This window comes from Anthonomus grandis, chromosome 15 (genome assembly GCF_022605725.1).
Source record: "Anthonomus grandis grandis chromosome 15, icAntGran1.3, whole genome shotgun sequence".
NCBI classification, from domain to species: Eukaryota; Metazoa; Arthropoda; class Insecta; order Coleoptera; family Curculionidae; genus Anthonomus; species Anthonomus grandis.
In genome coordinates, this window is record NC_065560.1 from 21,141,692 (window position 1) to 21,212,625 (window position 70,934).

At 35.1% G+C, this 70,934-nt stretch overlaps 2 protein-coding genes across 6 annotated transcripts; one reads left to right on the forward strand and one right to left on the reverse strand.

Moving 5' to 3' along the window:
• Positions 1 to 14,028: 14,028 nt before the first annotated feature.
• Positions 14,029 to 60,748, forward strand: LOC126744876 (protein AAR2 homolog). Of its 5 annotated transcripts, none has more exons than XM_050452444.1 (5): positions 14,033 to 14,308; positions 19,634 to 19,721; positions 41,250 to 41,673; positions 44,129 to 44,450; positions 60,177 to 60,748. In XM_050452444.1, the coding sequence occupies exons 3-5, from the start codon at positions 41,271 to 41,273 to the stop codon at positions 60,583 to 60,585; spliced, it is 1,134 nt and encodes a 377-aa protein (XP_050308401.1). In that variant the 5' UTR covers positions 14,033 to 14,308; positions 19,634 to 19,721; positions 41,250 to 41,270; the 3' UTR covers positions 60,586 to 60,748. The 5 variants fall into 5 exon arrangements, with proteins under 5 accessions (XP_050308404.1, XP_050308405.1, XP_050308401.1 ...); XM_050452445.1 differs by having other exon boundaries at positions 14,033 to 14,216; XM_050452446.1 differs by lacking the exon at positions 14,033 to 14,308 and adding an exon at positions 14,362 to 14,380.
• Positions 14,397 to 18,808, reverse strand: LOC126744878 (uncharacterized). The gene has a single exon (XM_050452450.1). It carries the CDS (start codon positions 18,515 to 18,517, stop codon positions 17,417 to 17,419), a length of 1,101 nt encoding a protein of 366 aa, XP_050308407.1. The 5' UTR covers positions 18,518 to 18,808; the 3' UTR covers positions 14,397 to 17,416.
• Positions 60,749 to 70,934: the final 10,186 nt, after the last annotated feature.

The following is a 70,934-nucleotide window of genomic DNA, read 5'->3' on the forward strand; positions in this document are numbered from 1 at the left end:
AACTAAAAACTTACATAAAACAATAAAAACCTTTGGAAGCCATCCACACACTTCACAGTACATAAATAAACAATAATTTTAAGGTTATAAATTGTACAAAGCAGAAAATAAAAAATAAAAAGTGGGCCGCAACAACATAGACTTAACGAGAATCGAACCCGGTACAACAAGGTTATAAGTATAAGTGTAAAACCTATCGGCTATACGGACCTAATGCTAAAACAACTTAACACGTTAGCCAATGTAAATTGAAGAAAGTGACTACAAGGAAAATGTTAAACGATACTTAGCTAAATTAAATTGTTAAAAATTAAATTAGGTTCGAAAGTAAACACGTCATTCACACACACAAGAACAGGACTCTTTTTAGCTTTTGTAATTTCCATTTTCTCCAGAAGGTCAAGCTTCTTACCTTTAGGGCATTCATGAAGCATTTCAGCTCCCACCCCCGGAGAAAAATTATGAGTAGAGGCCAGCAAATGATTCGCAAATGCTGATTTGGTATCACTGACAACATTTATTACAAATTTTTAAATACTCAATAAGTTCCTTTAGATCCTTGACCTTTTTTGATTCTATCTCCGTAAATTTAGTAAGATTCTTTAAATCCCTAAATGTAAAAATGGCGTATAAGACAGTCAATAATTTAAAGAACCAATTAGTCAGTAGAGTGGACAAGGCAGGCATCCTTTCTAAATCAGGAGTTAACTCTTTAAAATGTGACGATTGCAACGCAGTATACATTGGCCAGTCTGGAAGAAAAATCTCTACACGCATTAAAGAACACGTCGCGCTTTTTGAAAAATTTAAAAATACCAATGTCAGTGATACCAAATCAGCGTTTGCGAATCATTTGCTGGCCTCTACTCATAATTTTCCTCCGGGGGTGGGAGCTGAAATGCTTCAAGAATGCCCTAAAGGTAAGAAGCTTGACCTTCTGGAGAAAATGGAAATTACAAAAGCTAAAAAGAGTCCTGTTCTCGTGTGTGTGAATGACGTGTTTACTTTTGAACCTAATTTAATTTTTAACAATTTAATTTAGCTAAGTATCGTTTAACATTTTCCTTGTAGTCACTTTCTTCAATTTACATTGGCTAACGTGTTAAGTTGTTTTAGCATTAGGTCCGTATAGCCGATAGGTTTTACACTTATACTTATAACCTTGTTGTACCGGGTTCGATTCTCGTTAAGTCTATGTTGTTGCGGCCCACTTTTTATTTTTTATTTTCTGCTTTGTACAATTTATAACCTTAAAATTATTATTTATTTATGTACTGTGAAGTGTGTGGATGGCTTCCAAAGGTTTTTATTGTTTTATGTAAGTTTTTAGTTTTGTTTAAGTTGTATTTTTATTTTAGGCCTGATGATGCTCTAACTAGAGCGAAACACGTGTAGCCCGTTAAATTACATGTTGTGAGACCGTGACTTTGTGTTTTTGTTTTTCGTCAATTTCGATAACTATATTGCCGACTGCAGTTTTTGATAAATAAAATGATAATCCCAGTTTTCTGAACGCTGTCCCAGTAGCCAAGAATCTGCAATAGAAAACTCGCATTGTAGCAAATAGGTAGAAATAAAGCTGTACTGCATATAACTTCGTTCACATTTCGAGAATCCATAAAAAAATACTTTTGAGCGCGCTAATTCGATTTTTTTTTTGTTTTAGAGGGCCGACTTAAAACGAAATAAAAAAATATGCGTAATGTTTTTTAAAAAGAATTTAAAAAATAAAAATAGCATGGGAGATGGTGTTATTTTCAGAAACCTTTTTTTTTGAAAGATTACCCTTAATCCATTGAGGGAAATTATCCTGCAGGTTTTCAAAACAACTTTGAATCACAAAAATGTGATGAGACTGAAGTATACAGTGCTTTCATTTCAAAACGATCCATCTTTAATAACTTTCTTAAAAAAAAAAAAAAAAAACACGTCAAATTAGATATACAGGGGGACGTTTAATTATGCATTTACTGAAGTTCTGTCAATCACCTCCTCACCTCCAGCTAACCTCACTTTAATATGTCAAATGGGAACCCCCATCGTGTGATACATCATAATAAGGAGCGTAAAATTCTCTATTTAACGGTACCAAAAAAAATTAAATCGGTAAATGTGTAAGTAAATAGTTAGCGAAAATGTCTAATGAAATAATGAATATTTTATTGACGCCAAACTTTGGTATGTCAAATGGCTACCCCATGGTGTGATACATTATTTTAAAGGGCATTCATTATGCTATCAATGGTTGTAAAAAAAAATAAAATTTATTGACCAAGAAGCAATTAAAGTGTAAATCGGTAGGGTAGAAAAACAAATTTAATTATTTTAACAAATTTATTTTATTAAATGTTCAAAATGCGTGCCGTTATTAGCAAGACAATAAAAAAGTCTATTTTCAAACTCCTTACGAACATTGGCAAGGGTCTGCCCGCTAATTTCTCTGCATTCTTGAAATATTCTATTTTTGAAATTCTCAATACTCTGAGGTGGGGTTTTATAAACTTTGCTTTTTAAGTAGCCCCAAAGAAAAAAGTCTAGTGGGGTTAGGTCCGGAGACCGCGCAGGCCATTCGATTGCACCACGTCTGCCAATCCACTTTTCTCGAAAATTTTCATCAAGCCACTCTCGAACTACCAAAGTGTAGTGCGCGGGAGCTCCATCCTGCTGAAAATGTATATTATTTTCATTCAATAATATAGCACCATGTTGATCTACTTGATTTTCCATAGATTGGATGATGGAAGGGTATATTGCATTTTCTAAAAGGTTTAAATAAATTTCGCCAGTCAAATTTTCTTCCAAAAAAAATGGCCCGATTATTTCATTCCCATAAATTCCTGCCCAAACATTAATTTTTTGGGGATATTGGGTATGGCCTTCCCAAAAAACATGCGAATTTTCATTATCCCAGTATCTACAGTTATGTCTGTTCACCAGGCCATTTAAAAAAAAGGTCGATTCGTCTGCACATCACTTCACAAAATTGAATTCTCCTATCAAAATCATCTTCTCCGAGTTCATGAAGAATATGAATTTTATAAGGAAAGAACTTATTTTTTTTTAAACTTTATGTACGAAATCAGTGAAAATATTTGTTAGTTTTTCCGCCTTTGGTATAGACAAAGTTGGATCCATAGCAAATCGTCCTAGTACTTCAACTTGGCATGCTTCATCGACAACTCTATTTTCATATTTTTTCTTATTGCAAATCGATCCCGTCTCTTTAAATTTTCGTATCAATTCTAATACGTATTTATGGCTCACGTTTTTATCTTGATACCTTTCATTAAATGCTCTCGCGGTTCTGCGAGCACACCGATCTTGAGCTCCATAAAGGAAAATTATTTCTATTCTTTCGGCTAGCGTATACACCATTTTATTAACTCACTGTTTTAACTAAAATTGAAAAATTGCACGCGTCAAACTGACAGTTTTAACATTAATAAATCGCCTGCTTTTTAAACGCCTTAAAAATGTAAGGTATTGCAGTGTTTTTTGTACCTATTAGGTAGGTTTCGCAAAAAATAAAGGTGAAATAAATACACATACAAAGTTATAAGACTGCAAAGATTTTTGCGAAAAATTTGAAGACACTCTTTTTTCTCGCAAATAACGGTACACATTCTTTACTTAAAAAAATAAATAATTTGCTTGAACTAAATGTACTGTTTGTTACCATATATTTTAACTTCTAAATTGCTTGTATTTTTTTGATGATCTATTATAAAAAATGTAAGAATTTTAAAATGATGTAGGTACCACACTAAAAGTATTCATTTAAAATACCAAAGTTTGGCGTAAATAAAATATTCATTATTTCTAGACATTTTCGCTAACTATTTGCTTACACATTTACCGATTTAATTTCTTTGGTACCGTTGAATAGCGAATTTTACGCTGCTTACAATGATGTATCACACGATGGGGGTTCCCATTTGCTATTTGACATATTAAAGTGAGGTTAGCTGGAGGTGAGGAGGTGATTGACAGAACTTCAGTAAATACATAATTAAACGTCCCCCTGTATATCTAATTTGACGTGTTTTTTTTTTTTTTTTTTTAAAGAAAGTTTTTAAGGGTGGATCGTTTTGAAATGAAAGCACTGTATATAGTTTACAATTAACAGATCGCCGTGACCAGTCAGTTCAAGAAATCTAAAATATGTGTAGCTGATTCTGAGTAACAAAGCCAGCCATCTGAGGAATACCTAAATGTACACATGAACGCACAAATACTTCAACAATCCATGCGTCCTTCCTCAAGAACATCTTCGACATCTTCGCAAAGCAAGAAAAGGAAAAGGGAATCTAAAATAACACCATTTAAAAAAGCTATGCTTTCTATCGAAGAAAAAAAAGTGTCCACTCTCACTGGTGATGTGGCCGAGAATGATCCAAACATGCTATATTTAAAGTCCCTACATCCCTTTTTTAAAAGGCTAGAGCTACTTCAAAAACTACAGATGCATATAGGAAGATTGAAAATATTTTAGACAATGCCATATCAGCAAACAATCCTATTCTTTCCGTTGCACCACCTCCGCATCCATCACTACCATATTCGCGTGAATCACACTCAGGTAGAAGCTACATATGTATATCTTTAATAAACACAAAAATTTATTTAACAAGTCTTTAAATAAAGTTTACTGTGAAAATATTCTTGTTTTATTTTTTTACTCACTTTAACGTTAAAAGCAGCCTTTCCTCAACATTGATAGGTTTCTTAACATTTGTTGGCACATGCTTACATTCTTCTCGAATATTTTCAAGAATGTAAACAAATATTTTAATATTCATTCTTATGTAACGAATAATGAAAACTGGATATTTTCTTGTATGGACGTCCAATTTTCTTGCGCTTCGTGATACTTAAATATTTGAGACGATCTCGTTCATTAGTCGCAGATCGAAGAAAAGTTTTTTTACGGCGTAAATGCGTTTTGTCATGACTGCGTTATCACGTAGGTGGACACCCGGCCGCATTTTTCTAAACGCCCCACGTAATCGCAAATCGGCTGATACTCGAGCGGTCTGTCCACAGAAAACAAAGAGAGAAAAGAAGAAAAACAGCCTAATAAAATTCTGCGGAACAAAACGCCATTTCAAATCAAAGCGGTGGATGAGATCCGAACTAATAGCAACGGAACTTCACCATTATATCAGGAAATAATTTTAACGTTTTTTAGCTTTTCAGCATCTGAACTCGTGAAAAGTAAATTTCTTTCTATTTTTCTAGTAAAAATCTCCTGACTGATTCTTTTTTAATTTCTGAATTCACGCGGATTATCGGTTCACTGGAATACCGCAAAATACAAAAGAGACCGAGAAAGAATAAGTATCAGGAAATTTTCACTATACAAAAATAGAAATAAAGAAATTTCCTTTCCAGGAGTTACAGGTTTCTAGGGTTCAGGTGCTGATGTCCTGCTGATTTTGAGACTTATATACAGGGTGGTCCAACAAAAATAAGCCCACCGGTTCTTTTAGATATTTTGGAAAGAAATCTTTTTTGCTTATTATTAATTTTAGCCTCTAAACCTTTAAAATTTTTAAATACCCACCTATGTACATAACTATTAAAAAATTTGAAAGAAACAAAAAGAACGTAAACATCAAAAATATTTTATTTAATATTTGTATAGTATACTTACTAATAATTATTATTATAATATCTGCTATGTACCTACAAAGACTTACAAATTAAATTCCTCACAGAATTAACTTAAATGGAGGAGAGGCAAGGTCATTTTTAATGAAAAAGTTTATAATACATACATACATACATATATCTTTATTGTTTCTAAGTATTGTATAACATACTTTTAACAAGAAATTTGATGCTTATGCTGTATAAAATGTCCTACTTTATCATCACCTCTTTTGGTTTATTACTTATTAGACACCCTGAAAAAATGGGGTAAAATGCCGCAAATTGGGGTAGAAGCATGAAACTTACCATAGTTAATTAGGCCATCCGCCATTTAAAATGATTTGATCCGCAGTACCTAAAATTTCACCCATAGAGGGCTGTTTTTACCCCTATTTTGAAAAAAAGGGTAAAATTTTCAACAAATGCAAGCTACAATAGTGTAAATAGATATGTTTAAAACTATTATAAAGCGAAACATTATTTAATTATTATGGCTTTAAATTATTGAAAATTTTGCCATTTTTCAAAATAGGGGTGAAATCTGCTGACCATATGAGGTGAAATTTTTAGGGCAACATATTTTTTGGACAAATTGTTGTATAGATTTTTAAAACCACAAATCAAAATGCTATTTAATTATTCTAACTTTCATTTGTTGCAAATTTTACCCTTTTTTTCAAAATAGGGGTAAAAAAAGCTCCCTATGGGGTGAAATTTTTAGGTGCTGCGGGTCAAATCATTTTAAATGGCCTAAATAACAACTATAGTAAGTTACATGCTTCTACTCCAATTTGCGGCATTTTTTTGTGAACCGCACGGACTAAAATAGTGTGGACAGGATACTCATGACTTTTCCCCCTGGGAAAAAAAAGTCGGGGTGGGCAGTCATTGGTGGAAACTGGGCTTTAGTTTAAACATGATAATTTTTTATATACCTGTGACATTCACTGTAGGTACTGCTGTTCTTTTAAGTCCTCTCTTGGTGTTTCGTACTTTGCAAGACATCTCAAAATGATCATCACAAACAAAATATCTGTTATAAACTTTTTCTGGGGTTAACTTATCATAATTGGGTGGTTTGATAATAGATATCCATATATCATATAATTCAGGTTCATTTTTCGGAAATCGATGTCTTTTGCTATCTTGATTCTTACAGCCAACAACACAATATTTCTTTCGGTGAGATTGAGGAGTAGGAGTAAACATAATTTTAAGGAGCACTAAAAAAAAATTAAAAATACAATTTTAAGTAGGTAGTTAAGAAACAAAATGATGAAGGTATAGGGTATATACAGGGTGTTGCAGTTTTAGAAGTTATTGGCGAAAAGTTTTGGTAAAAATTTCGTCTTTTTTGTCACCCCGTACTTACATATATCCCTCAAGGTGAGAAAGTTAGGTAAAGGTAAACTTCCAAGTTAAGTTGTCATAATAACATTGTGGTTTTAATTAAATTATTATTCAAAATTTCTCGGTAACTATTGCCTTGGTAAAACCATTTAACTATTAGTAAGTACACTTTCTTCAGTAGTGTTGTAACTGATAGCTGAGTTTTTTTAATTTAGAATTTTAATGCAGTGAAGTTATTAGGACAAATTATTTGTTGTTTACCACCTGTCAAGGTACCTAATAAATTTTGGCTGGCATACCTGTGAATACGAGGCAATAAAAAAAGACAAATTTTCGTTAAGATTTTTGGCTGTTTCTCCTAAACGGACAAATGAAAAATAATTAAAGTTATTTTGTAGGTTGCATATTTTGGTGCTCTTTAAATTTTTTCAATACATTTTTCTCTAAAATAATTAGGGAAGCCAATATTGACCCTATTAAAAATTACATGGGATTTCCTATGTCCCGCCTGGCGGTGCAAGACCCTGTATAAGTACTAAAATACATATACCTAGTTACAAAATGTAATGATAATAAAGAAAAGTAAATTTAAAACAATAAAACTGCACCACTCTCTTGGAAAAAAAGTAATCTTACCTGAAAAATCGCAGATCTCTATAGGGCTCTAATTTCACCACTAAACTTTACTACTTATTTGTACTACTGTAATCCACAGAACACACAAAATAGCTGTAATCTGGAGCAAATTTGCACACAATTTTAAGTAAGGGCCGTTTTAATTTAGGTTTAGGTCAAAAAGCAGAAGCAGAACTCGACTGAACTACTGAAGGATAAACAATTCTGTGAATCACTGATGACGCGAGAGACGCGACCGCCATCTACTCAAAAAAAACTAAAGCATTAATTTATTGATTAATTTTCATAGAACGTGACGCCGATGGTAGCGCGCAGTGGATGTGATCCGAACTACCATCTCCAGCAGAGGTTGCCATTTAGGTTTTTTTTCTATTCTCTCTTTGTTTTCTGTGGGTCTGTCTAAACGCCACTTGCGATGGCAAAACAGCATGCTAAGCAGCACACGTTATCGCAAATTGGCGCGCTACAATAAAAGCATATCTATGACACCACGCGGTTAACAAAAACGTTAAACGATTAGTTGAAGCTTCATAATTGCATGTGGTAGAGGTTAAGAGGTTATATTTAAAGTAAACAAATAAAAGATAATTTAAAAATTGTCATATTAATACGCAATGGAGAATTTTGCTGGATTACCTGATAGTTACAATTACAATAAAATTTCAGAAGAAACCATCAGAATAAATTTAAAAACAAAGGAAGAAGTTGAGGTAAGTATTCAATGATACCTATTTAATTAAAGTTATAGTTATATCTCTTTTTATTATAATTATGTTATATAGTATTATATTGTTATATTGTGTTTTATGTTATATTTTAACTACTGTAGGGGCCTTAATTGAGCGATTTAGCAGAGCAACACTTTTATTGCCATTAGTAACTTCTTATAAAACGCAAGCACATGTGGTGTATATACTATAGAAAGCAATTTTTAACTAGGGGTTCAAATACCAATAATATGATTGAAGTCATATTCCGGCTATTTAAAGATATTCCCTTGGAAAGAACCAAAGCCTATAATCTGGTAGAGCTCGTCGATATTATTGTTGTGAGTTTCTCCATGTATTACAAACAAAGACTTTTGGATTTAGTCCTAAACACAATAAATATTAAACGATATGCTCCCGATAAAAAGGACGTTGATCTAAATAACATCATGTCACTTGCAATACACTATTTTAAGTTCAGACAAAAAAGAAGTGTATTTTATTGATACGGAAATATGCATGTGTTCTTGTCCCCAAGGCCAAACGGGAAAAATGTGCAAGCATCAGGCTGGAGCCATAAAAAAATTTAACATTAATAGTGCTTGCAATGTTTTGTCAGAACAGCAAAAAAACATTTTATATGAAATTGCTACAGATAGTGAGCCACATTTACTTCAACCATTACTCCTTGAAAATACACCGACTGGATTGCAATCAAACTAATAGTCAGTCAAATCAGTCAAATAAAAACGAAATTAATAACCAGTTAAATCATGAAAACATCTTGTCGGACTTGCATTGTCTTATTTATTTAATGTAACACAACGTTTCGGTTGGTAAGTATCTCCAACCGTTATCAAGTGTAAACTGACAGCAAACTACTATTCTATAGGCTTATATACTAGATGTGTGCAGCGATGTGGAAGGGGAGGGGGGGGAGAGAAAGTCATCCGTGAACAGAGTTGGGGGGGGGGAGGGGAGGACACGCGTCTCTCTAGATCCTACACTGTCCTGAGACTATATAAGCCTATAGAATAGTAGTTTGCTGTCAGTTTACACTTGATAACGGTTGGAGATAATTACCAACCGAAACGTCGTGTTACATTAAATAAATAAGACAATGCAAGTCCGACAAGATGTTTTCACTGTACCATTGTCTACCACCTTCAAAAACAGTTAAATCATGTTGTGGATAATGTAGATGATCAGACAAGTGGTACGGATTTTGAAAATAGCGGTACAGTAAAATTAAATGATAATAATATTGACAACGCAAATACAGAATTGCTGATTGAGTGGAAAAAATTTATTACGGATCTAGACAACAAAGTAATAAATAACCTTAAAGATGATCCGGAAAATTTTCAAGGTGGAGTCAAAACTACGCAAAAAATATGAATAGTTCATCTTCTCTTTTGAGTGGACTGTACACAGCTTTCAAACCATGTTATTCTTTAAAAAGACAAATGGTCGATACAAAAAGAAAAGGTATGACAATTTCTGTACAGCCAACTACTGTTGCCAGAAGAAAAACTAAGTTCACTGGCAGAAGGCGGTTTCAGTCTGGGAGAAAACCTGCTAATTTAAAAAAAAACGAAAATCTAGCTCCTCATAGTCTAGGTACTTGTGTCAAATAAAATCGAGCTTTGGGAGCTCGAAAGATTGCAAAGTAATATTTACATGTTTTAAATAAATGAGTACCTAAATATATATGTATTTAATACAGGGGCGGCTAGTACATAAGAGCTGCAGAACCCCCAACATTTTCATACAGATTAACTATTTTTGAAATTATTTAATATTTTTCTAAGTAAAATAAAATTAAAACCTAACAAAATAATAAAACAGTATATTTTCGGCCGAGAACGCCATATAGTAGGTCTCAATGCCTTCAATCCGCGCTCCAACGCGCCCCGAACGAACACCTGATTATTACAGTCGGCCAAGTAAAAATTGTTGGCGTGCCAATCACTACAGTTACAATGCCATTAACGCAACCTAGCTGGACCACATTTGAGTTCTGTGCTCCGCGTTGAGCCCTTTTCCTCGCCCCGCACCGCACTTCGCCATAAGTTTAGATAGCGAATTTTATGTCGGAACGGAGCTGCAAACATTTGCAGTAATTCTGCTGACTGTTGACGGTTTTGCATTTAGTTGTTGATTGTTTTTTTTGCGTTGTGTGTTCTGCTGTGTCAGCTGACCTCTATACTCTAAAAATGAATGTGGTGTATAATTTGATTAATATAAAACAATTCTCCCAATTTACGTATGAAGAAAAAATAAAACTAAAAGAGGAAGAGCGGCCGTTGCCCGATATTTTAATAGAAAAGTGTGGTTCAAGCCGTGGAAAATCATATAAAAGAATTTTTACTCCAGATATTTATGCTAGAAATAACTGGATATGCGTATGTAATAAAAAAAATGCTCTTTTTTGTTTTCTTTGTCTTTTATTTGGTGGGGACAAATCTTGGACTGTAGTTGGTGTAACTGACCTGGTGCATCTAAGTGAAAAAATTAAACGCCACGAAACATCGAGAAATCATTTAAACAATGTAATGAATCTAGGTTTGTTGGGTAGTGTTAATATTCGTGAAAAGTTGGACAGTGCCTATGGGACAAATATTCGTTTATATAACGAGAACGTAACAAAAAACAGGTATGTGTTATCTAAAATTATTGACTGCATAAAATTTTGTGGATTATTCGAGCTTGCACTTAGGGGCCACGATGAAACTTTGACATCGAAAAACCCAGGTATTTTTCGTGGTCTGATAAATTTTATAGCTGAACTTGATAAAACAGTGGCGGAACATTTAAAAGACTCGAGTGTATTTAAAGGTATATCAAAAGATATTCAAAATGACATTTTGGATTGTATATTGGAAGTTTGCCACGAAAAAATTTTACACGAGATTCGCACAGCTCCATATATTTCCGTTATAGCAGATGAAACAACGGATGTGTCAGCCAAATCTCAAATGGTTGTAATTTTTAGATATATTCAAAATGGGGATCCGGTTGAACGGTTCTGGACTTATTTGGAGCCACAAAATTTAAATGCAGAAAGTTTCACTGCTGATATTCGCAGTGTCTTAGACCCGATTTTAGAAAATTCAAAGGATAAGTTGATAGCTCAAAGCTACGATGGAGCAGCAGTAACGAGTGGCAGAAATACTGGTGTTCAGGCGCGAATTAAAGATCAGTACAAATTTGTTTTGTACACTGCTATGCGCGCCAGTTGAATTTAATAATGTCTAAGGCAGCATCTGAGAGCTCCCAAGTTCGAGTTTTTTTTGGCAGTCTTCAGGAAATTCCTTTATTTTTTAAAAATTCTCCGCAGCGCGTAGCTGTGCTTAATAGAATTGTTGGGAAAAGAATTCCCCACGGAGCACCAACACGTTGGAATTTTAATATTAGAACAGTTAACATCGTATTTGAACATCGGGAATCTATGCTTGAATGCATGGAAGAAATAGAAAATTCATTTATTAACTCAATGGCATGTACCGCAGCTTCCTCAATAAGAAGAATGTTACAGGATTCAAAGTTTATTTTCTGGCTAACATTTTTTCAGCGTATTATGCCACACACCGATATCTTGTACAACGAATTACAAAAACGAAAAATTGATCCTGTAGAAATCAACCACAAAATACAAGTTTTTGAGCAGAGCATTACGACAGTAAGAAATTCAATTGACGAAATTATTAATGAAGCCAAAGATATTGCATCCTTGCTTGAATGTGAAGTAGGACCTCCTAAAAGAAAAAAGAAAATATGACAGTCAATTCGATCACCGCATTGCTGCGTTAGAAGTTTGTGACATAATTATTAATTGCGCTGAGGATAGATTTCATTTTAAAAATCATTTATTAGCTGCTTCATTGCTGTATTCTGACCAGTTCGCTATATTAATTATTTTCCTGATAAAAAATTAAAAGTAACTTGCGATTCATACCCCAATTTTGATAGGGAGCGTTTAAAAACAGAGCTTTCAGTGATTTACTCCAGACCAGACTGCAGGGAGATACAAGGAGCAATACCTTTTTTAAAATTACTCATAGAAAATAATTTGACCGATTCATTTCCAGAAACTAAAAAGCTCTTGGAAATACTCATAACTATTCCGATGTCGACGGCTGAAGCCGAACGTTCTTTCTCCACTTTAAAGCGCATCAAAACATTTTTACGTAATTCTATGGTGGAAGAACGTCTGGTAGCACTATCGATGCTTTCAATGGAAAAGCAAATCGTCACGCAAACTGTAAACTTCAACGAGATGGTTATAGACAAATTTGCAGCCAAAAAAAATCGAAGAATAAACTTAATCTTCAAAAAATAACTATTATATGTTACAATGTAATTATAAATAAAAAAAAATTAAAAAAAAATATATATATATATATGTATATATTTATTATAATGTATAAGTTTAAAATACTATATGTGTATGCAGTTAATTTCACATTTAAGTACCGAAATCTAGGTGAACAAGGTCATAAGAGTACGCTCCTGTTTTGTTTAAATTCAAACAGTCGGGAAAGTACAAGGCAAAATTTTGGTTGGCAAAAGTTCGCAAATTGCATGTTCTTTTTATGTTTATTTGATATATTTTTGGAAGGTAAAATGTCAAAAAGGGGCTGTTTTCAGACACATATCTGGACTTAATACTAGTTTTTTTTAATAAGAATACCTATATAAACACCATTTAATAAAGCTATAACTCGTTTAGTCTTTTTAATTTATGAGTCAGAATTAAGAAGAGTGGCATAATTTAGGGACCTTGGAGTAATTTTTGATCGCGAGCTAAAATTTAACAAACACATTAAATTTATAACTTCAAAGGATACAAAATGCAAGTCAAAAAAGTACTTAAGTCTGTTCAGCTTGGAACGGAGAAAATCCACGAAAACGATTTTCTTCCAAATACATATTAAAATTTCATATTTTCATACCGGATAAAATATTTTCAATAAAAATTGATAATGCTCCCTCAGATTCCGTTCATCACTTACGTCTTTTTTCCTTGGAAAAATTCATATACTAGTTTATGAAAATATATACTAGTTTTTTTTAATAAGAATACCTATATAAACACCATTTAATGAAAGCTATAAGGAAAAGTTTAATTTTGTCTAGTTTAAAAAACATCTTTGATTTCTCCACGTTTCTCCCCTTTTTTGCAATCTTTTATATTTTATCGATGAATGTGCAGAACGCATCTCTCACCTAACCACGAGCCGCCACTGATTTAATAAATATTTAATACTGGCATGTTTTGAATTAATTTCACTCTCCTTAAAAATTATACTCGCGGAATGAAGTAAGTGAAATTACCACAGATGTAAATAGCTCCGTGCGGATCTGTGAAATTACCTCTGTGTCTGAATGTATAGTCTGCAAAAGCGAAATGAATTTGTACCAAAATTTAAAATGGCCAGATTTAAGTAGACAAAAGCAATATTCCTCAGCAAAGAATAAATTTAATTTATAAATCGGTTTATAAATTAAATTAAATCTTATGCCGAGCAATATTGCTTTTCTACACCTAAATCTGGCCATTTAAAACTTTGGTACACATTTCTTTCGCTGTTGCAGACTCGTTTGCCAGAGTGTATAAAGTAGTTTATAATTCCGCATAAATATTTGCGATAACGTGTGCTGTTTAGCACCGGCGTTTTGCGATCACAAGTGGCATTTTGAACCTGACGCTCGGCGTTTCGCGATCCGCGATTACGTTTGGCGTTTAGAAAAATGCCACCCGGCCTTAGTAAGCTAACCTCAAAAATTATTTGCTGGTTAGTTTTTTGTTTATGTTTTGGATTCAAATTAATATTAAGGAAACTTATCAAAAGGAAACTTATTTTTTGGGTAAGTCCAAAATTTAAAAGTGTTTAGTGAATATGAATTTGACGGCGTGAACTTGCAAGAGGCTATGGTTTAAAGTCGAGGAAGAACAAGAAGTTAGTATTAATAATTCCATACACTTTTTAAGATAAATCCCTAGCTGCTAGTACAGAATAAAATATAAAATAGTAGGTATAATAATAATAATAATAAATCGTCTTTTATTAATCATGCATATACATTACACAGATTTAAATGTTTTATAGGTATATACATATAAGATTAAGGTTAAAGAATACAAATGGCGAAGTTTAGCCTTAGGCTACTCTTACACTTAACCATCCCTATTCTAAATCAAAAAAGAAGTGAAAAGTAAACATAATTCATAATGACACTAAGTATTTTGTAAATTTAACAAATAAGTTTTAAACTGAGACCTAAAGCCGTTTAAACTAATATTTCTTAAATAGGGGTCTAAGGAGTTATATAAAGATACTGCATTATAGGCAAATCCTCTTTGAAAGAGTGCTGAATAATGTTGTGGCATAGTAAAGTGATTTCCATAACGAAGTTCACGGTTATGAATAAATGTTCGAAATACTAACTTTTCCCTCAAATATACAGGAATATTTGATATTAACAACCTCATTAGAAAAGTAGCAAAATGATGCTTTACCACACCCGACATATTTAACCAATTTAATTGTTTAAATTCTGCTGAGACATGATCATATCTCCTCAGACCAAATATGAAGCGACAACAGTTATTTTGCACAACTTGCAATCTATTTTTTGTCACTAAATCTAAACAGGGGTAGTACACTATATTACAATAATAAAAAATTGGCAAAACCAGAGAATCACAGAGTTTTTTCCTAATATTAAAGTCTAAGATATAACTGTTGGCATAGAGAACTTTCATTTTTACATAACTTTTTTGAAGTAACTTATTCACATGATCTCTGAACCTTAAATCAGTATCAATGATAAGCCCTAAGTTCTTCGCATTTTTAGAAAATCCCAAAGTTGTGTCGCCCAGTTTCAGGTGCAACCTACCTTCTAGCAGTTTTCTTCGCTTTTCTGAACAAAAGAGAAGTACCTCTGTTTTTTCAGGATTTATCTTTAAGTTATGTTCTCTTGAGTAATCATTGATGGATTTTAGATCGTCATTGAGAGATGCTTCAGCTTCTGCTGGTTTATTGGGGTCAAAATAATGCAAAACCTGTTTATCATCTGCATATGACTGTGAATCTGAATTTTTGATTACCTGGAAAATGTCAAAAATGTATATTAGAAACAAAAGTGGTCCAATTATAGATCCTTGTGGTACACCAGATATCACAGTCTCAGCAGATGAAAACTTGTTACCAATTTGTACGCGCTGTTGTCTATCTGTCAGGTAGCACCTGAAAAAAGAGACAGAGCATTCGTCGAAGCCCAGATATTTTAGTTTAGCACACAGTAAATCATGGTCTATCAGATCAAAAGCTTTAGAGTAGTCCAGGGAGACTAGGACAACCGCAATATTTTTGTCTAATGCCCTTATTATGTTGTCAGTTAAGTTCAGAAGAGCAGTAGTAGTACTATGTCCAGACCTAAAGCCTGACTGATGAACTGGGAGCAAATTATTAAGATTTAGGTAATTTAATACTTGTGTGTGAACAGTTCTTTCAAGAATTTTAGATAGGACAGGCAACAGGCTTATGGGACGAAGTGCATTCACACAGGTTACTTTTCTGGTCTTAGGAACAGGAAGAATTATGGACTTTTTCCAGTCCTCTGGAAAATACCCAGCTTCTAGGCAAGAATTAACAATATGTGTCAAATGAGGTAGGATAGCAGGAAGGCTAAGCTTTATCATAAAAAGTGTCAAATTGTCATGACCAGAAGCATTGGACTTAATGGAATAAATATTTTTTTTCACTGAACTGGAATCTATCATATTAAATTGAAAGTGCAAGTTGTTCTTAAGTTTATTTGTGTTATAGAAATGTATTTTTTGGTCACATTTATTTGATTTTTTAAATACACCCAAAAATAGTCATTTGCACTATCAGGATTAACAGAGTCAAGTGGAAATTCACTATTAGAAGTTTTTGAGCTTACATTTACATTCATATTCTTAAGATTTTTCCAGAGTAACTTACTATTTTTTTGTTGTTCCAAAAAACTTAAATAGCCCTTTTTTTCCCTTCGAATAGAAGCAAGTGCAAAGTTTCGAGCCCGCTTATAAGCTTCAAAATCAGCTAATGACTTTGATTTTTTATATTTTAGGTTAGCCTTATCACGTTCCTTTAATATGGCCTCTAGAGCTGGTGTAAGCCAAGGTGCTGGGGGTTTATTAACGCGGACGGTCTTTATTGGTACATGTTTGTCAAATAATTTTATTAGGTTCTGTGTCAGAAATTGTACTTATTTGGAAAATAATATATGTTATCCCAGGGTATTTGTAAAAGCTCTGTATTAAAAAGGTTTTCATTAAAATGTTTGTAACTGTGGAATGATATTATTTTCTGGACTCTTTTAAGATTTGGTAAGCGTATATTACAAAATGCCAACTTATGGTCACTTATCCCGATAGCAGAGATGGTGCCAACATCCATAATAGCATCTGCATCACTAAAAAATATAGGATCTAGTAATGTTGATACTCTATCAGTGACCCTTGTAGCCTCATCAATGGTCTGAGTGAAACCAAAAACATCAAATATGTCGGATATTGGATTATTGCTGTTAAAAAAATTAATATTTAAATCCCCTAGAACCGTTACATAGTCGGAGGTTGATATTATTTCTGGTAGAATATTGTCGAGTGCATTTGCACAAGCCCCAATATTATTCATAGTACGATATATGACCCCAGCAGTAATAGAGACCCTGTTTATATTAATTTTTAGCCACATATTTTCAAAACCATCTATATCTGTACCTATATTAAGGTTAAGAATCTCAGCCTTTAAGTGAGATTTAACAAAAAATCCTACCCCCCCACCTCGGCCAGTAGACCTATCTTTGCGATAAAAATTGTAACCAGTTATAGAAATCACATTTGACGAGACGTTATTAGTTAACCAAGTTTCTGTCACTGCGATAATGTCATAATCATTACCTATTACCAAATCCACAAACTCCTGAAATCCCGTAAAAATCGACCTTAAGTTTAAATGTGCCATTTTAAGAATGGCAGACATATTGCTATTAATATTATTCATATTGAAATAGATTTATACACAGTCAGATAAATAGTCAACCTTCTTATTATATAAGCTAATTATTCTCAATAGGCAAGGACATTCTCGACTTAAGGCTTCATGACTAACATCTAAGTTTTCATTTGGCTTTTTAGATTTTATACAATTTATACATTTTTTTTCATTAGACCTACATTCTTTATAAGAGTGATTGCCAGAGCATCTTGAGCAGATTTGTTGTGATTTACAATCCTTACCATAGTGATTAAAGCCCATGCAATTAAAACATTGTAGGACACTTACGTGATTAAAAACACGACACCTAGACCACCCTAGTTTGACCCTTTCTTGACTTAATAATTTGTTATGAGTAATTGAATCGGCTTCAAGGATAAGGTTTATATTTTTAAAATTATTTACCGATTTTTTTAAAACTTTCATATAAAAATCTTCCCCGTCAAATAAGTTATTCCACTTAACAATTAAATCTATTATTGTACTATCAGAGTCTTCTAAACCTACATCATCCTTGTTAATATTTACTATTTTCATTTTTGGTTTTTTCAAAGATGGTACCTCCACAGTGTATTTTTGTCCTAACTGTTTTTCCAATTGTGTACGAAGATCCTTAATCTGGTTTTTATCCGAACAGCCTATTACAACACCACCTCCCTTAATTTGCCTAAACTTCGAAACTTCAATTTTAGAAGGATCTACGTTTTGCCTAATCTCCTTTTTGGTTAAAATGCCATCCTGCTCATCAACAGGCTTTATTAGAACAACAGAAAAGGTCCCCTTGCTCTCGTTCTGCGTATTTTGAAGCTTCTTCTCTAACATCTCTATTTTTTGTAATAATTCCTTATTATTTGTTTCCAGACAACTGATAATCTTCTCTTTAGCTTCAATATGTTTTTGTTTCTCCTCAATTAGTGATTGATATAGAGAAAATGATTCACCTTTAGTACATTTTTCACAGTAGAATTTCAAGTGCCGCTTTGATTTAAGCTGCAAAACCTTGTATTCAGAAGCATTTATCAATGACAACACTTCATTTCTACATAATCGAGTTTTGCAACCATCACAAGCAAAAATTTCAATTTGCGAGCTGTTTTTTTTACAAACATCGCATTCCATAATTAGTCAGTTTTATCCGACAAGCCGGCAATACCGCAACCAACCTTGTAAGCAGGTTGCCTTGATATTCGCTATATTGCGCAATGTTTACGTTTCTCACATGCGGACCCGAGAAAGGAATTTAAATAGTTCTAAAGTTATGTGTCTAGAAAATCATAGACTTTTTCCACTAATTTATGGACTAGTTTCTAGGTAATATAAATTACCAGGTTTGAACAATTTTTATTGCCTTAATCTGCATAAAAGCACTAAATTTTTGAGGAGCAAAAACAACGTAATATTCTCGTCACTTTGGCGACGTTGCCAATTCCCCAAGGTATATGTAGTATGTGTTAAGATATCCAGTGAAAGTATTAGTTTGTATTAGCATTGGCCGGGCCGCCGAGAGAAAAACCCGGTCCAGGTTTAAAAATTTACAGGGCCAAAAAATTCATTTAAAATAAATCCAGATTTAAGAACATTTTATTCTTTATTACTTCTTTAAAATTAAAGGGCTGTGATCTTAATGTAAATTAATGATGGAAAATATATGAATATCAAATTTTTTAAATCATTAATTAATTTTGAGAATACCCTGATCTACCTCTCTTTTTAGCAAAGGAATCAATGTATTATTAAAATCATCTGAACAAGTAGCTAAGCATTTATCTTCATTTAACATTATAAATGCACTTTCCTTTAATTTACGTAATTTTGAAATTGGTTCCTTTTCTAAAATTGAGGAAGCATTCCAGTTTATTCTATGGTTATTGTCGAATGAATGTTGTGTTATTTTGGATTTTTGAAAATCATTGTTTTTTACGTAAGATTTATGTTCATTAATTCATTTTGGTAATGGTCTACAAGTTTCAGTGATGTAAAATTTACCACAAGTAGGTACAAGGAATTTTATATTTTACATTTTTATTAAACTCATTTTGATTGAAAGGTTAAGTTTTTGTTAATAAGTATTGTAATGTGTTTTGTGATTTAAAAATAGTTCCTATATTAAATTTTTTAGCAATTCTTTTTATCTTATCAGAAAAACCTTTTTACTTAAACCAAAACCCACAAATAAGAAAAACACATTTTCTCACAGTAAAAACTGCAAAAAATTTAGACAAATTTTTTTCACAGAGAACCCAATACCAACGCAGAAAATAGTTCTAGGAATCCCCTTCCATCACTGCCCAAAGAAGCTGACCTCACCCAGCCATACCTAATTGTAAGCACAAATTAAATATAGTTCATATAAATCCCTGGTCTTTATGTAATAAATTTTCAGATATTAGGCACGTTATACAAAAATCTAAGTATGATATAATTACAGTCTCTGAAACATGGCTTAACAATAAACTCCTTTCTGAATCTTTTTCAATAGAAAATTTCAAGTTATATAGAAAAGACAGGGAGGGTAGGGGAGGTGGTGTCGCAATTTATGTAACTAATAAATTAAAGCGGGGACTTAATAGCAAAACACACGAATTCTACAAGTCAATTTCCGGTGGCGATTATCAACTTATATGTGTATCTGAGACTTGGATTCAGGATGGTGTACGGGATCGGGAACTTTTTGAAAATAACTATTTAGTGTATCGTAAGGACCGAAATCTCAAGGCTCTTGGAGTCAAAAGAGGAGGTGGAGTTCTTGTTGCTGTTAGACATGACTTGGCATCTGTCAGGGTTGATTTGAAGGACTTGGAGGTCATACTACCATCTATGGATATTGTGGGTTGCAGGGTGTCTGTAAACAAGACAAGTGTTTATATTTTTGTTATATATATACCACCAAACTCGCCTTTAGAAAATTACTTGTCTCTCTTTGATTATCTTTCCTCTTTTAGGGCAATTCAGAACCAAATATTTTGTTGTTGGGGGATTTTAATATGAGGTTTATACAGGATAATGTTTATGATTGTAACACTAAACTTGCTGGCCTAAGGGATTTTATGGCGTTTTTGAATCTCTCTTAATTTAACAATGCCCTTAACTGCAACAATAATTTGCTTGATCTAGTTCTCTCCAACTTCCAGTGTTCTGTGGATAGGGACGACCAACCCCTTGTCACTGAGGATGCATATCACCCTGCTATTAATATCTCGTTGAATCTTGTCAAATTCGAGAGTGTTACAGATTTCCCCTCCAACAATGAGAGTCCTAAATATAATTTTCGGAGGGCTAATTTTTCCTATCTTTACCAGCTTATCTCTGATGTGGATTGGACTTTTATATACACCCAGTCAGATGTTAATGAGGCAGTTAAAACCTTTTATGATAAAATCCATGAAATCTTTTGTCTAGCTGTTCCTTGTTTTCGACCCTCTAATAGTAAATACTCATATCCTGCGTGGTACCCTCATGAAATTAGGAAATTATTAAAATTAAAGTCTAGGCTACATAGGAGATGGCTTCATACACAGTGCTCTGCTGCTTATGAGGATTTTAGAGCTGCTAGGAGGGTAGTAAAAACAAAAATGGATCTTGCTTATCACAAGTATATATCCAGGACTGAGTCAGCTATTCTGAGTGATCCAAAGCAATTCTGGAGGTTCATTCACCTTAAACGAAACAACTCTCGCATTCCAGGTTCTATGAGCTATAAAGATACCACTGTTGTGGGTCCTAAAAGTATTGTAAATGCTTTTTCTGATTTTTTCAGGAGTGTTTATGTTGAGTCCTCTATTGCTCAGCCCAAAGAATCTGATACATATGGTTCAGACAACATTTTGGTCCAATCTTTTGTTGAGGTAGATGTAAGAAAAGCTTTACAGAAGTTAAAAAACAAAGAAACTGCGGGTCCTGACCAAAACCTTCATTTCTTTTGCGTGACTGTGCATCGGCCCTGGCTGTACCACTCTTACAAATCTTCAACTTATCACTCAAGGCCAATACATTTCTGGAAGAGTGGAAAAAGGCTAAAATATGTCCAGTGTTTAAGAGTGGCGACTGTGGCAGAATAGAGAACTACAGACCAGTGTCAATTCTCTCTAATTTTTCGAAGGCCTTTGAGATATGTGTGCATGATAAATTGTCTCAAATTAAGCACATAATTACAGAAAAGCAGCATGGTTTCTTTCAAAAAAGATCTACTGTCACTAATATGGCTTGTTTCTTGGAAACAGCATATCATCTATAAATCAGAAAAGCCAGTTGGATGTGCTGTACACAGACTTCTCGAAGGCTTTTGATCGGCTGGATCACGGTTTGCTGGCACGGAAGCTGGCTTTGGCTGGATTTCATCCTTGTGTGGTGGAGTTCTTCATCTCATATTTGACTGGCAGGCTTCAGTATGTTGAATTTAATGGTTTTGGGTCTGAGTATTACATGGCTTCGAGTGGTGCGCCCCAAGGCAGTAACCTCGCCCCAATGCTGTTTGATCTATTTATTAATGATTAAGTTGATTGTATGGAGAGTTTCTGTCTTTTATTCGCTGATGATCTGAAGTTGTTTCGTATGATTCGTACTATGCTGGACTGCCTGAAGCTACAAGAGGACATGAATAGGGTATTTGAATGGTGTGAAAGAAATAAACTACCCCTAAACTGTGACAAATGTAAAAAAATGACAATTTCCATTCTTCATGAAGAGATTTTATACCCATATATATTGAGTGGTTCTCAGTTGCTAGACTGTTCTTCAGTGAAGGATTTGGGCATTGAAGTAGATAAGAAGCTCACATTCAACCAGCATGTAGCACAGGTCACTAGTTCAGCCTTAAAATCCCTCGGGTTTATAGTAAGGTCCACTTCTCAATTTAAGAATATATCCAGCTTGACTGTATTGTACAATTCATTAGTAAAGTCTAAATTAATGTATGGCTCTATGTTGTGGTTCCCCATCTATGATGTTCATGTTAACAGACTGGAGTATGTACAGCGCAGATTCTTAAAGTTACTTTCTGTTAAGTTGGATGGACTATATCCAGTAAGAGGTGTGGAACAGGAGTACCTGCTGAATAGATTCAACTATTTGTCACTAAAGCAAAATACTATTCTCTCTAGTCAGACATTTTTGTATAAACTTTGCAATAATAAAATTGATTGTTCTGAGCTCTTAGAGAGGCTACCTCTATTTGTTCCTCCTGCCAAATCAAGGAGGCACCATATATTTTATCCCTCTCTTAACTTAACAAATCTGTCCAGCAAAGCTCCACTGTGCCGTGCTTGTACATGGTATAATCAGATGAATGCTATAGATGTCGACATCTTTAGCAGCACTGAATATGTTTTTAAAACAAGGATGTGTTCCTCTCTTAATTTGAATGATACCTGATTATTTTTCTATGATTGTTATCATTTGGTTAGTGTGTCTTATATTCTTACAATTATGCTATTGTTTTAAATTTTTAATTTTGTTATCACTCTATATTGGATCTTATATTATTTTTTTGTACTACTTATTTAAGGTGATTATAACTTGTACTGTTTTAATTTTAATTATTTCGATTGTCTTGTAATTGGGAATTTTCCTGTTGGACAATAAACTATTTGAATTTGAATTTGAATTAAAAACAACTCTTATTGATCTGCCTTACTCAGGATATGTCATTGACCATCTTTGGATAAGTTTTAAGCATGAGGGGCAAAACATAACTATGGGAGTAGTTTATAGGCCACCAGCAGTGGCATACTCTGAATTAAAATACTTACATGACTTAATTCCAGAAGTGATTTGTACCTGTGACGTCTTTATATGTACAGGAGATTTTAATATTAATATTTTAAATAGCACCACTGTAGAATGTAAATTTTTATATAACATTTTTACGACTTTTAATTTGACTCAAATTATTGATAAGCCTACTAGAATAACACTAAATAGTGAATCTCTAATCGACCTCATCTTTGTAAATAATATTAACCTAGTCAAGGATCATGGTGTGATACCCTGTGATCCAATACAGACAGATCATGAGGCTGTATTCTGTACTATAAAATGTGATAAACTGAAGCCGATTAAGACTATGATATATAAAAGAGATTTTACACTGACTAACTCTGAAGAATTTAAATATTATTTAGAGCATCTAGATTGGCGTGAGTTATATAAGACTGACGATGTTAATACTAAAGTAGAAATACTTAATTCTAAACTGTTAGATTTGTTTGATATGTTTTGTCTATTAAAGCTGAGAAAATCTGGAAGTACCAGTCCACCATGGCTAACCCATAATCTAAAAAAAATGATTGAAATGAAACATGAAGCCTTTAAAAAATATATCTCAGTAAAAACTGCTTCTAGTAGAACTTATTATATTGATCTAAAAAATTATGTAAATAAGGCTATAAAATTAGAAAAGAAGGCATATTTTTCCAATGAAATAAATAAATGTAAAGGTTCTAGTACAGATTTTTAGAAAAAAGTTGCTAATTGGAGAATTATTAATAATGAATTCACTCCCATTCCAAGTAGCATTAAAGAACCAAATATAATAAATAATTATTTTATAGATAGTGCACCTGCTGCACAGGTTGATCCTGTTCTTTTAAATGATTTTCTCAGCTCATCTATAAATTCTGATCCATTTACATTTAGACTTGTAACAGAACTTGAGGTGTTTAGGGCCTTGAACAGTGTTGGGAGCGGTGCGGTTGGGATAGACGGAGTTTCTATACGCATGTTAAACTCTTGTATTTCGACGTGCCTAGGCCCTCTTGTTAATATTATAAACTCGTCTTTCATGGCTGGCGTTGTTCCTGATATCTGGAAAAGGGCTCTCATAATGCCTGTTCCTAAAGTATCCAGCCCAACTTCTGTGGGTGAATTACGGCCAATTAGTATACTGCCAACTCCATCCAAAATAATGGAAAAAATTGTAAAAACTCAAATACTAGATTATCTTCTTCCTAAATGTATAATACCTAAATATCAGTCGGGATTTAGGGCTAACCACAGTTGTGCCACGGCCTTGTTGAAAATAACTAGTGATATCGCAAGGTCCTTTGATAATGGTCACTGTTGCCCAACAGTGCTCATTGACATGACCAAAGCTTTTGATACTTTAAACACTGATCTTTTAGTAGCTAAATTAAATCATTATAACCTAAAGGCTAATGGATGGTTTGGCAGCTATCTGGGAAATAGGGAACAGGCAGTAAGAATTACAGATGCTGAGGGAGCAGTGAGCATCTCAAGCTGGAGGGTTGTGGGCAGGGGTGTGCCTCAGGGCTCTATCCTGGGGCCACTTTTATTTACACTTTTTACATCAGATTTGATTCAACACATAAAACACTGTAAATACCATATGTATGCAGACGATTTACAAATCTATAGTTCAGCCCCGGCTAATGAGTTGTTCACTGCTTTAACCTTCATTAATGATGATTTAGAGCGTATCTCTCTTTGGGCTAGTCAAAACTCCTTATTTATTAATTCTAAAAAAACACAGGCTATATTGTTTTCTAAAAATGAGATAAACTTAGAAACTGCCACAGCTGTAAAACTTAAAATTAACGATTCTGAAATTAATTGGACTAATCAAGTAAAAAACCTTGGTTTGCACATGGATTGCAGGTTGCAATTTGATGCTCATGTAACTCACGTTTGTCAAAAATCATATCACAAACTCAAAATTCTGTATGAATTCAAAAATGTCTTACCCCTAATTAGTAAAAAAATTCTTACTGAAAGCCTAGTACTTAGTATACCTGCCTACCTTAATATCGTATACGGTCCATTCCTAACTGAAATTAACAAATATAAAATTCAAAAAATACAAAATTCATGTGTGCGGTTTACTAAAGATCTTTCACGCAGGGATCATGTTAGTCAGCATATTTCAGAAATTTATACTTTAAATATGGCAGAGAGAAGATTTGCAAATCTTAGCAGTCTAGTATATAAAGTAAAAAATCTCAAAGAGCCTGCTTATTTGTCGGAGTTTTTGATGGGCCGTGGAGATGCCCATTCAGTAGATATTCGCCATAAAAATATTTTTTCTATTCCTCAGCATCGCACTGAATTTTTTAAATCTTGTTTTGCCTACACAGGGATCTATACTTATAATATCTTGCCTGTGAGTTTTAAGGAAGTAAGTCACACTACTTTTAAGCATAAAGCATAAATCAAATAATTTATTGAAACTCTTTATTGAAACTCTCCCCACCACTTTATTTGACATTTGACAGAAATGGTTGTTAAAACATTTTTGTCAGGAATACTTTGTAGATTATTTCGATAATATTTTGGGATGCAAGTTATTAAAGGTTTTTTGGAAAAAATAGACTTTAAAGTTTTTAAGTAGCTAGAACGCCCTCTAGCGGTTGACCAATGAACTTCAAAATATTTTCCAGCTATTTTTTTTGGGCCACTCTTATACTAAATTTTTCTTTTCAACGCTCTACGATTATTGGGGTCTGAGATACGGCCGAGGGACATTCTTAATGGGACACCCTGTATTTGCTTTGCAATTCGCTTGTACTGTCTTTGATGGATTATGCAGACATTGTGTATGGCGACTCACTAACCGTATCTCTGTCAAGGACTGTGCAAAAGCTGCAAAATAGTTGTATGCGTTTTTCCTTTAATATATCGTATAGGGACCACATTACTCCTTATCTAAATTCACATTTTATATTAAATATGAGAAATAGAAGGAAGTGTCATATGTATAATTTAATTTACAAAATAATTAAATCAGGTCAGCCGCCATATTTAACCTTCCGAAGCTCGCGCTAAGTATTTTGGAAAGGACGCTCGCATGCGGACTCAGAGTCCGCAGCCTTCAAATGTGCATATTTCTAAAAATTATTGGCAATAGAGTTAAAGTTAATTTTTATTAATTTTAAGATTTTATTCATCGAATACATTGATTTTGGCATTTTAACAAAACTTATTGCTACAAAAAAATTAAAATAAACATTTAACAACACATAAAAACTTTCTAGAAATTAAAAATAAAAATGTGTTTCATTCTGAGCGGCATTCATGACAAATAACAAGTGAATGCTCTAAACAAACACATTTGTGGCATTCAACACAAAAAAAAACGAGAAGGTCTATTTTTTTTTCTATCGCAGTATGAGCAATGTCCACGTTGTCCTGCTGGTAGGGGCTCAGGTGTAGTTGTTTCCAGTCTGAAAAGTTCTTTTATTCTCAACTGCGTAGCCTTGGGAATAGTTTGCGTCATTCGACGGCGAATATAGCCCTCCACTAATTGAAATGGCAAAGATCGCAAAAACTTTCTTCGTCGTATACTTTCATTATTATTCATTGAATGAACAACAAAAGAGTTTATTCCCGATACATTGAGTAACGAATAGAACACAACCATGGGCCATCTTCTTGTATTACGTGCACAGTTATAAGACGCACATAGCTTGTCCACACAGTCAACACCTCCTTTAGATGAGTTGTAGTCCAATATCATATGTTAGGTTTTCCAGTAGAAGCATCTATTTTATCGTCAAAATGCATACTTGATAAAAGCAGCACGTTTAAAACGATATAAAGTACGATACTAAAGTACAGTTATGACGAAAGGCGAACGTGGACGATAAAAGTGGACGACCCAAAGGATTCGAAAATTCGAAATTCGAAATTTTGTTTTTTCTTACTGTACCTAATAAAATTAGCTTGAAATCGGACTGAAGGGAGTTGAGTAGCTCCATACTGGTAAACCAGTTGTCAACTGTAATATTACGACAGGTTCCTTTTATTGATTGAATTTTGAAGGGAGTTGAGTAGCTCCATACTGGTAAACCAGTTGTCAACTGTAATATTACGACAGGTTCCTTTTATTGATTGGCACAATCTCTGCACCACTGCAGTGGGAGAATTACTCGCTTGGAATGGACCCTCAGGCTGCTTTCCTACGTAAACCTCCATGTTGCAGGTGTAGAAAGTCTTGGCGTCTACCATAGCAAATATTTTTAGCCCATATTTATTGGGTTTGCTAGGTATATACTGCCTAAAGTTGCAACGCCCCCGAAATGCTTCTAGCTTCTCGTCTATTGTTAGCCATTCAAAAGGTGTATAGGCTGAATCAAAGTTACCATCAACTGTATTAACACTGTCCGGATGGCGGCTAGCTTGTCAATCTGTTTTCGTTCGTCTCTAGTTGCCAAATCATCAAAACGTAAATGATCTAGCAGAAATCGAAATCGACATTGGGACATCGTTAGTCGAAAAAGCTCGACGACAGTACCACTCTGTGTCCATATTTCCTCAATATTAAGTCGATTAGATTTCAATACCCCAGATAAATAAAGAAATCCAATTAGTGCTTGTATTTCTAATATGTCCGTGTCTTTTGCATCTCTTTCACGTTGGTAATTATCCTCTACTCATGGCAATATGTCTGTTTGTATTTTCGACTATCGAATTCAGTACTTCGTCTGTAAAAAAAAGCTTCCAAATGTCAATTTTTCTTTTTAGGTCTTTCACAGGTCTTTTTACCCCTGGAAGATGCTTTATCAAGTTCTCCGCCCTGGTTTTCACATTTCTTTTCGTCATATGTTTGGCCCACTCAGTTCCATCTTTGCCAATATACACAGGGTAATTTCCCCTAGCGACTTCATCAGTGGCTTCCGTCTCCGAAGTTTCTTGTTCGGTATCACTATCCAAATCTTGCCTTTCTAAATTGTCTTCTTCTCCATCATCTTCTTGGTCCTCAAAATCACTCTTTGGCTCCTCATCATCTTCTTCCAAACATTCTTGCATGAGCTTTTGCAAACGAGCCTCCTCTCGACTCCAGGAGCACGCCATCTATAAAAGTGTACAAATAATAATAATCTATCTTAAATTTTAATAATAAAAGCTAACACTTTTAACAACAAAAAAAACGCATAAAAATAGTTAAATTGAACACTCGCGCGCGGACTCAGTCCGTAGTGGATATAATTTGGCAATAAACGCACACACCAACGCACAAATAAGCACTGACTGTAGGAGAACCCGGGATAGAAAGGTACTTAATATTACAGCGCTGCGGGTTGTCGATTGTCGAAATTAACGACAAAATAAAATAGTTGCGGAGTGAGAGTCCGCGCGCGAGCTCCGAAAGTTAAGAGACTTATTTTTTCACCATGATTATATACACAATGTAAGAAATCCAAACTTGATTAGAATTCCATTTCATCGAACATCAGGTTTTAAAAAATTATTCCAGTATGTAGGCATTCATATGTGGAACAAGTTACCGGATTACATTAAAATTAGTTCACCAAAGAAATTTATTGCATATGTTAAAGAAATTCTTCTTAATTCTCAACTAACATAGGCATTTTAACAAATTCACACCACCAAATTTTTATTAAAAATATAATTTAATTATTTTTATTTAATTGCAACCATATTATTTTTGAGTTCTTACTTTTTAAATCAACACTGGTCTTGTTGATCTTGCAGGCATAAAAATAAAATTTTAAATGGTTAATTTTGGAATATCTGTTCATTTTTGCGTCGTGTTGCCCTGGTTTTTCAGCCTCGGCTCGTGTTTTATGCCGCCCTTCCTCCTCTATGTCTATTGCACAAATGGTACCTATATTAATACAATTGATATAAAAAATTATTACACTATATTTTTTTTGTTTTTAGCTTTTATATGTTTTTAGGGTTTAATGACTTATTTTCTAAATAATTATAATTGGGAAAGTCTTTATTCTTCTTTTAGTTGTAATTAGGTTAGTATGTTTTAACGGTCTGAGCAGCACATGCGCGCTAGCTCGTGTATGTGTTATCGGTTGTTTTTATAATCGCAGTTCAGTCCGCATTTCTTTTAGCATTATGTAAATTCTTGTAATAAAAAAATGTATTTTTCTATGCACAATGTTTAAGTGGTAATAAAAGTCTTTTGAACTTGAATTTGAAAGTATTAGTACTATCATTAAATATCTAGCATAAATAACAGATAACAGGTAACATCAATAAAATTAAATAAAATATAAGGACAACAATGGTTTAAAACAGAGTAACTGCAATAGAAAAGAAGACACACTTTAAGCAAAGTCAAGATATAAAATTATATTGCACTTAAGCAGATTTTAAAACTCGTTGAAATGAACTCAGAGAACAATGAAACAAATCTATACTAACACTATTTGAGTTAATCATCATTCTGCCTATTGCACAGTTTTCACCATACACTGTACGATGTTGTTCAAGGTAGAATAAACTAGTCTGTCTGAGCACTGTAGTAGGAGGAACATTTAAATTAAGCTGACACAACAACTCAGGAGACTGTATTACATTGTTAAGAATCTTGTATGTTGTGACAATATCGCAGTTTTTACGTCCAGTCTTCAACTTTTCAATGTTCAGCAATCTATACATTTCATTGTAATTAATATCAATACAAGGAATATTAAGCTTGTAAGCAATGTATCTTATGAATTTACGTTGAACTTTTTCTAGACACATTATATATTTAGCATATTAAGGTGACCATATACATGAATTCGATTCAAGTTGACTGAGAACCAATGAAAAATACAGAAGTTTGATGAAATCAATACTGCTGAAATCATGAGTGTACCTCTTAATAAAACCCAGCATTTTGTAAGCCTTATTACACAGGTTTTCAATATTTTTTTAAAAAATTAGTCTGCAATCAAAAAGCACCCCAAGATTACGTATCTCTGATACTTTCTCAATAATTGAACTTATTAGATGGTACTGATGAAATGGTGGACTAAAACTCCTGGTAAATTGAATATATTTGCATTTTTTAGCATTTAGGACCATTCTATTGTTCTTGCACCATAATTCAAATTTGTGAAGATCAGAACAAAGTTCATGATGTGCCAAATTACTGTCTATAATTCTAAAAATCTTAACATCATCAGCAAAAAGCAACACATTACAATAATCAAAACAATGAACAACATCATTAATAAAAAGATTAAATAAAAAAGGGGCAAATTGGGCACCCTGAGGAACCCCAGAAGTCACTGGAAAAGGACTAGAATAAAAGTTGTTTATCTTTACAATCTGTGTTCTTCCAGACATATATGTTATCGGTCAGTTTAAATAAAACAACTAATTTCAGTAAAACTACTTTTATTACTGAAATCCGTAAAAAGCAAATTAAAACTGTATAAAAATATTGCCCGAAGCGAATTCAACAACCGACTGACTGACATCATCTTTTCTTAAAAACCTCCAGCCACAGTTGTTTATTTTACACATCAACCTTCGAAAATGCCCATCTAGATATTTAAAAACTAAAGCACTATAACTTAACTTATCAATCGTCGCCGACGATAACATTATCGAGGCGGCGAACGTGAAACTCATTTCTTAAAATAATAATAAGCAATAAATTATACAAGTCGGTACCATTAAATACGATATTTAGTACTATGAAATCTATTTTATTCTAACACGGCCATCCTGCAACTTGTGCACCCTCGCACAAAACAAGCAAATCAAACATCTAACATTATACTTAACTTAAACCATCTTTGGTAACACTTAACTCTTGACATAAATCCTTAAGTAACTATTAAAACTTAACTCTAATAACATTTACGAAAGTATTACCTTTTTTTTTGTTTTTTTTTTCAGAAAACAAAGCTGTTATAATCATCAACCATTTAAGGTTCTTTCGAAAAACTTTAACTACTATTCAAGCTTCAAAGTTGTAGCTTGAAAACCATTTAAGGTTTAAATTCTTAATTTAGCAACCATTTGAGATTCAAAGTTTTAAATTATCAACCATTTGAGGTTCAGAGTTTTAAATTATCAACCATTTGAGGTTCAAAGTTTTAAATTATCAACCATTTGAGGTTCAAAGTTTTAAATTATCAACCATTTGAGGTTCAAAGTTTTAAATTATCAACCATTTGAGGTTCAAAGTTTGAAATTATCAACCATTTGAGGTTCAGAGTTTTAAATTATCAACCATTTGAGGTTCAAAGTTTTAAATTATCCACCATTTGAGGTTCAAAGTTTTAAATTATCAACCATTTGAGGTTCAAAGTTTTAAATTATCAACCATTTGAGGTTCAAAGTTTTAAATTATCAACCATTTGAGGTTCAAAGTTTTAAATTATCAACCATTTGAGGTTCAAAGTTTTAAATAATCAACCATTTAAGGTTAATAATAATGTAATATAGAACTGAACGTCCTATATCTAGTCAACAATTAGATCAATTAGGATGTGTTACCGCCTTCGGGCCATTTTCTCAAATGTTCATGTGCTACTGTTTTCGTCACATTGCTTCTGTTATTTGCTCTTTTTAGCACATATCTCTCATTATTAAGTAACTTAATTACTTCATATGGACCGTCAAATTTTGGTTTTAACTTTCCCCCAGAAACTTGTGTATTTTCAACCACCACTTTTTCGCCAACTTGAAAAAGTTTTGCTGGTGATCTTTTTAGGTTAAACCTAACCTCCTGTTGCCTTCTCTCTTTTTCTGATCGATTAGCCACTTCTGCTCTGATTTTAGAGAGATCTTTGGTTTGTTTTTCTGGCACCCCATCCAAAATAACTTTTTCTCCTGGCAGACGATCTTTCTTTCCAAACATTAATAAATTTGGAGTGCAACCTGTACTTTTGCACTCAGTTTCATTTAATACTGCCTCAATTTGTGGAATTACTGAAGTCCAACTTTTTTCTTTCTTATCATTTAGAACACTTCTCATTAAATTAAAGAGCGTTCGCATAACCCTCTCCACCTGTCCATTGCCTCTTGGCATGCCAGTGGCAATAAGGTGCAAATCTACATTGTTCTGGCCCAAAAAGTCTTTGAATTTATTAGAGACAAATGCTCTATCAGCAATAATTCTCTTAGGCTTTCCAATTTTCTGAAAGACCTTTCCCAAGGCTATAACAGTATATTCAGCTTTTTTATTTCTTACTGGACAAAAGGCTGAATACTTAGAAAAGGCATCGACTATCACCAAAATGTATGTGCATCTGTTGGACTCTACTAAAGGACCGGCATGGTCTATATGCCAGACTTCAAAAGGGCCAGTTGGTTTTTCACCCATTTGGTACAACCCACTTTTTTTGCCAGTGTGACTTTTATTGAGGGTGCAGCTTTGACAATTTTTAATAAATTTCTTTAAAGTTTTTCCCATTCGAGGCCAATATAACTCTTGCCTTAGACGAGATAAGGATTTATCCCAGCCGATATGTGCAGCGTCATCATGGTAAATTTTCATTATTACTAACCTTGCCGATATGGGAACAAAGCATCGTAATCCGTCATCAGTTTTAGTCGGCTTATTTACAGCATAATAAACCAAACCATCTTTAATTTTAAAACCATCTTCCAATTTTTCATGCATTTGCTTGCAAAAATCATCCTCTAGCTGAAAGTCCCTTATCGTTTTTGACTTATTAGCAATCGAGTTCTTCTTCCTCACTGGTAAAATTACTGGCGATCTACTCATATAATCTACATGTCCCATTTTACAACCTTGGCGATATTCAATTTTAAAATTAAAATCTTGCAATCTGACCCACCACCTTGCAACTCTAGGATGCAAATCCTTTTTCAAAGCTGTAGCCCTTACCGAATTACAGTCGGTAAAAATAGTGAAAGCGATTCCATACAAGTAGACTCTAAAATGTTCTACACCTTCAACGATGGCAAGCGTCTCCAAATCGTATGAGTGATACTTTGATTCTGTTTCTGTAGTTCTTCTACTAAAGTATGCCACCGGATAGACAGTTCCCTCGTAATTCTGCATTAAAGCGGCAGCAATTCCCAATGAACTTGCATCACTGTGAAGCTCCGTAGGCAGATCTGGATTAAATATCTTTAATATTGGCTGAGTCGTTAATTTTTTTATGATTTCTTTTCGAATATTCTCATGTACATCGGTCCACTCAAAAACAACATTTTTTCGTAAAAGCTGTGATATTGGGGCAGTCAGTAAAGAAAATCCTTTGATAAATCTTCTAAAATATCCAGCCAGGCCCATAAACTGCCTGACTCCTTTAAGGTCTTTAGGAGGCTGCGTGCTCGCAAGAGCTTCAACTTTACGTGCCCCTGGTTTAACAGCACCATTTCCCACTATTGTTCCCAAATATTCTGTTTCTTTTGCAAAAAATACACATTTCTCCCAGTTAAGAGAAAATCCAGCATTTGTAAGAGCTTCTATCACTTTTCTCAAATTAATAAGTCCTTCTTCAATGGTTTCAGATGATACCATGACGTCATCGATATAAACTTGTGCGATATTATCTTTGAGGTTATGCAAAGCCTTATTAATTGCTCGTTGATAGCATGCTGGAGCATTTGCAAAACCAAACGGCATTCTACAAAACTCATAGTGGCCATCTGGTGTCACAAAAGCGGTATATTTTCGTGAACTTTCTTCCACTTCAATTTGGTGAAATCCAGCTTTCATGTCTAAGGTAGTAAAATACCTTACTTTACCCAAAGCATCTAACTGGTCGTGTAAATTAGGAAGTGGAAATCTGTCTTTTACTGCCTTTTGGTTAATGGCTCGAAAATCACAACATAATCTGAGGGATCCATTCTTTTTCTGAACCAGTACAATTGGACTTGCATATGGTGACGTGCTTTCTCTTATTATTCCTTGTTCTAATAAATCTTCAATTATCTTTTTGACCTGGATCCGTTCAGCATAAGCCAAGCGACGAGGTCGAAAAACTACTGGGATATCGTCGGTTAATTTTATTTCTAATTTTCCTGTAGTAACCACCGAAGACGTCACTTTCCTGGCTTCTTCCAAAATATTATTTAAAACAAAGTTTTGTCGCTCGTCTAATCCTGACACCTTAATTTCATTAACTGGACATATCATAGCTTGAACACTGGTACTAAGACGAAGATCTATACCATGCTTTCGACGAATAATTTCTAATCCTGATCGACTTATAACATCCTAACCTATGAGAGCATCAACTTTAGGAATTGTAAAATCGGATACCACAAGAAAATCTATCTCAACTGTAGCTTCTTGAAGAGCGACTAATAAAACACATTTTCCCAAAATGGAAACAGTCTCGTTACCAAGCCCACAGAGTTTCACATTATGAGGCACCATATTCCCATTTACTTTTCGAACTACATGTTCGTGTATGATTGACAAATCAGCCCCGCTATCAACTAAATATGAAAATGAATGTAATCCGGAACCAACTTGGATGGTGGCTTTTGGCATTATAGTGCATCTTTGTAAATTAACACATAAAACTTTGGGTTTTCCATTCTTTTTCCAGCAGTCGTTTTCAGTATGGCCTATTCTTTTACAAAAAGTGCATTCAGGAGCTGCTGAGTTACAATTTTTGTTCAATTTATTCCCAGCTTGTAGATGACGGCAATCCTCTTTTTTATGACCCGTTTTTCCGCAGTTATGACATTTTCCAGAAAATTCCCGCCGTCTTTGTTTAAAAGGAGGCAAATTATCATCAAACTTTCGATCTTTTGGGGCTTTCCGTTTCAATGATTCATGCTTTCTTAAAATTAACATTAACTCACCTAAATTTGAAGGATTTTGTACACGAACACTTTCGAAAATATAATTTGAGTTAATACCCTCGATTACAATAGAGAGAACTTTCTCCCAAGGTAAATCAGAATGAAAACGGTACAAGTCTCTAATTTTAATTCTAGCGTATTCACTGTAAGTTTCAAACTGAGAAGCATTTATTTCACACGCTCTCCGAAATTTACTAGCCCAAGATTCATGATCGGGAAATGCAGTTAAAAAGTCTTCTTGAAACGAGTCCCACGTGCGTGATAAGGGAGCCCACGCATCATAAAACCGTCGGCCCTCACCGCGAAGCGCCTGTCCCGCTTTTACAATAGCTAAACAATCATCCACCCTGTATTTAAGTCTTATTCTGTTCACTTCATTTAACCACTCTTCAGCTGGATAATTGCTTTTATTCGGATCAAAGCAAGTAAAATTAAAATTCAAAGGTTCTCTTACCTCGGTACAAACGGTTACAGGTAAGGAAGGTGCACTACTTACAACCGGTGCTTCTGGTGGATTATTGGAGGTTGACTTTAATATAGCCATCTCAGAAACTAAAGTCTGCAATGTCGCCTGCATACTAAGCAGCGTAGATCCCAGCAAACTATTTTCACTAGGCATTTGCACTGAACCACTGACACTAGGTACTCCATCACTATTAGGTTCAGTCACTTGTGAATTATGTCCTTCGCCCGTGGACATTTTTACGAAACGCACTCACAACTAAAGAAAACTTTTAATTTTAAATGCCCCTTTTTTTTTAAACACTTTCTGTTCCCGTTAAAAACCAGGTAACAGGCAGAAAAAAAAAATGTCACTGGCCGGCTTTTATTTGAGCACTAGGTATATCCCACTTCTGATGTTATCGGTCAGTTTAAATAAAACAACTAATTTCAGTAAAACTACTTTTATTACTGAAATCCGTAAAAAGCAAATTAAAACTGTATAAAAATATTGCCCGAAGCGAATTCAACAACCGACTGACTGACATCATCTTTTCTTAAAAACCTCCAGCCACAGTTGTTTATTTTACACATCAACCTTCGAAAATGCCCATCTAGATATTTACAAACTAAAGCACTATAACTTAACTTATCAATCGTCGCCGACGATAACATTATCGAGGCGGCGAACGTGAAACTCATTTCTTAAAATAATAATAAGCAATAAATTATACAAGTCGGTACCATTAAATACGATATTTAGTACTATGAAATCTATTTTATTCTAACATATATGACTTCAACCAGGCCAAAAGACAACCACCAATGCCATAGAGTGACAACTTCGCAACCAGGAGAGAATGATCAACCCTGTCAAAGGCCTTGGAAAAGTCAGTAATGGAATCAACCGACATACCGCTCTCCAAGGCCGCCGACAAAGCTGTTTGGTAAAGCCACAAATTAGTGGTAATGGACCTACCCCTGACAAACCCATGCTGCTTAGTTGAGATTATGTTTTTAAATTTCTCTGATAAAAAATCTGTGACAAAACTTTCAAGAACCTTTGCAAAGTGACAAGCCAGAGAAACAGGACGATAGTTTTTCACCCCTCTGACCTGTATTCTTAAATATAGGAGTCAAATAATTTAACTTCCATGAGGTTGGAAATATACCCGTCTTGAAAAACAAATTATAAATCAGCCATAGTGGACGTGCCAAAGCAAAAGCAAAAGCCTCACATTCTGGCATTGGCAGAAACAAAGGTGAAACCTTCAACAACAAATGTTCACCTCATTTATCCTGGATACGATCTACACACCCGATTTCGACTAAACTTTGGATTGGCAGTATTTGTCAACAGCGATTTGAGTTGCCAGCGGGAAGAAACGCTTGAACCTGCGGACTTCGACGTCATGTGGTTCAAAATAATAGCCAGTGGTGCCACGAAATGTATCTGCTGTATCTACCGACCACCAAGCGACACCCAATATAGGCGGCTCTTTTTGAACCTGGTTGATTGCATTAACCAACTGCAAATTGACTACCCAAGCGCAGAAATCATCGTCATGGGTGATTTTAACGTTCACAATATCAACTGGCTGCGCTTCTGCAACAAGAACGACGATGAAGGACGAGAAGCTGAGCTATTTGCCACCATATGCGGGCTTACGCAGCTTGTGGAGGAACCTACCAGAATCCCCGATCGAGACGGCGAGTTCGCGAGTCTCCTAGATCTGGTCTTGGCTTCAGACCCTGACTCATACACTGTATCAGTACAGGCCCCCCTAGGAACATCGGACCACAAATTGATAACAGTCTCTTGCCAGTTGGATGTTAAAACGCAGGATCCTCCGATGCCGCGGAAGGTATGGCACTATAAATCAGCAGAGTGGAACCATCTTCGGGAATTTTATCGCTCATTCCCTTGGAAAGAAATCTGCTTTAGAACCAATAACATCTCAGAATGTGCAAACCAAATTACAGAGACGATCTTGGCAGGAATGGAAGCTTATATCCCTTTTTCTACTAAATGCGGATCAAACAACAAGCAATGGTTCAACCTGAATTGCAAAAAGGCAGTAAACACTAAAAACGCAGCATATCGCAAATGGCGTCAACATCCTTCCACCGAAAATCGGAAGAACTTTTTAACCTCCAGAAATGAGCTGCAAGCGAATTATTGATGAATCCAAAGAGAGTCACAACAACAGGATCAAAAACAAACTGATAAACTGCCCAAATGGTCGGCTTTCTGGTCGGTATCGAAAGCCGTTAGTCAAGGATTTGCTAAGTCGGCCTTGCCACCCCTAACAGCAGATGATGGTTCTATCGCGGTAACAGCAAGGGAAAAAGCCAACTTACTGGGTAAACTCTTCGCGTCCAATTCTACTCTGCACTCGCAAGGCAAAACACCGCCATATTTGCCAATCGATGGGAGAAATTTCGTTTCCACAACGAATTATAAATAAAATTCTTAAAAGCGTAGACACCAACAAAGCTTCTGGACCCGATGGAATTTCAGCCCTAGTACTAAAACATTGTGCAGACGAATTGACTCCTCCCTTATGTAGACTGTTCACGGCATCGTATAAGCAGGGCTCATTTCCAACGAGCTGGAAAACTGCTCGAGTGCAAGCTGTACCCAAAAAGGGTAAGAAGACGATGCCCTCCAATTACCGCCCGAATGCACTAGTTCCAGTAATATCGAAGATTATGGAGAAAGCAGTCAACCAACAACTGTTAAGATATCTGGAATCATGTGGACTAATCAGCGGTCATCAATACGGCTTCCGAAAGCTTAGATCCACCGGCGATCTTCTGGCTTACGTCACACACTTGTGGACGGAGGCCATGGAGAAGCACGGCGAGTCCCGCTCAGTCGCTCTTGACATTTCCAAGGCATTTGACAGAGTGTGGCATGAGGGACTACTAACCAAGCTCTCCTCAATCGGCATACAAAACTCATTATTGAATTGGATCAAAAGTTTTCTTGAACAACGAACAATCCAAGTAGCCGTCGATGGACACCTCTCCGACAAATTTAACATTAACGCTGGAGTCCCTCAAGGATGCATTCTATCCCCCACCCTTTTCTTGATATATATAAACGATTTGCTAGGAACCACTGTCAATCCAATCTACAGCTTTGCGGACGATAGCACACTTATTTGCATATTTAAGTCCGCCAAACCAACGACAGCCGCAAGTTCTCAGAATCTTAGGCAGCAACAAGTAGCTTCAACCAACAACGATATTAGAGCAATGTTGGAGTGGGGCGATAACAATTTGGTCAATTTTAACGCTAAAAAAACGCAGGCTGCAGTATTTACGATGAAGACTGACCTTGGTGGCCCGGAGCTGGTTATGGCAGGGAAAACATTGCCAATGAAATCATCTTTACATCTTCTAGGAGTCGAGGTCACCAACAGTGTGTCCTGGCATGACCACGTTGTTGAGGTCGCCAGGGCGGCTTCCAAAAAACTCGGAGTGCTTTTCAAAACGAAAAAACTGTATACACCAGAACAGCTGCTGACTCTTTATAAGGCTCAAATACGCCCTTCCCTCGAGTATTGCTCGCATGTCTGGAGCTCTGCACCCAAGCATAGTTTAAACCTGCTGGATTCTATACAGAAGAGAGCTATTCGTCTTATCGACAAACCAGAACTGACAAAGAGTCTGGATAGTCTGGAGCACAGGAGAAAGGTGGCTGATCTCTGTTTATTCTACCGTTATTATCACGGTAAGTGCTCCTCTGAGCTGGCAGGCCTGATTCCACCCAGGTCTGTTCCGGCAAGAAGGACGCGTCTAGCAGTTGCGGCTCATCAACATCGAGTTCACCTGCCTACCCCAAGGACGTCGCTGTATCGGGACTCATTCATCTGGAGAACATCTTCTTTGTGGAACGGGCTTCCACCTCACATATTTCCCGACGCATACAACCTACAGCGATTCAAGATAAATGCCCACAAATATCTTCGCGCAAGCACCACTCCAAGAGTGACATAGGACTTTCCTCTTGTGCTTGTGTTTACCATTAAAAAAAAAATAAAAAAAGACTTAATGTGTACTTACAGTGTTGTCCAGTCTTACAAAATACCTCATAACTTACGGAAACCATATACGGCCTGGTATGAGCCGTCTGAAGCAAATTGGCTGACGTTGAGGCACTTGGCTCCTCCTGTGAGCCTCTAACTGGTTGATGAGAAAAACGGCGAGAACACTCGTTCAACTTATGTGATGTTGACCCGCACTCGAAACACGCACCAAAAGATCTCTTAGGCTTTACACATTTTGTCAAAATATGTCCCGTTTCTCGGCAATTAAAACACCTTACTTGTTTAACGCCCGGATTTGAATATTGGACAGTTTTATTGCCAACCGCACTGTTCACTTTACGTTGCCGTTAATTTGGTTTCTTGTAATCCAATGTGATTTTTTCAGAAGCTTCTAACAAATCTGCTCCTGAACGAAAACGTTGAATACGAGCCTGATCTCGTAATTGTCGATTCGAAATCCCATCAATTATATAGTCTATCAATTCTTCCTCTTCAATGGGCACCTGATTTCCCAAAATTACCTTGTCATGGTAATAATCCGTAAATTGTTCACCTGTTCTCCAATGTCTATTTTCAAAATCTTTCCTCATTAACAATTTACTGGGACGGTGCATAAACATGTGTTGCATGTTATCTAACAAAGTGGTGATATCCATTGTTATGTGAGCTGGCTTTGAATGGAACCAAGACAAAGCCCGACCTTTCAGTTTAGAGCTAATTAAAACTCTGACTGCGTTATCATCCAATTGATAAGATGCCCGCAGAAGTTGTACCTGCTGCTTCCATTTTCTAAAATCATTGGAGCCATCAAAATCACCCAATAAATCGCCCATTGCTCGAATACTGATTGTACTGCTAGCTGCGGAGCTGCTTCTGCTATCAGAGCTCTCTGGCGTCGTACGAGAATTTAACAACTCTTGTTCTCGTCGTAGAAGTTCAATTTCCCTTCTCGCCAATTCTTGCTCACGTTTCAACATTTCTAGTTCATGTTGAGCCAATCTAGACGCAGCAACATCGACCTGTCTTTGATGTCTGCCGTTGACCAAATCTTCCCAAATGCTTTCGGACACTCTGTCCAGTCTGTCTATAAGTTCAGCCTTACTGCCGGTTACTGGTAAATTACGGAGCATCAAAAACTCCTTCAACTCATTTACCGTAAAATCTTGCGCCGACATTTTTCTTCAACTCCACTTGAGGTGACGACTTATGAAAAACAAACGCAACCAATACGCACCAATGCTTGTTTTATTTATTTTCCCAACACAACTGACGTCACTACTCCACCGAATAAAAAAAATGCCAATCGCCAACACAAACAAAACTTGTCACATAACCGCCGCGAACCGCGTACACTACTAAAATTGCCATTTTTCTTTTTTACATCTTACTTCTGAAGTTTGTAGGGCATTTTGGGTAAATCTCTCCGACAATTAAAAACAATAAATTTTGGTCAGAATGGTTTATTTAAAATTAAATGAGAGATATATATATAAAACGGAATGACAAATTTAAGTAGGTATAACAACTTGCGGAGCGATAGACGGTTTTAAAATTATTTCAACTACCAACTATAGTGAAATAGGTCGAGACGGTCTTTTCTCAAAGCTCAGCAGGGATGTTGACCCCTTGGCATTTTCCGCGAACATCGATAAACACAGCTATAACAACTGTAAGAAAAACATTCGGACTTCATAATTTAAATCGTTATTTTGCCAAATTGCCTACATTAGCATTGTAGTTTTTTAATGACAATTCCTATACATTGTTATGATGTCGATGGAAATAAACGATTTGATTTGATAAACATAATTACCTACCATATTTTATTTGTGTAGTATATCATAATTTACTTTTAGGTGGCGTTTAGGTAAATTACAATGGATCAAGAAAAGGCAAAAACATTATTTTCCGAGGGGGCGTTTTTCGTCTTTTTAAATGTACCAGAGGGAACCGAATTTGGCATTGATATGAAATCATGGAATACCGGGGAAAAATTTCGAGGAGTGAAAATGATTCCCAGTGGTTTACACTACATCTTTTATAGTTCAGTTAGCAATACTGGAGACACAGCACCTCGCCGGGGTTTTTTTCATTATTTTAAGAAAGGAGAATTTTTAGTTCGGAAGTGGAATAAAGTAGACGAATCTATCAGCTTGGAGCCAGTTCAGGAGGCTGAAGTCGTGGGATTGAAGGAAAATATACTTGCTTTGGACAAATTTTTAGGACCTTATCCATTTGATATTTGGGAGAAGTGGAAGGCACTGACACAGGATATAACAGGTAAAGACAGGGAACGTTTTAAATCTTTGTTTGGCAAAAGAAAATTAGGGCTCGGGCATTGCTTAAAATAACAAATGATAATATAACAAGAACAACCTTATTATTTTATTTCACCATCAAAAATGCATATTTTGTAGAGTCATGGATTATTGTTGGATTCTTTGACTCTACACTTGTACTAGTTGGTTAGTATAAACTAACTAATTAAATAACTTAAATTTTAGATAAAACAAACAACTTTATTAATTACTCTTAAACTAAACAAATTAAAAGAAATTCTAGCATGTACTTATGCTCGCAAGAATTCGTTTTTCTGGTGGTTCTCGCTACAGTGGTTCATATTCTGCAATAGTTCATATTATAATAATTCTCTGGCCTAAACATGCTCCTTTGAGTCGAGTCACCTCTCGGGTATCAGTCTCGCATGGACCCGCCTTGTTGTTATGTCTATCTTTATCATATCGCTAACACCCCTTATCGGTGGAATTTCAAAAAGTTCGTTCGTATCCGGGGCCTACATTATAAAAAAACATTGTTGCAGTTAATTTTTTTTTCTTGTTGATGAAGTTGATGCCTGCGACTCGTTGGTGCGTGCAGTCTCCGTTCAAACTCCGAAGCCACGCCCCCTTTTTTATCCTTTTTTACCCCTTTTTTACCCCTTATCGGTTGAATTTCGAAAAATCCGTTCTTATCCGGTGCCTACATTATAAAAGGAACCCGTTGGCAAAATTTCACGTTTCTAGCTATTGCAGTTTGGGCTCTGCGATGATGAGTCAGTTAGTCAGGACAAACTCTTTTATATATATAGATGAAGTTTCCGCCCCTGTACCGCAATTCGGACAGAGTGGGCTTTCTCTTATACCAAGAAGGTGTAGGTGCCTCTTTAGACTGTTGTGTCCAGTCAGGATTCTCACTAAGTGTTGGATGCTCTGTCGGGTTTTTGTTAGCAGTTGCCTTGCTTTAGAGCCGTCATGGTCTGGTATCATTTTCTTGTCCTGCCATCTTGTAGGATTCTTCTTCTTCCATAGCATTAATTATCTGACCGTTTTCTGTTTGAAAGTCACCTGGTTGTAGTTTACCCTTAATAATATTCGCAGATCGGCACTTATCCAATCCAAAGGTCATTCCTATATCACCAGAGAATTTTTCTACTATTTTAAACATCTGATCTAGTTGATTTCGTCTTGCTCAGTTTTAAGTCATCCACATAAAGTTTACTCTTGTTAGTTCTCTATTAACCTTTTTTAGGCCAAATCCATACCTAGTTGAATTGAGTTGGCTAGATAGTGCGTTCATGGCAAGGCAGTACCAAAGTCGACTTAAGGAATCTCCCTGGAATATACCCCTACGAATAGAAATCATATTAGTTCCAATGCACTTACCATTAGGCACCTGATGTTTTATTGATTTCGACAAGATGCCATAACGAATTCTAAAAAGGAAATTATGTGGTTATCTATTTTGTACAATTTAGGTACATTTTATTATTATTATTAATATTAGTATATAAAGGTGGAGACTGAGTAGCCAAAGTCCATAAGAAAAAATCATTGTTGAAGCAGATGAACGCTCACCGCACTCTCTCTATCATACACAGTTTTTAGCTTGGCCCACGTTTCTTTATTTGTTGTACAGGACAAAATGTGAGTCAAAGGTCATTGCTCCATCCTTGTTACTAACATCTCTTACACCTTTGCATCCTCCTTGAACCATTTATCTTGCTCTTCACCGGTCGTTGACGGTTTTACACCTTCAACTATTTCGTTTCTAAGAGTTCCTTTGCTTTTCAGTATAATTGTGGTCTGGAACTTCTGCACAGTCCAATTTTCGCCTATTAGTTTTAGTACCGCAGTGGTTTCACCCATGGTATATTCCCTCTTTTTATGATGTTTTTTATTTTCCTTCTCTATTGGGATTGTGTTTTCTATCTTACTAACCTTTTCACTTTCACAGATTCGTTTATACGTATCGTTGTTTATTATTCACAACACGCCTCTGGGCCTATGACCTGTTGGGATTGTGAAGGCCGAGGATCTTAATATACACTGACGAAGCTGTTTTTATGCTTATTTAATGTAAGCGAAAAGTTTGAACATGAAAGAAAACTTATTACTATTTTTAGAACATGTAACGCGATAACACTTTTTCAGAAGGAAAACCGTTTTAACTTTTAATCTTATGAGACTGTCATTAGGGACAGACATTACAAAAATCTTTGTTTCTATGCATAAATGATATATCATTGTCTTAAACTAGATGGCGCTAGACGCGCCTATACTTATAACAAAAAGATTCTTGGGCCAAAAATGTAAAATACTATGTTCTATTACAAAAATGATATTGCAACAGCTTTGAATTTTGTTATGAAATGGTCTTTCTTAGATAATTACTTCTTTACATTTTATGATAACGAGTATATCATCCAACTTACTTAACAGTATTTAAATTATTGTAGAAATTCTGGTCCAAAAGATTATGCCCCTTAACGGAGTAGTGAGTTCGGCACTGGAACTAGAACCTTGTACAGATGCGAATAGACCAAGAGGCATTAAAAATTCTGAAACTGAAGATGACCTTCCAACTTCTTCAAAAAAAGCAAGATCGTCCATGACAGAGAGCGAGCTTTTGCCTCATTTAAAACCGAAAGCAGGAACAGAATTGAGGTTTTCGGATTTTCCGAAGCATGCTTATCCAGAGGGATCAACACCGGCTCAGATAACCCGCCATTCATTAGATTCATCATACCTTTTTAACCAAATTTTGGGTTCTTATAATGAGTAAGTTCTTTTAACATTTTTAAAACTTTTAAGTGATAATAATGCTTAATTAGATTATTTGGTAGCGACCTATTTTGCTAATTAAGCTAAATAGAGATAGATGGCGCTTCCCGGCGAGTAAACACGCCAAGCGTTAGGTTCCCGTAAATTTTAAGTTTTTTTTACAAATTAAGCCGGTATTTCTTCAATTGCCATAACTCAATTAATATTCGTGCATCTAGTGATATGGAAGGGTGGAGTGTTTTGTGCCTAATCCGAAATGTCGAATAAAAATATGACCATAAAGGATCTCAGCGCACGACTTGATCAATTGACAGCTGCACTTAATGGAGGGTAAACACTCTTCGTGAAGAATTTTCAACCTTTAAGAGTGCCCAAACTATAGCAAATACAACAGAGGACGGCGAAATTGAATTTATCGCACGACTCATCAAATTTCAAAGTTCGATGAACCTTTCTTTAGAAGAAATATCCAACGACATCCAGAGCATCAAGGAAGAGGCAATGGTTTTTCGGCACAGGTTAACGGATATCGAAGATAAATCCAACAGGGATTCATTAATTGTCCACAGAGTCTCCCATGAAGACCCAAAAACCATGTACCCAACAGTAGCAAATTTCCTCATCGACCGACTAAAAGTAAATATTACAAAGAATGATATGAACTATTGTTATCGCTTAAGGAGAAAATCCGGTTCGTCGGTAAAAATAAATGCAGCAGATCCTATTTAGGTAATTAATGTTTTTTTATAAATTTTAACGCGTCTTAGGGGCGTAGTGACGCATTTCCGGACATGGGTTTCTATACTCAAATGGATTCTTCTGTTGCACTGAACAACCCCCAGAAGTTTGATCCCATAGTTCTGAAACACCCTGTATAAGACACTCTATATCTGCACAAGTCTTAGAATTTTATTTTCAAATTAACCCCTTACTTGAACATCTATTTCTGCAATTAACAATAGGTAGATCTTCACTAGCTGTAGGTACTTTTTATAAAGCTCCAAATATTAATATAAATAGTCTAATTACCGATTTTGACACCATTTTATCTTATATCTGTCCTAGCTTTGATCACGTCATTATCATGGGTGACTTAAACATAAACTTCTTTAACCTTAATAACCCTTTAAATGAATGCTTTGAATCATATTCTTTAACCTAAATATTGATCGAACCAACAAGAATAACTGAAAATACTATCACCCTTATTGACCCAGTTTTTGAGAAAGCGACCCTAATTCTGTCGTTTCTTGTGGAACATTATCAACAGATAATTTGTCTGACCATAAGTTAGTTTTTGTCGAATACAAATTAAAATCTCCTAAACCTCCAGCAAAATGTATCACATATAGATGTTATAAAAAATTTAACTATGAAGCCTTTCAGCATGACTTGCCAGCTGGTTTAAAATTCTTCAAACAGGACAAAAAAATTTAAATATTTAATAAAACTCTTTTAAACATTTTTGATATTCATGCTCCACTAAGAAATATTCGAGTTTCAAAAAAGTAGCCTCCTGCCTGAATAGTGAGGTAGTCGCAGCACAAAAACGACACAACGCAGCGTTGCGCAAATTTAAACAATATCGCTCAAACGATGATCGTATAAGTAAACAGTGGCGCAATTACTTAGTTAGGGTGGTCAGAGAATCAAAAAAAAAACAGTATGTTGAATATCTATGTTCGCAAAACAATCCAGCCAAAATGTGGAAGACTCTTTCTAATATGAATCCTAAGACCAACAAAAATTATAATTTATCACCACATTTATCTAACCCTGATTCCATTAGAATTGACTTTTATAACTTTTTTTTTGAAAGAAATAATCGACTTTTATAACAGCAATAAATTAAACGAAAATTTTTCTTTTAATATTTCACTATTGAAGAAATTCATAATGCTATTTATGCAATGAAAACCAATTCGCGAGGAACCGATGATATTTCTGGTTCTATGTTAAAAATATGCAGCCCTAAAAGCTTTAAAACCGTACACAATCTTAGATCCTTCTTAGTTAACCCAAAGGACATAGTACCCCTCGACCAAAAATCAGGTGTTGTATCAATTAAACTGCTCCAGTGATAACTGTGGCGTTTTTTATATCGGCCAAACCGGTAGAAAATTCTCCACTCGCGTTACTGAACATCGTAAAGAGATCGAAAAGGCTAGAAAACGCAATCTTTGCCCTTCAAATATTAAATCCAATTTTGCTAGACACATACATCTCAATAACCATAACTTCGATCCTCTTTTAGACACCAAATGTTTACATTTCTGCCATAAGGTAATAAACTGGATTTACTTCAAATTTTAGAAATAAATAGAGCTATACAAAATAATAATACTACATGTGTGCATTAAATTTTAATGCTAATTTATAACGCCTTTTCTTTCTCTCAAATAAGAGTCAAAACATTTTATTTATAAGTATCATTTCTAGTACCGCCATCTGTAGCCAACTTAACAAAGTCTTATTTTACAAATTACAGGTACCATATTTTAAATAAGGCGCGCCCTATCTTTTGAAAAGTTATATATTTCTTTTGTTCTTAGTTCTTGTTGACATAACAATTATCCTAGTTTTGTAATTATGTGATTTTAATGTTTGTATAGACCCTGTTTAGTCCCTTTTCATGCATCTTAATATTAATATAAGTTTTTTTTGTCTTTAACGTCCAATTGTTTATTTGTTAATTAATTAAGCCTTTTTATCATCATTGTAGATGCCCTTTTATTTATTGTTGGTGATTTTAACTTTTGCTTGTTATATGTTGTGACGAAAACCCTCATTGTATGTAAGTTAATTTTAATACCTTTTATTTCAACACTTTTTATCCTTAGCTTATAAGTTTCCTCGGTTCTTTATAGATCCCTGATGATGGACATCTTATATGTCCGAAACATGTAGGATAGATGATTTTTCAAATAAATTTAGTGGAGGATAACCGAAACAATTTTAGTTACCCTTTTAGATATACAATTATTTTAAAACTTGATTTGGCAGATTTAGATTTATGGTTGTATTATCTGGTAACTTATTAGTAATTCCCTAATGTAAAATATTGTTTATCAAATGTTCAGTGGTGTTACGTTGATCCTCTGTCATGCGTTGCAATTTCCAAGCAACATTGCGCCAATCGTTCAAACTGTTCTGTTTAGCACTTCGTGTGCTTTTTCAAGGATTGATGAGTGATTTTTTGTTTTGCTGTCTTTCGGGGTGGGTGTTCTTGATGGTGGTGAAAATGGGCTTGTTGTCTCCACATCATCTGCATCATACTCCGACTGCTGTAAATGGATAAAGATAAAAATAATAACAATATTAATATTAAATATACTTTTCAATAATCACATAACAAAAGCCCATGAATGGCAAGAGATAGCTACAGATTTTTGGAACAGATGGTATTTTCCCAATTGCGGTGGTGTATTTAATGGGAAGCACATTTGTATAGTTAAACCCAGAAACAGTGGGTTGTACTATTTCAACTATAAGGAATATTTTAGTATTGTTCTAATGACCCTTGTAAATGCTAACTATGAATTTGTTTATGTAAACATTGGTTGCAGTGGTAGAGTATCGCATGGTGGTGTCTTCGAGTGCACCGATTTTCATGACAAACTCTTGAACAAATGATTAACTTGTGGCTGTGATCGTTTTCGATCGTTATTTTCACACGAGCAAAATAAAAGTGTATTGTTACATGAAACTTGTTCCAATACTGGCCTGGCTGCTTCAGTATCGAAATCGAAGATCCAGCCTTTGCCAAAATGCTGGTTTAGTTAGTGGACTGTATATTTGAATTGCAATAAAACTCTTGACTCGTAAAAAACCCCGTATATTCTTCAAGGACAGATTACACTGATTTTTACAAGAAAGACACGAATTGAGACTTAAACGTAATGAATAAAATGTGGATATCAAGGCGCGGGGGCAAAACCGACTGTCAACAAAAAAGCCGAAACATCAAACGTAAAACCGGCGCGGCGAATGAAACTGCCATACTCGCCTCGTCTCGGTGCTAAATTGTGACTAACTCTCAAACTATCGACCCAATTCAGGCGGGATTTGTTCCTTTTGGGACGATCGATACCTACGCACTCGCGGCACTGCCTTTTCATGCGAATTACTAGGAAATACCGACGCGGCGATATCTTTGTACAGTTCTTGGAATTTATTATGTTTATTTTACCTTTTAAGCCGCAAAGAAATATAAAATAATGTTTTATATTTTAGAAGTCTTAACAAAAAGCGTCAAATGTAATGGCGCACATTTTTACAAACGAAGAACTTGTCGACATGGTTTTGGTTTACGGAGAAACGCATCAGAATGCAGTGGCAGCAGCTGATCTGTATGCCCAAAGATTTCCCCGAAGATATCACATGAGACGTGGGGCTTTCTTACGTGTTATTCAGCGGGGTAGAGAAACTGGCAATTTGCGGCTGCGGCCTGAACAAGATGGAGAAGCTGTTAGACCTAGGCACATTCTAAATATGGAGGATATTTTAGAAGTCATCGACGAACAACCTGAAATTAGCACTAGGACAATTGCAGTGTGATTTGGAATATCGCAATCTACAAGTTGGCAAATTTTAAGGCACGAGTTGCTGTACCCGTTTCATGTGCAGAGGGTACAAGCCCTACTTCCAAGAGATTTACCGCTTCTAGTACACTTTTGTGAGTGGTTGTTACATCACCAGCAGTTAAGCCCAAACTTTACCATGAACATTTTAGTTACCGATGAGGCAAATTTTACGCGCAATGGAATTTTCAACTTTCATAACACTCATTACTGGGCTTTGGAAAATCCGCATATTACACGGAGAACATACTTTCAACAACGTTTTTCTGTAAATGTATTGGCTGGAATTCTGAACGGGATGCTCATCGGACCTTTTATTCTGGAAAATCGTTTAACTAGTGCTCGGTATTTAGAATTTTTGCGCAACAATTTACCAGTGCTCCTTGAAAATGTGAATCTCAACGTTAGGCAGAACGTGTGGTTTCTTCATGATGGTGCTCCACCACATTTTTCACGACCAGTACGACAACATTTAGATCGTGTGTTTCCCGGACGATGGATAGGCCATGATGGTCCAGTTGGGTGGCCCCCTCGCTCGCCTGACCTTAATCCATTAGACTTTTATTTGTGGGGTACGTACGATCGTACACGTTCAAGTACTTTCGACCAGGAAATGTTAGATACTGGTGAAATAGTACAAGGTGACTGGAAACAGAGTCACACTTCAGATGGACTGCAACTGGGTCACAATAAAAATGTGCCGGAAAATGCAAAACAAAATCGTGAAAAATATAAGAACTATTTTATAACTACCGGTAAACTATCTTGGCAAGATAATTTTTTGTAGTTATCGGTACCGAATTGGTAATTGTGTATTACTGTTTATAACTATTTATTATAATTAAACAACATGGCTTTGTATTATGTGATTATAAAGAAAACATATATATAGTGAAAGTGAATGAGTATCAACTTACCGCACTTTCATTAATTTCTTCATCGTTATGCAATTCTTCTTGTTGTACATCACTTTCTGAAGAAATAGTTGTTCGACACTCTTCATTCTCAACAGTAAATAAAAGACTGTCATAATACCACAACACTGGCTTATACAAATCATCTGGAGAACCATTTCTTTTCGATTACTTCACTTTCTTCAGCTCTTTTCGAAAAGCACTTTTATATTATTTATTTTATTTTTTTCAGAATCGACCGTAGCATGTTGATCCACTGTTTTGTAAAGTTGCAATAACTCCTCGTTTGCCTTATAAGTGCTATATTAGCATATACTGCATCTTTCACTTCCCATAAATATTTATGGGCACGGTACATTTCAATAATCTCCTTTGTAAAGTCTGGATTGTTAGCCATTGCTTTATAAACGGGTAAAAATTTTAGTCTAGAGTAAAATCAGGCCGCCCGGCAAATAACGTCCACAAAACACTACACACGTTGAGTTTTTAACAATTTGCGACGGAAGACAGGCCACGACCTGTCGCCCAACGTGTGTAGCGAGAACTGGCCGGCCGGCCGCCTGAACGTGAATGGGTACCTTAAGTCGACACTTATATATAACACATAATTAATTGTTGTATCGAAAGGAAATATTTTCCTTTTTCGTGGAAGACCGCTATTGGTAAACCTCTAGCTAAAATTTATGAAAAGATTTTATACAAACAATTATATAGTTTTGTAAACGAGAGTCACATAATACCTGAAAACCAATGTGGTTTTTGAAAAAGGTCAAATATAGCAACAGCGCTTGTGTCTGTAACTGATAATATTTTGGAGTCTAACTATAAAGGCCTGCCCAGTCTCTTAATATTATTAGATTATTCTAAGGCATTATTATGAGTGCTCAGATGCTTCTTTAAATATTATCTCATCTTTTCTTAATAATAGATTTCAGAAAGTAACATACAAATGGAACTTCTTCTCAAACCCTAAGTATTCATTCCGGTGTTCCTCAAGGCTCTATTTTATCTCCTTTGCTTTTTATAATATACACCGCTGATATTCTTCATTCTACTAATTTCTCTACAGCTACCGCCTTCGCTGACGATACGCGTTTGGTATATAACTTTGATGCCACCAACTTTGCTGATGCAACACAGCGTGTTAATCGCGACTTAGAAACCATTATCACACCATAGTCTCTGTCTGTCGCGAAAAGGTGGTTCCTATTAAATGACAAATTTTTTATTGAGATTCGACGCGAAAAGGGTATACTTTGGCAATAAAAATGATGAATGGCACCTTACCTTTGGAATTTCTGGATGTGAGTGTCGCAGGGATCCCTGATTTCCTCTGGAGAACTTGACTGGATTCTGCTTGTTTCAAAGTATTCACTTAGATTAGATTTTTTTTTTTTAAAACAATGTAGACTTTTGCGAAAAGGAACTTGCGAAGAACTACCTTTTGAGAATTACTTTTTTAATATGCTTGGAGAGAGAGACGACTGGTGGCGCTTCAATCGCAAGACTGCTAAGTCGTCTGCGCATCCAGGTACCAACCAAGTATTGCCAATGTATAAATATAAAAATTTAACTTTAGACGCGGGAAATAATTGTTGCAGCGACATTTTCCGCCCACCAAAACGGACGTTTTTCTTTATATTACAAAAAATCTTAAATAGTTTAAACAAAAATTGCGAAAATTAATCATTTATTTACCGCTTTACATCTCACCATTTTCTATCCAAGTACAAAAAAAAAATTAAATAGAGAGAGAGAAAAAAAAACCCAAATTAACAATTTTGATACTAATTTTTAAACCTAAAGCTATAAACCAAAAGTGGTATTTAAATGTATGAATGTATGAAGCTAATCTATCGGCAAGGGGCACAACTTTACGATGGGCCGTTTGAACAATCCGTTCTGTGTTCGCACCGTAACTACTCGTATATGGCCATCATTACCGGGATGTACTTCTACAATTCTACCAAGTACCCAATTCATTGGATTCTTGGTTTCATTTTTTATGAGAACCAAAGCATTTATTTTAATTTCACTTGGTTTTTGGACCCACTTAGAACGCTGTTGTAATGTATGCAAGTACTCGTCCTTCCACCGAACCCAGAAATCGGTATTCATACGCTGAATTAGCTGCCATCTAGAGAGACGGTTCAATTTAAGAGAAGACATGTCTGGACTGGGACCAGTAGTAAGGGGTTCTAAGGTCAGAAAATGACCGGGGGTCAATGAAACCAGATCGTTGGGGTCTGAACTTTGAGGACAAAGCGGACGAGAATTTAAGAGCGATTCGATTTGTATAAGCAAAGTATTTAACTCCTCATAGGTTAAGATTTGATCTCCAACAACACGGAACAAATGATACTTTACAGATTTTACTGCAGCTTCACTCAGTCCATTAAAATGAGGTGCAGCGGGGGGATTGAAATGCCAAGTGATTTTTAATTGCTCAGATGCTTGTTTGGACAAGTCATGCAATTGGGTATTAGCACCAATAAAATTGGTACCGCAATCGCTGTAGATATCGGAGCAACGACCACGTCTAGCGACAAAACGCCGAAAAGCCGCTATAAAAGCCTAAGAGGACATATCGGATACTAACTCAATGTGTACTGCTTTTACAGCACAGCAGACAAAAAGACAAATATAGGCCTTAGACAACTTGGAACCACGATATCTTCCTAAAGATATGGTAATGGGACCTGCATAGTCTAACGTGACATGCGAAAAACACTTCAATTGTGAAATACGAAAATAGGGTAGATCTCCCATATAGGGGGTATACGATTTTGGTTTAAGGCGAAAGCAGCGAATGCATTTTGATAAAACAGACTGGATGGCCCTGCGAGCTGAAAGTATCCAATACTGTTGACGAAGTAAATACAAAACAGTATTAAATCCAGGGTGAAAATGTTCTTTATGAATATTTTCAATCAAAAGGTCAGTAAGTCGATGAGTACGGGGAAGGAGAAGAGGATACTTTGTCTCAAACGGGATATTGGCATGACGTAAACGTCCGCCCACCCTGAGATAACCCTTTTGGTCTAAAAAAGGGGCAAGTTTGCGATATGGCTTTAGTAAAAGTTTATTGTCGTATATATTCGATATTAATGGATCGAAAGAAGACTTCTGACATCTTTTTACTAAAGTAAGCAGAGCGTCTTGCATTTCGTCAGATGATAGTTTAGAGGCACAAATTCGAATCGATTTATTGCGACAATTGAAAATAAATCGGTTGCAATAGCCTATTATACGCTGAATTTGAAGTAAATTTGATTTGTTTTCTAGAAGTACGTCTAAAATGTTGGCTTCGATTACAACTGAGAGAACAAGGGGTTTTTCCTCGCAAGACATCTGTTGGGTAATATCAAGAGACTTGGCAAAATTTGAATTTAATTTCCAGTCCGATTTAGGTAGTTTAAGCCATGTGGGACCGCTAAACCACAATGGATGATTAACTAAATTATTTGGCGTTAAGCCTCTACTCGCGCAATCTACAGGATTGTCATCTGATGAAACGTGAAACCACGAAACATTAGGGATATTTTCTTGAATATGGCCTACGCGATTGGCGACAAAAGTCTTCCAACGATGAGGAGAACTCGAAACCCAGGCGAGGACTACGGCGGAATCGGTATATGCAAAAATAGCATTTATCGAAATTAAAGATGAGTAAGTTTTTATTACGAAAGCGAGAAGATCTGATAGAAGAGTAGCTCCTAAAAACTCTAATCGAGGTAGGCTTTGTGATTTAAGAGGTGCGACTCGCGATTTTCCAGTTATTAGGAATGTTTCAATTTTATTATTACATAACTCGGTGCGCAGATACACAGCAGCGGCATATCCCGCTTCAGAGGCATCAGAAAATCCATGAATTTCACAGCATACACTATTTTGAGCGAAAATCTGTCTGGGCAAGACAATGTTTGATATAGCAGGTAACTCTAGCCTGAATCGCATCCAAGAATTGATGATACGAGAATCAGGGATATCATCCCACCCTGAATTAGACAACCATAGCTTTTGCATCAAACACTTAGCGAAAAAAGTAACCGGAGAAAGAAAACCCAAGGGGTCGAAAATTCTGGCAATCTCTGACAAAATGTGTCTTTTGGTGCAACTTTTGTCGGATGGTTGACATGTATATGAAAAAGTATCAGTTGAAGGGTTCCATTGGAGGCCAAGAACCTTTATGGGTGAAGAATTTTCTTTGTCAAAGGTTATGGGAATCTGACATTCCTCTTGTGAAAAGGACTTCAAGAGGGTGGGGCAATTGCTCGCCCATTTTCTTAATTCGAATCCTCCTGACTTCAAAATTCCAATAAGATCCTTCTGAAGAGAAACAGCCTCATGTATAGAGCAAGCTCCGGCACAGATGTCGTCGATAAACATTTGTTTGCGTAAAATTTCACAGGCATTTGGATATCTATGAGACTCCTGACAAGCTAGCTCTTGAACAGTACGTATGGCCAAAAATGGACTGGAACTTACGCCAAAAGTAACGGTGTTCAAGCGATATTCCTGAAGAGGGCCTTGGGAATCAAAACGCCAAAGCAACCGTTGAAAATCTCTATCCTTAGGAGTCAATAGAATTTGTAAATACATTTGTTTTATATCAGCCGAAAATACCACAGCATAAAAGCGAAATTTTAGGAGAATACTAGTGATATCAGGTTGAAGTTTAGGACCGCGAAGAAGACTTTCATTCAAACTTATACCCTTCGATCCTTTAGCTGACGCATTGAAAACGACTCGAAGTTTTGTAGTAGATTTTTCGGGCTTAAGCACACAATGGTGAGGGAGATATGCGACAAAATTAGGTTTTTTTTCGTCTTGCGAAACTAAACTCATATGACCATTATCAAGATATTGTCTCATAAAATCCGAATATTGACGATACAAATCGGGGTTGCTTAAAAGGCGATTTTCAAGAGAATAAAAGCATCGCTTCGCCATAGAATAGGTATCACCTAGATCGGGGTCTGAGTTGCGAAAAGGAAGAGATACAATAAAACGACCTGACTTGTCTCGCGAGACAGTGTCTTGGTATATCTTTTCAGCTCTCTTATCATGGGGAGAGCTATATAATTTTACCGGGACTGATTCCAATTCCCAAAACTTATTAAGAGTCTGATGAAGGGATGGTTTCGCTAAAGAAACATAAGATTCTACCTGAAACGATTGAGGAAAATTGGAGATTTTTCCGAGAAGTACCCATCCAAATTCAGTCTCAATGGCTGTAGGGCTACCACTGGCTCCAGGAATTCGACCTGACTTCAATACTTGCGAAAACAGATCTGCTCCAAGTAACATATCGACTGGAGCAGGAATATTAAAATCTCTATCACCAAGCTTCAAATTTGAAATATCGTTCCAATGTGGAGACATAATCTTAAGAGGGTATATCTGAGCAAATCTTTGGCAAAACAAAAACCTCAATGGTAAACAATGGTGATGACGCATCAACAGGTTTAATTGTACAACTGGACGTCCCACTAGTAGTACCCGCTGATTGACTAATTCCCACAATAGGGATAACGTAATTCTTTTTTGGAAGGCCCAATCGATTTAGGCAAGACTCTGTAATGAAATTAGCTTGACTAGCAGAATCTAGGAGTACGCGAACCTTTTGAATGTTTCCTCGTACCTCGATAATGTCCACATAAGTGGTAGATAGAAGTACTGTACTTTTAGGTATAACAGATTTTAGACAGGCACATGCGCAGTTAACCTGTGTCACTTCTTCAGATTGATTTGACAATTGTTGATTCGAGTGTGATGCGAAATATTATCGAGATGAGATGAAATCGGGGGCTCAGGAATTATTAAAGTAGAAGTTCCGGGAACGTTGGATTGCACTGAATTATTATGTCTGGAATTTGGCGAAAAATGAACCAAAGTATGATGGCGAGATAGACAGTTGCGACAGTTAAATGTCGAAGGACAGTTCTTTAACATATGCGTAAACCTTAAGCAGTTTATACAGGCATTATTTTGTTTAATAAAGGCAAAACGATCATGCGGGGATTTAGCAAGAAATAAAGAACATTGCGACAAATTATGTGTAGATTGATTGCAAAGGCGACACTTTTGCAATTTTTCAGGGAATGAAGAAACTCTTGAACCTATATTATTTGAAGAACTAGCTAATGCTGAACGGTTAAGATTGTTACTAGGAATATTTGCGACAAAAGTTTGAGAATAATTTTTGGGGCTATGAAATGAACTATTTTGACTTTTGAATTTATTCGAGGATGACGCGGGTATTTTTTGGTGTCGAGGGGAAGGCATAATCTGAACAGATTCTAAGGCTTTACAATGATTATGCAGAAATTCAACTAAATTTTTGTAAGTGGGTAATTCTACCTTACTATACTCCATTTCAAAAGTAGTTCTGGTTTGATTATCGAGCCTTTGAAGCAACATATTGAATAAAACAAAACACCACTGGTCAGTTGGAAAGCCTAAAATATGCAGAGCTGCAGTATTTTCATTAAAACAGTCTAACAAATTGCGTAGGTCCTTAAGAAAATTTGATTTTAAAAACGGAGCAGTATTTAAAGCGTTCCAATAGGTGGTTGCTAAAATTCTTTTATTTTGATAGCGATCTAACAATGTTTGAAACGCAATTTCATGGTTTGCTTCAATAGTGGGTATGGACTTAATCAGATTTAGTGGTTCACCTTTTAGAAGAGAAATCAAATATTGAAATTTTTGTATGTTGGCCAGAGTCATATTTTCGTGAACTATTGACTTAAACATATCAAAAAAAACAGGCCATGACTTCAAATTACCATCAAAACTAGGTACGGTTAATTTTGGTAACTTAGCATTTAAATCAGTGTGATTTGGTACTGTGGGAGCTACATTAGTGCTTAGCGAAAAACTATTTTCTTCGGGTGGACACACTTGTGAATAAATTGTTTTGACTTTAAAATAATTTAAATCTACTTGCTGTCTAATAACATCTTCGACAACGAATTCTTCATCATTCTCTAAGAAACCAACCACATCATTATGAAATTAAATAATGGAATATCGTGACGATTATTTACAGTTTTTTCGGCAAAAATATAAATGTCGGTTATACGTTTAATAGAAACATTTCGTTTTTGAGCAACTTTATGTTTTGAAGACATTTTTCTTTTTAAATAATTAGCTACAATCTGATCAGCCCAAAAAATGAATTATTTTTAGGTTTAAATTGCTTAAAATCAGCAAAAGATTTTAATTAGAGATTAAATATCAGCGAAAAGATAAAACATTAGCGATATGATATTCAAAAAAGTATACTAGCGAAGAGGTATAGCGAAATTAATTAATTAGTGCGAGAAAAGAATTAAAAAAAAACTTACAACATTCGATATTATCCTTAGAAGAAATCCACGTTGAACACTTACACTTGATAAACTATAAAACTACATCCCTTGCGAACAAACCAGCACCAATACCCCAATCTCAAAAACGTTAGAAAATGGACTGTATTCTTTCTTTTCTCTATTGACTTCTTTCTTAATTAAAATATTTATGCATCCTAATATTACGCGAACCACAACCGAACGATATACTTTTAGGTTCCAAAAAATATAAACAAACGCCGTCGCGCCGTCAACGTCTCAGCCGTATTAGGCTTTATTCTTTATTATTTATAATTTATTTCAAATTACCAAAAATAGATTTTCAAGGTGATGGGTCAAATACTGTTCACCTGTGTAAAGACGGTCAGATGGTCGATTTTTTAATATATATAGCAAAAATTGAACGGCTTACACGTTTTTAAATACGATGAGAGCCGACGGACACGAATGATTTAAAAATGGCTGTTATGGTGGAATATGAAAAGTCAGATGGATTAATCTGGAATTATTACATGAATATTTCAATCTTTATGTAAATGAAAATCCGGAAGAAGGATCAGAAAATGTCGCGAAAAGGTGGTTCCTATTAAATGACAAATTTTTTATTGAGATTCGACGCGAAAAGGGTATACTTTGGCAATAAAAATGATGAATGGCACCTTACCTTTGGAATTTCTGGATGTGAGTGTCGCAGGGATCCCTGATTTCCTCTGGAGAACTTGACTGGATTCTGCTTGTTTCAAAGTATTCACTTAGGTTATATTTTTTTTTTTAAACAATGTAGACTTTTGCGAAAAGGAACTTGCGAAGAACTACCTTTTGAGAATTACTTTTTTAATATGCTTGGAGAGAGAGACGACTGGTGGCGCTTCAATCGCAAGACTGCTAAGTCGTCTGCGCATCCAGGTACCAACCAAGTATTGCCAATGTATAAATATAAAAATTTAACTTTAGACGCGGGAAATAATTGTTGCAGCGACACTGTCTAATGAACATAATCTACAACTTAACTTCAATAAATCCAAGGTTCTATGTTTTGCAAAAAATAAAATTGTAAAAAAATAAAATGATTGTCAAAAATAATGTTAATATTAACCTAGACAACATTAGACATCTGGGAAATTAAAACAGTTACGGAGAATTTAGGCCTTTATAATCAGTATCTACAAAAAGAATATTTCAATTTAAAATTACTTTATCGACAACGGCATAAGTATTTTCAATAGAAAACTTAAAATTCTGTTATGCGACTCCTTAATATTATCACATTTAAACTACTGTGGTATTGTATACGGACCCTGTATAACTGCAGCTGTATCGAGTCGAATACAGAAATTAAAAAATTCATGTATTCGCTTAATTTATGGTATTCGCAAATATGAGCATATTAGTCAGGCTTTCAACCAATCAGGGTGGTCTATGTCTATGAGCGAGAGAAGATATTTACATATGGTGTGTTTATAGCATAATGTCTTATTGCTTAAATCTCCTCCATACCTATATAATAAAATTCGATTTCGAACTGATATCCATAATATAAACATAAGGTTTAAGGGTAAGCTAACTATTCCAGTGCATTTTACTTCCCTGTTCGAACGATCCTTTTCATATATTATTGCGAAACGTCTAAATGATTTTCCTGCGGTTGTACTTACTATAACCGATTCCAAGCGGTTATAGTAAGTTATGACGTCACCAATTAGCCCTTTATACGTTATCAATTTGGAACAGTAATTACCCACGTCCGGAGCTGTTTTCTAAACATCAAATGTCAAAAAAATTTATTATGACTAATAAGTTTTCTTTTTTGATATTTATCAATTTATTTGGCGTCTAGGGTATTATTTACAAACAAACAAAATGATGAAAGTGACAGCTGACAAGTTACGAAGTTACTTCAACCAAACACGTCCAAGCGGACACGATTGGTTATGTTATAAAGGGACTGTTCAAGGTCAACCAAGGGCTTAACCGCGGTTAAAGCCGATACATCGCTTTTAATCGGTTTATGCCTCCAGTTAATTTCAAAAAATATGTAATTAACAAGTTACGGGCAAGGTGTATCGAAATTTGAGAGAGTTTATAAATAGCAATCTTCTTCTTTCTTTTTATTGTATACTTAATTAAGAATTATAAAATGATATATGAAAATTAATTAAATCAAAAGATTTTTAGTATTTACTTTTGTAGTCTTCAATTTAGATATTAGAGTTAAGTTAAGATTAGTTGAACAGTTGTTAGATTTATAATCTGACAAACTGGAACTTGCCTTTTTGAATATTCACCTTTATTTAATTTTTTTTTATTTTTTTTTATATTTGTCAATCTGTAATCTGAAATGTGAATGTACAATTTCTTGTCCTTATTATTATTATTATTATTATTATTATTATTATTATTATTATTATTATTATTATTATTATCATTATTTAGGTAGATGGATTTTATTTTTTTAATGGAATACCCAACCTCGGACAAAAGGAAGTCAGGAGATCAAATTTGCTCAAAAATAAATGAGAATTACAAAAAGAAAAAAAAGTGGCGTACCATATTTTTCATCAAAAATATTTAGTTTAAACCTTACATGAACGTCACTGTAACAAACAAAAAAAAATGGTGAGCCTCAGAAAATGCCTTTTGATGCATAGAAAATGCATACCGAATTTTATTAAAATATCTACTGGGGTTTTACAGGTATTATAAATAAAACATATAAATTGTATTCAATCTAAGGCAAATTATCGTAAACGCCTGTTCAGGGAAATGATTCATATTATTATGAAAATGTAAATACATTAATTATACCTTACCCTCGTTACCAAACTTTAATGTTTTAACTTTTCAATATATTCTAACGTTGCTTATCTTTTTCAGACCTATCGAAATCCTTGGCGAACTAGAATTCTGCTACATCTGTTTTTTAGTTGGTCATAGTCTTGAGGCATTCGAACAATGGAAAAGAATTTTCATACTATTTTGTTCTTGCGAAGAAGCTATTACGAAACACCGGATGCTGTACGATAAGTTCCTTTCTATTGTAGAATTACAGGTTGAAGAAACTCCGGAGGAATTCTTGGCAGACATTGTTGCGAATAATAATTTTGTCTACTTGAAATTAAAGGATTTATTTCGGTCTATTAGAAGTTCTAATGTTGATGGCAAGCTAAAGTGTAAGGCTGATCGACTAAAATCTAAGCTCACCAGTTTATACCAGTGGGATTTTAGCCATTTAGAGTCAGAAGATGAAGATGACGCGCCGGTAGTTGTTGAATTAGAAAACTAATGTGATGAGAACAAACTAATTTTATGTGTTTAATAGTAGATTTGTATATAAAATAGGTGAATCTACTTAAAAGAATTAGGTAGATTATCTCATATGATGTAAAAATATTATATAGGTATTTGCAAGCAAATAGGGTAGAAAGTAAAGATCTTATTTTACCAGAGATTCCTTTTTTATTATGACGACCGGTTTCGCGATTACAATCTTATCGCATCATCAGGTCGAGGAACTTTTAGTCCTCCACCTGAAGATGCGATCCAAAAGACAAAATTTACATTAGATTTAAAACAATAACATCTAAACAGCACCGTTACAACAAAATAAACAAAACAATACAAAAAAAAAAACTATCCGCCATTCAAACTAATTCGACCAACGGGGTCATCTATATCTAGTTTTCATAATTAAGAAAAAACGTTACAAAGAAATCTATATATTGACGCCCAATGCTGCTATAGTAAACCGAATGGGTACTAGATAGTACGGTACCCACAGTAAGTTTAAAATATTTTTTAAAACAATTAAATATATGTCTCCACCAGTTTACATTAAGAAAGTAACAGGGCTTTATTAAAATAAGTATTTATTATATTGACAGTTAGTTATTATATTAGAGTATTTATAATATTAAGAATATTTATTATTAATCAATAGGTTACATAGTGAATTGCTCGATTTAAAAGCAACCTTAACATTTAAAGAAGTTAGAACTCTCTGGATTTGTTTCATGTAGTGGAATGCTAATTAGACACTGGTAAATTTTTAATATTTATTTAATAATAAGGTACAAATTAGGTTAAACAAAGAGACTTGTGTAGTCTGTTGCTTATAAAAATGTAACGTTGTGGAAAGGTGTAGTTACCATAGGGTGTATGAAATAAGACCTTAACAAGGTTTGGTAATAGACTGATTTATTGTATGTTTGATTCCTCTGAATACAGTTTGGTTGTGACGCATTATAACAATAACACAACCTCGGAACAAGGTTATAATCGAGGTTTTAATAATATAACAAACTTTGATGGCACCACATCTTTCCCTTTCGAAAGAATGGCTTTCATCCGCGCATGATGGAAGACATTCGTTGTCTATTTGAAAAGATGTAGCGTTACAATAACACCTTAAGCCTGAATCTAAATTACCTTTTTGATTTTTTTTAAACTACCATCTAAATTATGCAATGTTAGGATTTATGAAATAAATTGTAATCTATAATAATAATTCTTGATACGAATATAAAGTAAATAAATTAATGGTTCAAGTACATAGTAACGATAATAATAATACTATTTATATATTATTATGACATGCTCCTCCGCCCTTGAGGGAAATGTTTGCGAAGCAATTTGAAAACAAACTACTATTATTAATTTTTCATACTTTGACGTCAATCTGTAACTATTTTGCCAGTGGACCACTAAAGTTAATTCTTAAAAATAGAAAAAAAAATAGAACAGTTTTTTAAAGTTACTCACTACCACTTTTGGCACTTTGGCAGTACTCCTGCACTCGGTTTTTATGCACTTTAAGTTCTTTTCCGTTTTCACTTTTCACTGTACAGTTTACATTATCAATACTTATTACTACAAAAGGACCTTTGAACCAAGGATCAAGTTTTGTGCGATTTTCGTTGTTAATCATAATCAAGTCACCTGGCTTGAAATTGAGACCTTGAGATGTTTGATCGTATTTAACCTTGCGTTTTTCTTTCGATTTGACCAAAAATTCCCTAGTTCGTTGTAAGGAAATTGCATGCGTTGTCGAACTTCTTGGTAGTAAGCGTCAATGTTATAAACCGGGTCAATTTTATTTGTCAGTTCGTTAGGAATTTCAGGGTTTTTTGCAAAAACTAGCTCAAAAGGAGTATAGTTATGCAAAACTCCTGGTGTTGTATTATAACAAAATGAAAAATATTTAAGACAACTGTCCCAGTCTGTCCGCGTTTCATTAACGTATGATCGCAAGTATTCATTTAATACCCTATGAGTTCTTTCGCACCCCCCAATGCTTTGATGGTGGTAAGCGGTAGAAAATTTGTGGCTAATATTCAGTAAGCTAGACAACTTCTCCATAACTTCATTTTTGTATTCGGTACCCACATCCGTTCGGATCTCTTTCATGGGGCCGAAAACTAAAATCAAGTTGTCCATGATAGCTCTTGCTACAGTTGATGCCTCTTTATTTGGCACTGGTACGACTACGAGGTATTTGGTCAACTCGCACTGCATAGTTACAGCGTAAACATTGTTTTTATCACTTTTAGTGAATGGTCCAATTGTGTCTATGCACACTATGTCGAAAGCCTATTGCGGAGTTGGTGTAATGATCATGGGTTCCTTATGGGTAATTTTGCTTTTATTTATTTGGCACTTTCTGCAGTGTTTTACGTAGCTTGCAACGTCACGCGCCATATTCTTCTATCGATACTTGGTCCTTATCTTCTTTAGTAGCCTCTTTTGGCCGCAATGGCCTCCAAAAAGTGGGTCATTGTGGAATTTCTCTATAACTCCTTGTTTTTCTTTGTCGTCATTAATTGTTTTGGTGTCACCATATAAAAATATTTCCAAGTTGTCTAAACAATCTTGTCCTACTAATTTGAAATCATCTAATGAGCACGTGCTAAATATTTTATCATTTGTTTTTAATTTTAATTTTTGCAAATTGTTTTCACGAGCCAAAATTTGAAGCTGAGACAATGTTTTCCCTAAAGAAAGATTGCCATTGGTGAAACATATTTTGCTTTCAGCGCTGATTTTATTTTTTCCCCATTTTTCCACAATTATCCTTAGATAATCTGGCTTAAGCGTGAATTTTACTGATGGGATTTTAAATAAATTGTAATTGTCATTGCAATTTTCTTGAATTGTTGTAGCATGAGTTCTTGCCGAGGATTCTGCATTGTCAGCTAGGACTACTTGTTTTTTCTGTGTCATCGACCTGGTGATTGCTAAAATTCTGTGGCAGTCTAACGTCATGTTTTTGAGATCCTCAATTGTAATTCTTGATAATGCGTCTGCTACCACTTCCCTTAACGTATTCTATTGCGAAATCATATTCTTCCAAGTCTAGTCTCATACGCATAAGTTTGGATGATGGATTTTTCATTGAGAATAGGTAAACTAACGGCCTATGGTCATATTTAACTAAGAAGGTTTTTCCATATAAGTAGGGTCGAAAATGGATAATTCCCCAATGTATTGCAGCTAGTTGTCGCACTTCTTTTGACGCGTCCGTTGTAAGAATAAAGGGCTTCTCAAAATCTGGATATTTCAAGATTTGTGGATCGATGAGCATTTGCTTCAGTTTCTGGAACGACCTTTGGCATTCTTCAGTCCATAGGAACTGCGCATTCTTTTTTGTAAGCTTCCTTAAGGGTTCCGTTATTTCAGCGAAATTTTGTATAAGCCGTCGGTAGTAGTTGCAAAAACTGGTAAACCTTCTGACGTCATCACTTGATTGTGGTGTAGGGTACTTAAGAATTGCGTCATATTTCGACTCATCCGGCAAAATGCCGTCGGCATGTATTTGGTGACCTAGGAAATAGCAGTTGTTTTGGAAAAATTTACATTTAGTTGGATTTAGTTTTAAATTGAATTTTCGACAAGTGTCAAAAACGTTTCTTAAATTTTGAAGGTGATAGCCTACTGAGCATCCTATTACAATTATGTCGTCCATGTAGAGAAAAGCCTTTTCAGGTGTTATACCGGCAAAAGCGATGCTCATCATCCTTTGGAAACTGTTTGGGCTGACTTTAAGACCAAATGGCAAACGAGTGAAGCGATAGGAAGCTGTGTTTGTGCTAAAGGTGGTGATATCTCGTGAGCTTTTTTCCAGTGGGATCTGGTAAAATCCTGATTTTAAGTCGAGTGTTGAGAACCATTTGGCTCTTCCCAGTTGATCCAAGATATCATCGATTCTCGCTATGGGAAACTTATCAGCACAAAGTTTCTTGTTGATTTGCCTGTAGTCAATTACAAGTCGCCATTTTTTCTCTATTGTATTGACTATTGTATTCTACTTGAGACGGCTCAATTATGTTATCCTTTAACATTTTGTCTACTTGAGAATTGATTTCGCCTATCTGGGTATGTGGTGTTCTGTAGTTTTTTATGTACACAGGGGTATCATCTGCTAGTCTTAGCTTTTGCTTATAAAAATTATTTGTAGTTAATGTATGTGTGTCTACTGCAAAAATATCCGAAAATTCCTGACACAAGTTTATGAGGACATTCTTTACAAAATCTGCAGCGTCGGCTGTGTTTAATTCCTTTAGTAACAGCTTATCTTATCTTGTTTGTTACTGTTGTTTTTGCTATCCATGTGAAAAATGTTGTAATTACATAAGTTTTGGCATTTAATTTTTGGGTTTCTGATGGTAACACTGTTGAAATTTGTATTTAGTATCCTTACAAAGGGTGATTGGCTAGATGCTATGGTGCTGGCGGTAAAAACTCCAAGGGCTATCTCCTCGTTCTGAACTACAGAGTCTTGGATCTGTTCTGGATTTATCGTTCTTCTTTTAAACAGTGAAATATCCGCTCCCGTGTCGACCAGTAACGTGACATTCTGGTAGCCTGTCATCTCTGTTTGGATGGATACAAAGTTAGACAGTGTTAGGTCCATATTAAAAATTTTTAGGAGTGCCCCAAAGGACCTTCTTGGGGTTCCTGTGGGTTTTCCTGACCGATCTCGGTGTTATATGCCCTTATATAGCGATTTGTTTGTCCTCCTCGGTGAGTTGATCGCCTGTTATTATCGTTGCCTCTTCTTTGGTTATTATATTGATTGTTATTATATTGACGGTCATTGTAGTTATTTTGCCGCCTATTTTGATTGTAGCTGCTGTTCTGCGTATTTCCATTGTAGCGGTTGTTATAATAATTATTATCGGGTCGGTTTGAAAATCTTTCAGTACCCCTTCTGCGAACATTATTTCTTATAGGTCTCCCCCGATAATTATTTATTTGTGTGTAGAATACCGTACTGGTGGTGGCTTCAGTACTCACACTGACGAATTTTGTCAACGCTTCCTGCACAGTCTGGAAATTTCCAGCTTCCATTATTATCTTTGCTTTTTCGGAAGTTGCGTTTGTGACCAGAGCTTTGATGGTCGTGTTGGTGGTATATGTCTCTGCCAGTTGTTCCGGTACGCCCTCGCTAACGTATGCTGTCTTCAGCTTTTGACATAGTTCCTCTATTTCGGTAGCGTATTTTGAGTCGTTTCGCTGCTTCAAGTTAAGTAGTTTGGCTGTCACTGATGTGAGCTTTCGGGCTTGATGCCATCCTTTAGCTTTGCATGGATCAAGTCGAGACTGTTGCTATTGCCTACCAAACTTCTAGCTGTACCTATGAGTCTGGTTTTGACGTAAGCGACGGCATTAACGACGTGCGTCTCTTAAATAAACTGTGATTTCGTCCTTAATTTCAGGGTCAATTTCCTTTAAAATCGAAATAGTATATTGTCGAAATAAACTCGTTATATAATTTTATCAAATTATCTCTTACTTGAATTTTTATACTTTCTGACTGAGGTACCTTTTTCTTTAAGACTCTTTTTGATTCCCTAAATATTTCGTCTTTTAAACTTGATAACTTGGTTAAAACGTCCTCAAATGTCACTTTTACGCTACTCATAGGTAGCCAATTTAACAAATAATGTTATAATATTAAATACTAATATAAAGCTTAAATTCATTACGTATAGAAGTTTAGGATTGTTTGCTCAATGGTTCCTATTATTTGTCTATTTTTAAAATGTTTAACTAAAATCGTACTAAATTATTACCTAACTAAAAAAAATGTAATATTTATAAAGCATAACAGCTGACCTATAAATTTACTTCTACTAGAATAATACAATGTCAGCATAATTAATTAAAAATTAATTTGTTCTGCGAACTTGACACTGTCATTACCCTGTTGCCCGTGGCTAACGACCTTTGCAAAAATGTATATTATCAGCGTTTTCTACCGCGCTTATAGGTTGATTGTTGTTGTCGAAAACGATGTGTCCAAAAAAATTCACAGCATAGGCATAAATGTACATACCAGAGGGTCAGCAGCTGTTTACTCGGTTATCTTATTCTCTGCCGCCTTCCTCGTGGGCTCTCGCTGGTGCTCTCAGGTAAATGCTCCTACTGATGTCTCTTTTCAAACTCCTTTGGTATAACTTTCGGACACTTAGTACAGTCAGAATAAACACGCAGCTCGTAATAATGTACAAAACGGCACGAATATCATGTGGAACTGATAGTTTTTCGTCTTCGACTATAAAGTTTGAGTTAACCACACCCGAACTGGTTACATCACTTTCTTTCGATATGGATTTTCCTATAATTACTGGTACTTAGCTATTAATAGATAGACTATACTGGGTTTTGTGGTCTGCAACGGTTTTACTTCACGCACGTTTTAAACGTTCCCGAATTTGCCTTGGATCTTTAGGCAGGGTCGCCATGTGGAAAGGTGTAGTTACCATAGGGTGTATGAAATAAGACCATAACAAGGTTTGGTAATAGACTGATTTATTGTATGCTTGATTCCACTGAATACAGTTTGGTTGTGACTCATTATAACAATAACACAACCTCGGAACAAGGTTATAATCGAGGTTATAATAATATGACATAATATAACAAACCTTGATGGCACCAGAACGTGTAATAATGCACTGCTGCTCGTCACTGGCTCAGGCCATCGCGTCGCACCGTGAGAATATGGAGGGGGTCCCCAAGACATACTGCGGGGTCCATGCATTGTATGCAGTGGCCCAAACATGCCCCCGGCCTTGGAAGTGTCAGCTGACAACAGGTAATGGGCACAATCTCGATATAGCTCTAGTCAAGGTTCCATCTGCAGTCCTAATGCGCGTTACTCTGGAAGCGCCATCCTTTCCCGGTATCAGTTCCAAAATATGACCCAGGCGCCACAACTCATTGTGTCTCTTCTCCCTCAGGAAGCAAGTTGTCATCCTTAATAAGCACTAGTTGATTCTGCTCCAAATGCTCCTGAGGTTTTTTTCCACTTGGCTCTTTGTTGTAATTCAGCAATATATTCAATACTCCATCGCTTCCAGAAACCTTCATAGAGTTTTTGAAGTCGCTGGTAGTTAGTCAAACGATTTTCGCTTAAATCGAGTATAGGAGGCTCGTTTAATGTCGTAGGATTTCTCCAAGTGAGGAAATGTGCGGGAGTAAGGGTCGTCAGATCATTTGGATCTAAACTCATTGGAGATAGTGGTCGCAAATTAAGTATTAATTCAATACGAATCAGCAGCGTTTGAAAATCAAAAATGTAAGTGGAATTACTTCCCAGAACTCGCTTTAAGTGATGCTTGACCTGTTTAACTCCCGCTTCCCAAATTCCTCCAAAATGAGGGGAGTTAGCAGGGATGAAATGCCACTTAATACTCAAATTTGCTGCGAAGTCAAAAATATTTCGATTATTAATAATAAAAAATTCGGTTATCTCCTTCAGCTCTTTGTTTGCTCTAATAAAATTAGTGCCATTATCGGAAAATATTTGAGATGGTTATCTTTTCGTCTGCTTATGAATCGATTGAAAGCTTGAAGCAAATCCGCGCACGTTAATGATGAAATAAGTTTTAAATGAATCGCTCGTGTAATAAAACAAATAAATAGAGTCACACAATATTTGAATGGTTTGCAACCTCTACCTGGTCTGTCTTTGACAAACGACAAATGACTAACGGTCCCGCGTAATCAATTCCCACAACTAAGAATGGTGTCATTGGCCGCACACGATTGGCAGGTAAATCCCCCATGATAGGATTAATTCTGTTGCCATTATATCGGGCACATTTATAATGCACTTTTTCACCGTCTTGCGGGCGAGATTCCTACCTGACAAAGGCCAAAACACCTCACGAATATTACAAAGAAGAGCCTGAGGTCCGACATGTAAAAGTCTACGATGTTCAAACTCAAAAATGAGCTGAGTTAGTCGATGATTGGGGGTTAGCAAGATGGAGTATTTTTTCGAATAAGGAAAATCTGAATTGCGTAACCGCCCACCTACGCGTAAAATTTTATCATTTTGATCAAATGGATGCAAGCTTAAAATTTTGCTACTATGGGGTAAAAAAACCTTTTTGTAAAATATTAATTTTGCTAGAGAATGATTCTGCTTGAGCAATCTGTATTAGTCATAAGAAACTATTATCTAATTCTTCAGAGGATAAGTTATCAACTTCGCGTTTGTCTTTACTTATTTTACAGTTAGAAATGAATCTTAAGATGTAAGCGCATGTTCGTTTCATTTTAAGAAGATTTGAAAATCTTTCAAAGGGAAAGCTAAGTTCATTTATTGATATTAAACATACTTTTCTTCTTTCTGGAAGGTCTAAATTTTTAGGAATATAGCTGTTTGTCCAATTCCTTGTCTCGTATACTAGCCAAGAGGGCCCGTAAAAACACCTCTTTGACTCAAAGAGCCTTTTCGGTAAAAGACCGCGTGAAACAATATACAACTGCTGGATTTTCTGCAGTAGGAACATGTTTCCATACAAATCCATCGGTGAGTTTAAGCAAATTGGGGCTGGTATTTGTTAAACAAGAAAACACAAGACTAAAGAAGAAGTTTTATTAAATTTTATAATTTACATAGAGATAGCAAAACTTTAATAATTAACGGACAACAGCTGACATGACATTAAAAAGACAAAGATACATGACACATAACAGTTAACTTAAATGTAGTACAATTACCGAGTAAAATATAGGAAGGCAGGTTTGCAAAATCTATCTGTTTATATTAACACCCGCCCTCAAACCTGACTTAGTAAACAAAAATAAACTTATTTTAAATATATGCCTTAATGAACGTAAAACTCAAAACATTTATTATCTAACACCCAAGATTTAACATTTCTAAAAACTGATTAAACTTTTCACTTCCTAATGCCTTTGTAAATGCATCAGCGAACTGTTCAGTTGTAGAAATGTACACAATGTTAATAACACCTTGATTAATAAAATCTAAAACAAAGTGCATTTTAACATCAATATGTTTACATCGTCTATTATCGTTTTTCAAAATTCTAAAGCAACTTTATTGTGCTCTGATTATCTTCAAACAAAGTAATAGGTAATTCTAAATCAATGTCTAAACCTTGCAACAAATTTCTTAAATAAAGCAATTTACACACGACACAAACAGCTACAAATTCGGATTCTGTGCTGGATAAAGTCACTAAACCTGGTTTTTTCGAAGTCCAAGATATTAAATTATCAAAAAGCTTGAAACAATATCCACTAACAGACTTTCTATCTACTGAATCATTGGCAAAATCCGAATCTGCGTGGCCTTCAAAACATTTATCAGAATAACAAAATCTCAACTTAAAGTTACTCGTAGTCTTGACATACTTTAAAACTCTTAAAATATGTTTAAAGTGCTCATCAGAAGCACAGCTCTGAAATCTACCAAAATATCCTACACTAAAACATATATCCGGTCTAGTGCCCATCATAATGTACATCAAACTTCCTAATAACTCTTTATAAGGTAACTTTGTCTTTAAATTAGGGTCTGTATTTCTTCTTAAATTCAAATTCTTTTCAATAGGGGTCTTAAATGCCTTACAGTCCTGTACATTAAACTTTTGGACTAAATTATCAATAGCTGTAACCTGATCTAAAGTTATTATTTGTTTACTCACATTTCTAGTTATTCTAATTCCCAAAAAGTTATAATTGTCACTCAACCTTCTAACTTTAAAGTTTTCAGTGAATTTTAATGTTATGTTATTAAAAAAAGTTTCATCACTGCATGTTATGAGAATATCATCAACATAAAGTAACAAGTAACAATGCCCCTTCTGTGACACAAAAGAATATAAGCAATAGACTGACTTAGAACGTGTAAACTCTAAACCCACCATAAACTCATTAAACCTATCATTCCAAGCCTTTGGTGCTTGTTTAAGTCCATATATTGCCTTTTTTAATAAACAAACTTTTTTTTTAAACTTTTTTGAACTTTCTAAACCCTCTGGTATTTTCATAAAAACTTTATCATTAAGATGACTATTTAAGAAAGCATTTTTCACATCATATTGCTCTAAAAACAAGTTATAGTGATTGCAAATGGATAATAAAATTCTTAATGATGACAGTCTTGCAACTGGGGCATGAATTTGTGGATACTCACCAAAGCTTTGTTCAAACCCTCTTGCCACTAATCTGGCTTTGTAAATATGTTTACCCACAGAATTTTTCTTGACCTTAAATACCCACCTATTGTTGATAACTTCCTGATCATCCGGCCTACTTGTAATTTCCCACGTTTCATTTTCATTTAGAGCTTTCAATTCTTTATCTATAGCATTT

What these genes read in the sequence shown, in the direction of transcription:
- LOC126744878 (XM_050452450.1), bottom strand. Translation starts at nt 18,517, where the DNA reads ATGGAATGCGATGTTTGTAAAAAAAACAGCTCGCAAATTGAAATTTTT.
- LOC126744876 (XM_050452447.1), top strand. Translation starts at nt 41,271, where the DNA reads ATGGATCAAGAAAAGGCAAAAACATTATTTTCCGAGGGGGCGTTTTTC. An exon ending in ACTGACACAGGATATAACAG is followed by an intron (nt 41,674 to 44,128) that starts GTAAAGACAGGG and finishes AAATTATTGTAG; the next exon opens with AAATTCTGGTCCAAAAGATT. An exon ending in ATTTTGGGTTCTTATAATGA is followed by an intron (nt 44,451 to 60,176) that starts GTAAGTTCTTTT and finishes TATCTTTTTCAG; the next exon opens with ACCTATCGAAATCCTTGGCG.